General features: G+C 45.8%; 1 protein-coding gene across 2 annotated transcripts; it reads left to right on the top strand.

The window, feature by feature from the left end:
• Positions 1 to 8701: 8701 nt before the first annotated feature.
• Positions 8702 to 57604, top strand: LOC124017464 (copine-4-like). Of its 2 annotated transcripts, XM_046332667.1 has the most exons (14): positions 8702 to 8881; positions 10333 to 10404; positions 14584 to 14658; positions 22268 to 22351; positions 22436 to 22525; positions 30556 to 30654; positions 35700 to 35786; positions 38442 to 38501; positions 43335 to 43468; positions 43788 to 43842; positions 44470 to 44521; positions 55215 to 55348; positions 55558 to 55794; positions 56829 to 57604. In XM_046332667.1, exons 1-14 carry the CDS (start codon positions 8861 to 8863, stop codon positions 56958 to 56960), a joined length of 1332 nt encoding a protein of 443 aa, XP_046188623.1. In that variant the 5' UTR covers positions 8702 to 8860; the 3' UTR covers positions 56961 to 57604. The 2 variants fall into 2 exon arrangements, with proteins under 2 accessions (XP_046188623.1, XP_046188622.1); XM_046332666.1 differs by lacking the exon at positions 35700 to 35786 and having other exon boundaries at positions 8710 to 8881.
• Positions 57605 to 72089: the final 14485 nt, after the last annotated feature.

Below are 72089 nucleotides of genomic sequence, written 5' to 3' on the forward strand. Positions count from 1 at the left end.
CCCGTAGCACTCACTACGTCATCATGAAGTGCTTTGAGAGACTAGTCAAGGACCATATCACCTCCACCCTACCTGATGTAACAGATGTGAAATGGCTAGCTAGTTAGTGGTGGTGCGCGCTAAATAGCATTTCAATCGGTGACAACACTTGCTCTGAGACCTTGAAGTAGTGGTTCCCCTTGCTCTGCAAGGGCCGTGGCTTTTGTGGAGCGATGGGTGCCGATGCTTTGTGGGTGACTGTTGTTGATGTGTGCAGAGGGTCCCTGGTTCGCGCCCGGGTATGGGCGAGGGGACGGTCTAAAGTTATACTGTTACACTGACACCCTAAACCCACTCCAATTTGCTTACTGCCCAAATAGGTCCACAGACGATGCAATCTCAACCACACTGCACACTGCCCTAACCCATCTAGACAAGAGGAATACCTTTGTGAGAATGCTGTTCATCGACTACAGCTCTGCATTTAACACCATAGTACCCTCCAAACTCGTCATCAAGCTCGAGACCCTGGGTCTCGACCCCGCCCTGTGCAACTGGGTACCGGACTTCCTGACGGGCCGCCCCCAGGTGGTGAGTGTAGGTAACAACATCTCCACCCCGCTGATCCTCAACACTGGGGCCCCACAAGGGTACGTTCTGAGCCCTCTCCTGTACTCCCTGTTCGGCCACGACTGCGTGGCCATGCACGCATCCAACTCAATCATCAAGTTTGCGGACGACACTACAGTGGTAGGCTTGATTACCAACCATGACGAGACAGCCTACAGGGAGGAGGTGAGGGCCCTCGGATTGTGGTGTCAGGAAAATAACCTCACACTCAACGTCAACAAAACAAAGAAGATGATTGTGACTTTCAGGAAACAGCAGAGGGAGCACCCCCCTATCCATATCGATGGGACAGTAGTGGAGAGGGTAGTACATTTTATGTTCCTCGGCGTACACATCACAGACAAACTGAATTGGTCCACCCACACAGACAGCATCGTGAAGAAGGCGCAGCATCGCCTCTTCAACCTCAGGAGGCTGAAGAAATTTGGCTTGTCACCAAAAGCTCTCACAAACTTCGATGAAGAAGGCTGCACAGTACTGTCTTTTATCGATGGCGGTTATGATATCGTTTAGTAACTTGAGCGTAGCTGAGGTGCACCCATGACCAGCTCGGAAACCAGATTGAATAGTGGAGAAGGTACGGTGGGATTCGAAATGGGCGGTGATCTGTTTATTAACTTGACTTTCGAAGATTTTTAGAAAGGCAGGGCAGGATATACAGTGGGGAGAACAAGTATTTGATTCACTGCCGATTTTGCAGGTTTTCCTACTTACAAAGCATGTACAGTGCCTTGCGAAAGTATTCGGCCCCCTTGAACTTTGCGACGTTTTGCCACATTTCAGGCTTCAAACATAAAGATATAAAACTGTGTTTTTTTTGTGATTAATCGACAACAAGTGGGACACAAACATGAAGTGGAACTACATTTATTGGATATTTCAAACTTTTTTAACAAACCAAAAACTGAAAAATTGGGCGTGCAAAATGATTCAGCCCGATTACAGCTGTAAGTCGCTTGGTGTATGTCTCTATCAGTTTTGCACATCGAGAGACTGAAATTTTTTCCCATTCCTCTTTGCAAAACAGCTCGAGCTCAGTGAGGTTGGATGGAGGGCATTTGTGAACAGCAGTTTTCAGTTCTTTCCACAGATTCTCGATTGGATTCAGGTCTGGACTTTGACTTGGCCATTCTAACACCTGGATATGTTTATTTTTGAACCATTCATTGTCTTGTTGGAAGACAAATCTCCGTCCCAGTCTCAGGTCTTTTGCAGACTCCATCAGGTTTTCTTCCAGAATGGTCCTGTATTTGGCTCCATCCATCTTCCCATCAATTTTAACCATCTTCCCTGTCCCTGCTGAAGAAAAGCAGGCCCAAACCATGATGCTGACAGTGGGGATGGTGTGTTCAGGGTGATGAGCTGTGTTGCTTTTACGCCAAACATAACGTTTTGCATTGTTGCCAAAAAGTTCAATTTTGGTTTCATCTGACCAGAGCACCTTCTTCCACATGTTTGGTGTGTCTCCCAGGTGGCTTGTGGCAAACTTTAAACAACACTTTTTATGGATATCTTTAAGAAATGGCTTTCTTCTTGTCACTCTTCCATAAAGGTCAGATTTGTGAAATATATGACTGATTGTTGTCCTATGGACAGAGTGTCCCACCTCAGCTGTAGATCTCTGCAGTTCATCCAGAGTGATCATGGGCCTCTTGGCTGCATCTCTGATCAGTCTTCTCCTTGTATGAGCTGAAAGTTTAGAGGGACGACCAGGTCTTGGTAGATTTGCAGTGGTCTGATACTCCTTCCATTTCAATATTATCGCTTGCATCTTTTTGTATCCAAATCCGGTGTCATGCAGGTGAAAGAGGACCCAAACGCGACTTAACAGAAACAGAGTTTATTAATGTTCAAAACGGAATAACTGAAATCCTCTAGATTTGTAGAGGGGAAAACAACTGGAGAAGCGGCCACAGACTGCAGGTCGCTTCGGGTAGGCGCAGGCCGTAGTCGACTGAGACACCTGCTCACACGCAGCGTCTGATGAAGGCACAAAACACGACAGGACAGGGTGATACACAATCACGGCAAAAAACACGACAGGACAGGGCGAAACGCAATCACAGCATGGTGAATACAAAACAAGGAACCGACGGAACAGGAACGGATTACAAAGGAATAAATAGGGAATCTAATCAGGGGAAAGGATCGGGAACAGGTGTGGGAAGACTAAATGATGATTAGGGGAATAGGAACAGCTGGGAGCAGGAACGGAACGACAGAGAGAAGAGAGAGCGAGAGAGTGAGAGAGGGAGGGGGAGAGAGAGGGATAGAACCAAACAAGACCAGCAGAGGGAAACGAATAGCATGGGGAGCACAGGGACAAGACATGATAATAAATGACAAACATGACAGTACCCCCCCACTCACCGAGCGCCTCCTGGCGCTCTCGAGGAGGAACACTGGCAGCAACGGAGGAAATCATAGATCAAACGGTCCAGCACGTCCCGAGAAAGAACCCAACTCCTCTCCTCAGGACCGTAACGAAAACGATAAAAAGGGAAACTAGGGTACTACTCTAAAAAAAAAATGAGAACTAGGGACAGACTGAGACACAGCAAGGGCAGGGACAAGAACAGGAGAGATGCGATGGCAGGGAACAGACTGAGACCCAGCAAGACCAGGAGCAGAAGCAGAAAAAAAATTACCAGACTTCTTCTGCGCGCAGTCTGAACACGCAGCCACGAAACGACGCGTGTCACGCTCCTGAGTCGGCCACCAAAAGCGCTGGCGAATAGACGCAAGAGTGCCTCGAACACCGGGATGACCAGCTAACTTGGCAGAGTGAGCCCACTGAAGAACAGCCAGACGAGTGGAAACAGGAACGAAAAGGAGGTTACTAGGACAAGCGCGCGGCGACGCAGTGTGCGTGAGTGCTTGCTTAACCTGTCTTTCAATTCCCCAGACTGTCAACCCGACAACACGCCCATAAGGAAGAATCCCCTCGGGATCAGTAGAAGCCACAGAAGAACTAAACAGACGGGATAAGGCATCAGGCTTGGTGTTCTTGCTACCCGGACGGTAAGAAATCACAAACTCGAAACGAGCGAAAAACAACGCCCAACGAGCTTGACGGGCATTAAGTCGTTTGGCAGAACGGATGTACTCAAGGTTCTTATGGTCTGTCCAAACGACAAAAGGAACGGTCGCCCCCTCCAACCACTGTCGCCATTCGCCTAGGGCTAAGCGGATGGCGAGCAGTTCACGGTTACCCACATCATAGTTGCGCTCAGATGGCGACAGGCGATGAGAAAAATAAGCGCACGGATGAACCTTATCGTCAGACTGGAAGCGCTGGGATAGAATGGCTCCCACGCCTACCTCTGAAGCGTCAACCTCGACAATGAATTGTCTAGTGACGTCAGGAGTAACGAGGATAGGAGCGGACGTAAAACGTTCTTTTAGAAGATCAAAAGCTCCCTGGGCGGAACCGGACCACTTAAAACACGTCTTGACAGAAGTAAGAGCTGTGAGAGGGGCAGCAACTTGACCGAAATTACGAATGAAACGCCGATAGAAATTAGCGAAACCTAAAAAGCGCTGCAACTCGACACGTGACCTTGGAACGGGCCAATCACTGACAGCTTGGACCTTAGCGGAATCCATCTGAATGCCTTCAGCGGAAATAACGGAACCGAGAAAAGTAACGGAGGAGAAATGAAAAGAGCACTTCTCAGCCTTTACGTAGAGACAATTCTCTAAAAGGCGCTGTAGAACACGTCGAACGTGCTGAACATGAATCTCGAGTGACGGAGAAAAAATCAGGATATCGTCAAGATAGACAAAAACAAAAATGTTCAGCATGTCTCTCAGAACATCATTAACTAATGCCTGAAAAACAGCTGGCGCATTGGCGAGACCGAACGGCAGAACCCGGTACTCAAAATGCCCTAACGGAGTGTTAAACGCCGTTTTCCACTCGTCCCCCTCTCTGATGCGCACGAGATGGTAAGCGTTACGAAGGTCCAACTTAGTAAAGCACCTGGCTCCCTGCAGAATCTCGAAGGCTGATGACATAAGGGGAAGCGGATAACGATTCTTAACCGTTATGTCATTCAGCCCTCGATAATCCACGCAGGGGCGCAGAGTACCGTCCTTCTTCTTAACAAAAAGAACCCCGCCCCGGCCGGAGAAGAAGAAGGCACTATGGTACCGGCGTCAAGAGACACAGACAAATAATCCTCGAGAGCCTTACGTTCGGGAGCCGACAGAGAGTATAGTCTACCTCGAGGAGGCGTGGTCCCTGGAAGGAGATCAATACTACAATCATACGACCGGTGAGGAGGAAGGGAGTTGGCTCGGGACCGACTGAAGACCGTGCGCAGATCATGATATTCCTCCGGCACTCCTGTCAAATCGCCAGGTTCCTCCTGAGAAGTAGGGAGAGAAGAAACGGGAGGGATGGCAGACATTAAACACTTCACATGACAAGAAACGTTCCAGGATAGGATAGAATTACTAGACCAATTAATAGAAGGATTATGACATACTAGCCAGGGATGACCCAAAACAACAGGTGTAAACGGTGAACGGAAAATCAAAAAAGAAATAGTCTCACTGTGGTTACCAGATACTGTGAGAGTTAAAGGTAGTGTCTCAAATTTGATACTGGGAAGATGACTACCATCTAAGGCAAACATGGGCGTAGGCTTGTCTAACGGTCTGAAAGGAATGTTATGTTTCCGAACCCATGCTTCGTCCATGAAACAACCCTCAGCCCCAGAGTCAATCAAGGCACTGCATGTAGCACCCGAACCGGTCCAGCGTAGATGGACCGACATAGTAGTACAAGATCTAGATGAAGGGACCTGAGTAGTAGCGCTCACCAGTAGCCCTCCGCTTACTGATGGGCTCTGGCCTCTTACTGGACATGAATTAACAAAATGTCCAGCAACTCCGCAATAGAGGCACAGGCGGTTGGTGATCCTCCGTTCCCTCTCCTTAGTCGAGATGCGAATCCCTCCCAGCTGCATGGGCTCAGTCTCAAAGCCAGCGGAGGGAGATGGTTGCGATGCGGAGCAGGGAAACACCGTTGATGCGAGCTCTCTTCCACGAGCCCGGTGACGAAGATCTACCCGTCGTTCTATGCGGATGGCGAGAGCAATCAAAGAGTCCACATCTGAAGGAACCTCCCGGGAGAGAATCTCATCCTTAACCACTGCGTGGAGTCCCTCCAGAAAACGAGCGAGCAGCGCCGGCTCGTTCCACTCACTAGAGGCAGCAAGAGTGCGAAACTCAATGGAATAATCCGTTATGGACCGTTCACCTTGGCATAAGGAAGCCAGGGCCCTAGAAGCCTCCTCACCAAAAACTGAACGGTCAAAAACCCGAATCATCTCCTCTTTAAAGTTCTGGAATCTGTTAGAGCAATCAGCCCTTGCCTCCCAGATAGCTGTGCCCCATTCTCGAGCCCGGCCAGTAAGGAGTGAAATGACGTAAGCAACCCGAGCTCTCTCTCTAGAGTATGTGTGGGGTTGGAGAGAGAACACAATCTCACACTGCGTGAGAAAGGAGCGGCACTCAGTGGGCTGCCCGGAGTAGCAAGGTGGGTTATTAACCCTGGGTTCTGGAGGCTCGGCAGGCCAGGGAGTAACAGGTGGCACGAGACGTAGACTCTGGAACTGTCCAGAGAGGTCGGAAACCTGAGCGGCCAGGTTCTCCACGGCATGGCGAGCAGCAGACAATTCCTGCTCGTGTCTGCCGAGCATGGCTCCTTGGAACTCGACGGCAGTGTAACGAGCGTCTGAAGTCGCTGGGTCCATTCCTTGGTCGGTTCCTTCTGTCATGCAGGTGAAAGAGGACCCAAACGCGACTTAACAGAAACAGAGTTTATTAATGTTCAAAACGGAATAACTGAAATCCTCTAGATTTGTAGAGGGGAAAACAACTGGAGAAGCGGCCACAGACTGCAGGTCGCCGGGTAGGCGCAGGCCGTAGTCGACTGAGACACCTGCTCACACGCAGCGTCTGATGAAGGCACAAAACACGACAGGACAGGGTGATACACAATCACGGCAAAAAACACGACAGGACAGGGCGAAACGCAATCACAGCATGGTGAATACAAAACAAGGAACCGACGGAACAGGAACGGATTACAAAGGAATAAATAGGGAATCTAATCAGGGGAAAGGATCGGGAACAGGTGTGGGAAGACTAAATGATGATTAGGGGAATAGGAACAGCTGGGAGCAGGAACGGAACGACAGAGAGAAGAGAGAGCGAGAGAGTGAGAGAGGGAGGGGGAGAGAGAGGGATAGAACCAAACAAGACCAGCAGAGGGAAACGAATAGCATGGGGAGCACAGGGACAAGACATGATAATAAATGACAAACATGACATCCGGCTTTAAACTTCTTCAAAACAGTATCTCGGACCTGCCTGGTGTGTTCCTTGTTCTTCATGATGCTCTCTGCGCTTTTAACGGACCTCTGAGACTATCACAGTGCAGGTGCATTTATACGGAGACTTGATTACACACAGGTGGATTGTATTTATCATCATTAGTCATTTAGGTCAACATTGGATCATTCAGAGATCCTCACTGAACTTCTGGAGAGAGTTTGCTGCACGGAAAGTAAAGGGGCTGAATAATTTTGCACGCCCAATTTTTCATTTTTTGATTTGTTAAAAAAGTTTGAAATATCCAATAAATGTCGTTCCACTTCATGATTGTGTCCCACTTGTTGTTGATTCTTCACAAAGAAATACAGTTTTATATCTTTATGTTTGAAGCCTGAAATGTGGCAAAAGGTCACAAAGTTCAAGGGGGCCGAATAGTTTCACAAGGCACTGTAGATGTCTGTAATTTTTTATCATAGGTACACTTCAACTGTGAGACACGGAATCTAAAACAAAATTCAGAAAATCACATTGTATGCTTTTTAAGTAATTCATTTGCATTTTATTGCATGACATAAGTATTTGATCACCTACCAACCAGTAAGAATTCCGGGTCCGTAGGTTTTGTTTTGGAGTAAATGTATACAGAGGAGGGAAGCAAGCTGTCCTCCGTCTACACCATGGTGCTACCCTACAGAGTGCTGTTGAGGCTACTGTAGACCTTCATTGCAAACAGTGTATTTTAATTAATTATTTGGTATTTTAATTAAATATTTAGTTTAGTTTTATCTTAAAGTGATAACTTTTTAGATGTTTCACTATTTTATTTATTTCTGAAATTCAATGAGGATGATGGTCCTCCAATGGAATAAACTCACTGGGCTCTCCCTCCCTCCCTCCCTCCCTCCCTCCCTCCCTCCCTCCCTCCCTCCCTCCCTCCCTCCCTCCCTCCCTCCCTCCCTCCCTCCCCCTCCCTCCCTCCCTCCCTCCCTCCCTCCCTCCCTCCCCCCTCCCTCCCTCCCTCCCTCCCTCCCTCCCTCCCTCCCTCCCTCTCTCTCTCTCTCTCTCTCTCTCTCTCTCCTCTCTCTCTCTCTCTTTCTTTCTCTCCCTCCCTCCCTCCCCCTCCCTCTCTCTCTCTCTCTCTCTCTCTCTCTCTCTCTCTCTTTCTCTCTCTCCCTCCCTCCCTCCCTCCCTCCCTCCCTCCCTCCCTCCCTCCCTCCCTCCCTCCCTCCCTCCCTCCCTCCCTCCCTCCCTCCCTCCCTCCCCCTCCCTCCCTCCCTCCCTCCCTCCCTCCACCTCTCTCTCCCTCCCTCCCTCTCTCTCTCTCTCTCTCTCTCTCTCTCTCTCCCTCCCCCTCTCTCTCTCTCCCTCCCTCCCCCTCTCTCTCCCTCCCTCCCCCCCTCCCTCCCTCCCTCCCTCCCTCTCTCTCTCTCTCTCTCTCTCTCTCTCTCTCTCTCTCTCTCTCTCTCTCTCTCTCTCTCTCTCTCCCTCCCTCCCTCCCTCCCTCCCCCTCTCTCTCTCTCTCTCTCTCTCTCCCTCCCTCCCTCTCTCTCTCTCTCTCTCTCTCTCTCTCTCTCTCTCTCTCTCTCTCTCTCCCTCCCTCCCTCCCTCCCTCCCTCTCTCTCTCTCTCTCTCTCTCTCTCTCTCTCTCTCTCTCTCCCTCTCCCTCCCTCCCTCCCTCCCTCCCTCCCTCCCTCCCTCCCTCCCTCTCCCTCCCTCCCTCCCTCTCTCTCTCTCTCTCTCTCTGCAGGTTGACAGGACAGAGGTGATCCGTAGCTCTATAAGCCCCACCTTTTCTAAAGTCTTCACCGTGGACTTCTACTTTGAGGAAGTACAGCGGCTACGTTACGAGCTCTATGACATCAGCAGCAATCACAACGGCATCAAGGAGGCTGACTTTCTGGGGGCCATGGAGTGCACACTGGGACAGGTGGGTTCTCACGGCAACGCCACACTAACTCCGACACGCTATCTCTGACACAAAGCTAAGTGCTAATGCTGGACCGAGCTGAACTTAGAGACCATTAAAAGCAGTTAGCAGAGGCTTTTTAGTAGACCCAGTGAGACTGTTTACTCAAGAAAGACAACACCTACCTCTCACCCTCCCTCTCTGCATGGGTCATTTCCTGTAACGTAAAAAAACAAGCAAGTTAAGTGGTTTAGTGGCAGTTGGTCGGGCAGTGTAGCGTGTTTTTATATCAACCGTTTTCACCGGCAAAAGGGAGCTCTCTCTCTCTGTAATGTTTGCATACAGTCAGTCTCCAGTAAAATGACATGCCACGTGCAAATAGCGATAAGGCACGTGCAAATAGCGATAAGGCACATAATGAAATAATCCCCCAGACCTTCATTAAGAGTGTTTTGCGACATGCAGCTGTCGGCTGAAACAGTTGGCGTCCTGTACGTCAGCGGGCCTGGAATGTATGAGCCTTCTGAGCCTCTCTCTGGTATTATTGTGTGTCTATGCCAACAGTAAATGATTCTTCCCCACCACTGCTGACACATGGTTCATAGGCCCTGCTATCTTCATCTAGATGTACTGAGGAATTCTCCAGAAACTCATTTCATGTGTTATGAACTCCAGTATTTATTTTGAGTTTGATCCAAGTTTCAAAGTACCACTCTCTGCCTCCCTCTCTCCCCCTTCTCTCTCTCTCTCTCTCTCTCTCTCTCTCTCTCTCTCTCTCTCTCTCTCTCTCTCTCTCTCTCTCTCTCTCTCTCTCTCTCTCCCTTCTCTCTCTCTCTCTCTCTCTCTCTCTCTCTCTCTCTCTCTCTCTCTCTCTCTCTGTCTTTTCCCTCTAACTCCTGGGAGATGTTCACATGGATGAGCTGTTCATTTTGTTCCACTCTGTTGTGTCTACAAGGAGACGGTGGGACTGTGGGTACATCTCAATGCAAATGAGAGGCATCATTTAGAAACATCTTATATTATGAATAGGATTCGCCAAGGGGTTTTACTGTATTTCTACAGTTTTACTTCATATTTTATTCTCAAAATCATCCAATAGACCTACTGTACCATGCAACAATTCCAGCATTGAGAATTTACTGAGAGGGCTTTGAACCTTTACAAAGACTCTCACATTGCATCTTAATTGCATAATGTGGAAAGCCTCACAGCATCCAATTATTTTATGGCATCTTTCCAGCATGTGTTTACGGCAAAACTTCTCGTCAGAACTCCCCAACCTCACCCTATACAACCACACTCTCTTTTCCTTCAGACATTTGTGCAAAACTCTTCATTTTTTTCTTTCTTTCTTTTTGACTGCCGGCGATTCCCTCGTCCCAGTTTCCCCCCTCTGGTTCCCCTGAGTTGCTGTGTTGTTGATGTGAGGCACCGAGTCAGGGGAGTCTCACCTCTTATCTCTCTCCAAACAGATTGTGTCCCAAAGGAAGCTCACCAAACCACTGCTCAAACAGGGCAGCACAGTGAGCAAGTCCTTCATCATGGTAAGGCCCCTGTCTGTCACCTAGCTCCCACTCTGTCTGTCTGTCTGTCTGTCTGTCTGTCTGTCTGTCTGTCTGTCTGTCTGTCTGTCTGTCTGTCTGTCTGTCTGTCTGTCTGTCTGTCTGTCTGTCTGTCTGTCTGTCTGTCTGTCTGTCTGTCTGTCTGTCTGTCTGTCTGTCTGTCTGTCTGTCTGTCTGTCTGTCTGTCTGTCTGTCTGTCTGTCTGTCTGTCTGTCTGTCTGTCTGTCTGTCTGTCTGTCTGTCTGTCTGTCTGTGTCTAAAGCACAGCAAAGGTAACTAAACTTAATGACTATCACCCCATAGCACTCAACTCTGTCATCACGAATTGCTTTGAGAGACTAGTCAAGGATAATTTCACCTCTACCTTACCTTCCACCCTTGAGCCACTTCAATTTGCTTACTGCCCCAATAGATCCACAGACGATGCAATCGCCATCACTCTGCACACTACCCTATCCAATCTGGACAAGAGGAATACCTGTGTAAGAATGCTGTTTATTGACTACAGCTCAGCATTCAACATCATAGTACCCTCCAAGCTTCAGTTGGTAGAGCATGGCGCTTGTAACGCCAGGGTAGTGGGTTCGATTCCCGGGACCACCCATACGTAGAATGTATGCACACATGACTGTAAGTCGCTTTGGATAAAAGCGTCTGCTAAATGGCATATATTATTATTATATTAAGCTTGAGGACCTGGTCTGAAACCCGTCCTGTGCAACTGGGTCCTGAAATTCCTGACGGGCCGCCCCCAGGTGGTGAGGGTAGGAAACATCACCTCCACTCTGCTGATCCTCAACAAGGGTGGACTGCGTGCTCAGCCCCCTCCTGTACTCCCTGTTCACCCATGACTGCATGGCCAAGCACGCATCCAACTCAATCATCAAGTTTGTAGACAACACAACACTAGTAGGCTTAATTACCAACGATGATGAGACAGTCTACAGGGAGGAGGTGTGGACTATGGGAGTGTGGTGCCTGGAAAACAACCTCTCACTCAACATCAACAAAACAAAGGAGATGATCATGGACTTCAGGAAACAGCAGAGGGTGCACCCCCCTATCTACATCGACGGGACAGCAGTGGAGAATGTGGAAAGCTTCAAGTTCCTTGGCGTACACATCACTGACAAACTGAAATGGACCACCCACACAGACAGCATCGTAAAGAAGGCGCAGCAGCGCCTCTTCAACCTCAGGAGGCTAAAGAAATGTGTCTTGTCACCTAAAACCCTCACAAACTTTTACAGATGCACAATTGAAAGCATCCAGTCGGGCTGTATCAACGCTTGGTATGGCAACTGCACCGCCCGCAACCGCAAGGCTCTCCAGAGGGTGGTGCGGTCTGCCCAACGCATCACTGGGGGCAAACTACCCTCCCTCCAGGACACCTACGGCACCCGATGTCACAGGAAGGCCAAAAAGATCATCAAGGACATCAACCACCCGAGCCACTGCCTGTTCACCCCGTTATCATCCAGAAGGCAAGGTCAGTACAGGTGCATCAAAGCGGAGACCGAGAGACTGAAAAACAGCTTCTATCTCAAGGCCATCAGACTGTTAAACAGCCATCACTAGCACATTAGAGGCTGCTGCCTATAGTTATAGACTAGAAATCACTGGCCACTTTAAGGAATGGAACACGAATAATGTTTACATATCTGGCATTACTCATCTCATTTGTAGATACTGTATTCTATACTATTCTACGGTGTCTCATTCACTTAATAATGGTTACATTTTAACTTGCATTATTCATCTCATATGTATATACTGTTTTCTATACTATTCTACTGGATCTTAGTCCGTTCCTCTCTGACATTGCTCGTCTGTATGTATATAGTCTTAATTCTTTCCATGTGTGTGTATGGGGTGTATGTTGTGTAATTTGTTATATATTACTTGTTAGATATTACTGCACTATCGGAGCTAGAAGCACAAGCATTTCGCTACACCCTCAATAACATTGGTGTAGAGTAGCATCTGAACTTAACAAATAGATATGCATTCATGTGTCTGTTTGAGATGAACATACATATTGTTTTGTTGCTGAAGCACATTGCCTGTTTGCTTATGCATGGAAAATAACCTATTTTAACAAAGGCATCAAGGCATTCTCAATAGTGTAAATCATATTTTATTGGGCCACATACATGCACACACACACGCACACACGCACGCACGCACACACACACACACACACGCACGCACGCACGCACGCACGCACGCACGCACGCACACACACACACACACACACACACACACACACACACACACACACACACACACACACACACACACACACACACACACACACACACACACACACACACGCACACACACACACAATAGTACTATATAAAGAGAGAACTAAATAGAGCGGTATCTCAAGGTCATTATGAAAAACGAGCTCCCAGCAGAAAGAAAGTGTCAATAGGACTTATATTAGACCAGATGAGGAGGGGTTCCACAGTATTTCATATCTAAACAGTTGACAAATAAATATGAATCTGGAGGCAGATACAGAACAAAGTATGAAAGACAATATGCCTATCATGCGTTTTACTACAATTGATTACAAGTTCACTATTTCATTCATAAACATAACTTTTTTTCTGGTCTCTGATTATAACCAGGTGTGTGAATATTAGAACCAGGTGTGTGAATATTAGATCCAGTTGTGTGTGAATATTAGTACCAGGTGTTTGTGAATATTAGAACCAGATGTTTGTGAATATTAGATCTAGGTGTGTGTGAATATTAGATCCAGGTGTGTGTGAATATTAGTACCAGGTGTTTGTGAATATTCGAACCAGGTGTGTGAATATTAGAACCAGGTGTGTGTGAATATTAGTACCAGGTGTGTGTCAATATTAGATCCAGGTGTTTGTGAATATTAGTACCAGGTGTTTGTGAATATTAGTACCAGGTGTTTGTGAATATTACTACCAGGTGTTTGTGAATATTAGATCCAGGTGTGTGTGAATATTAGGACCAGGTGTGTGTGAATATTAGTACCAGGTGTGTGTGAATATTAGAACCATGTGTGTGTGAATATTAGTACCAGGTGTGTGTGTGAATAATAGAATCAGGTGTGTGTGAATATTAGAACCAGGTGTTTGTGAATATTAGATCCAGGTGTGTGTGAATATTAGTACCAGGTGTTTGTGAATATTAGAACCAGGTGTGTGTGAATATTAGAACCAGGTGTATGAATATTAGAACCAGGTGTGTGTCAATATTAGATCCAGGTGTTTGTGAATATTAGTACCAGGTGTTTGTGAATATTAGTACCAGGTGTTTGTGAATATTACTACCAGGTGTTTGTGAATATTAGATCCAGGTGTGTGTGAATATTAGGACCAGGTGTGTGTGAATATTAGTACCAGGTGTGTGTGAATATTAGAACCATGTGTGTGTGAATATTAGTACCAGGTGTGTGTGTGAATAATAGAATCAGGTGTGTGTGAATATTAGAACCAGGTGTTTGTGAATATTAGATCCAGGTGTGTGTGAATATTAGTACCAGGTGTTTGTGAATATTAGATCCAGGTGTGTGTCAATATTAGTACCAGGTGTTTGTGAATATTAGTACCAGGTGTTTGTGAATATTAGATCCAGGTGTGTGTGAATATTAGAACCAGGTGTTTGTGAATATTAGAACCAGGTGTTTGTGAATATTAGTACCAGGTGTTTGTGAATATTAGATCCAGGTGTGTGTGTGAATAATAGAATCAGGTGTGTGTGAATATTAGAACCAGGTGTTTGTGAATATTAGATCCAGGTGTGTGTGAATATTAGAACCAGTTGTGTGTGAATATTAGAACCAGGTGTGTGAATATTAGATCCAGGTGTGTGTGAATATTAGAACCAGGTGTGTGAATATTAGAACCAGGTGTGTGAATATTAGATCCAGTTGTGTGTGAATATTAGATCCAGGTGTGTGTGAATATTAGAACCAGGTGTGTGTGAATATTAGAACCAGGTGTGTGAATATTAGAACCAGGTGTGTGAATATTAGATCCAGTTGTGTGTGAATATTAGATCCAGGTGTGTGTGAATTTTAGTACCAGGTGTTTGTGAATATTAGAACCAGGTGTGTGTGAATATTAGAACCAGGTGTGTGAATATTAGAACCAGGTGTGTGTTATGTACCTGCAGGTCACCGCCGAGGAGCTGACAGGGAATGATGATTATGTGGAACTTTCTTTCAGTGCCAGGAAACTTGACGACAAGGTAAGGTTGCAACGCTACAGAACATGTTTAATTTGTGCTTGTTAATTGATTATGAATGCATTACATTATTGTATATCCTCTCCATTAACCATGGCATCAACTGGTCTCAGAACAATGATTATACACATAGAGCTATGCTTCAAGGGGAAAATCCCATCAGAGGAATAATTACAACAGAAACACATTAGATACAGAGAACCAATCCCTCCTCAATTAGGATCTATGATCCACCCAACTCCCCATTTCAGTCTCTCCTGCTGTGTTTGTGGTTCTGGCTCACACAGATGGGGAGATAAGAAAGGAGAGAGAGCAGAGGTGTGTGTGGTGTGTTTGTGGTTAAGTCCAAGAGATGTTTTTACGTCTCCTGGTGTCTTTCTCAGCCCCAGTGTATCTCTAATCACAGTCTAATTTAAATTAGTTAATCTCCACTAAATGGAAGATGCTGTGTGTGTGTGTGTGTGTGTGTGTGTGTGTGTGTGTGTGTGTGTGTGTGTGTGTGTGTGTGTGTGTGTGTGTGTGTGTGTGTGTGTGTGTGTGTGTGTGTGTGTGTGTGTGTGTGTGTGTGTGTGTGTGTGTGTGTGTGTGTGTGTGTGTCCGCCTTCAACTGAAATAAGTTTTCCCTCACCACAGGTGCTAAAGTACATTATTCCAGCACTAAAATGCAAATAAGCATTCCATCTGCAGGGAGAAATGCAGTCAATCAAAGTGATGTGCTCTTAACTTTCCTATCAGTATCCTATCAGTAAGAATCGTGTTTATAAATGATTGATTTCGTATTTTGGAACTGCAGATTTATTCTGAACAGCAGGTGTTTTGAGATAATTTTTCTCCTGGAGCATCCAGTCAAGTTGATTGTAGTACTAGGATCAGACATCAGGTGTGCATAACCAGACCAGGATATATCAGGACCATTGCTGGCCCCAATTCAAATCAAATCAAAGTGTATTTGTCACGTGTGCCGAATACAACAGGTGTAGACCTTACAGTGAAATGCTTACTTCCAAGCACTAACCAACAGTGCCATTTTTAAGTAAAAAATAGGTATTAGGTAAACAATAGATCGGTAAAGAAATTTGAAAACAGTAAAATGACAGTGAAAATAACAGTAGCGAGGCTGTATACAGGGGTACAGAGTCCATGTGTGGGGGCACCGGATAGTCGGGCTAATTAAGGTAATATGGACATGTAGGTATAGTTAAAGTGACTATGCATAGATGATAAACAGAGATTAGCAGCAGCGTAAAAAGAGGGGTTGGGGGAGGGGACACACACAATGCAGATGGTCTGGATAGCCATTTGATTACCGGTTCAGGAGTCTGATGGCTTGGGGGTGAAAGCAGTTTAAAAGCCTCTTGCACCAAGACTTGGCACTCCGGTACCATTTGCCATGTGGTAGAAGAGAGAGCAGTCTATGACTGGGGTGGCTGGGGTGGCTGGGGTCCTTTTACAATTTTTAGGGACTTCTTCTGACACCACCTGGTGTAGAGGTCCTGGATGGCTGGCAGCTTAGCCCCAGTGATGTACTAGGCTGTTCGCACTACCCTCTGTAGTGCCATGCGGTTGGAGGCAGAGCAGTTGCCGTACCAGGCAGTGATGCAACCAGTGCTCTCGATGTTGCAGCTGTAGAACCTTTTGAGGATCTGAGGACCCATACCAATTTTTTTCCGTCTCCTGGGGGGGAAAGGTTTTCACAAGGTTTTCTTGGTATGTTTGGACCATTCAAGTTGGTTGGTGATGTGGACACCAAGGAACTTGAAGCTCTCAACCTGCTCCACTATAGCCCCCTCGATGAGAATGAGGGCATCCTCGGTCCTCCTTTTCCTATAGTCCACAATCATCTCCTTTGTCTTGATTATATTGAGGGATAGGTTGTTATTCTGGTACCACCCGGCCAGGTGTCTCCCCATAGGCTGTCTCGTCGTTGTCGGTGATCAGGCCTAACACTGTTGGTGTTGGAGTCGTGTCTGGCCATGCAGTCGTGGGTGAACAGGGAGTACAGGAGGGGACTGAGCACACACCCCTGAGATGCTCCAGTATTGAGGATCAGTGTGGCAGATGTGTTTCTAACTACCCTTACCACCTCTGGGCGGCCCGTCAGGAAGTACAGGATCCAGTTGCAGAGGGAGGTGTTTAGTCCCAGGATCCTTAGCTTAGTGATGAGCTTTGAGGGCACTATGGTGTTGAACGCTGAGCTGTAGTCAATGAATAGTATTCTCACATAGCTGTTCCTTTTGTCCAGGTGGGAAAGGGCAGTGTGGAGTGCAATAGAGATTGCATCATCTGTGGATCTGTTTGAGCGGTATGCAAATTGGAGTGGGTCTAGGTCTTATCTGTCGGAAAGATATCAGTTTGTCTCTGTGAATGGTTTGTCCTCTGACAAATCAACTGTACATTTCGGTGTTCCTCAAGGTTCTGTTTTAGGACCACTATTGTTTTCACTATATATTTTACCTCTTGGGGATGTTATTCGAAAACATAATGTAAACTTTCACTGCTATGCGGATGACACACAGCTGTACATTTCAATGAAACATGGTGAAGCACCAAAATTGCCCTCGCTAGAAGCATGTGTTTCAGACATAAGGAAGTGGATGGCTGCAAACTTTCTACTATTAAACTCGGACAAAACAGAGATGCTTGTTCTAGGTCCCAAGAAACAAAGAGATCTTCTGTTGAATCTGACAATTAATCTTAATGGTTGTACAGTCGTCTCAAATAAAACTGTGAAGGACCTCGGCGTTACTCTGGACCCTGATCTCTCTTTTGAAGAACATATCAAGACCATTTCGAGGACAGCTTTTTTCCATCTACGTAACATTGCAAAAATCAGAAACTTTCTGTCCAAAAATGATGCAGAAAAATTAATCCATGCTTTTGTCACTTCTAGGTTAGACTACTGCAATGCTCTATTTTCCGGCTACCCGGATAAAGCACTAAATAAACTTCAGTTAGTGCTAAATACGGCTGCTAGAATCCTGACTAGAACCAAAAAATTTGATCATATTACTCCAGTGCTAGCCTCTCTACACTGGCTTCCTGTCAAAGCAAGGGCTGATTTCAAGGTTTTACTGCTAACCTACAAAGCATTACATGGGCTTGCTCCTACCTACCTCTCTGATTTGGTCCTGCCGTACATACCTATACGTACGCTACGGTCACAAGACGCAGGCCTCCTAATTGTCCCTAGAATTTCTAAGCAAACAGCTGGAGGCAGGGCTTTCTCCTATAGAGCTCCATTTTTATGGAACGGTCTGCCTACCCATGTCAGAGACGCAAACTCGGTCTCAACCTTTAAGTCTTTACTGAAGACTCATCTCTTCAGTGGGTCATATGATTGAGTGTAGTCTGGCCCAGGAGTGGGAAGGTGAACGGAAAGGCTCTGGAGCAACGAACCGCCCTTGCTGTCTCTGCCTGGCCGGTTCCCCGTTTTCCACTGGGATTCTCTGCCTCTAACCCTGTTACGGGGCTGAGTCACTGGCTTGCTGGGGCTCTCTCGTGCCGTCCCTGGGGGATGCGTCACCTGGGTGGGTTGATTCACTGTTGTGGTCGGCCTGTCTGGGTTCCCCCCACCCCTTGGGTTGTACCGTGTCGGAGATCTTTGTGGGCTATACTCGGCCTTGTCTCAGGATGGTAAGTTGGTGGTTGAAGATTTCCCTCTAGTGGTGTGGGGGCTGTGCTTTGGCAAAGTGGGTGGGGTTATATCCTTCCTGTTTGGCCCTGTCCGGGGTGTCCTCGGATGGGGCCACAGTGTCTCCTGACCCCTCCTGTCTCAGCCTCCAGTATTTATGCTGCAGTAGTTTATGTGTCGGGGGCTAGGGTCAGTTTGTTTATCTGGAGTACTTCTCCTGTCCTATTCGGTGTCCTGTGTAAATCTAAGTGTGCGTTCTCTAATTCTCTCCTTCTCTCTTTCTTTCTCTCTCTCGGAGGACCTGAGCCCTAGAACCATGCCCCAGGACTACCTGACATGATGACTCCTTGCTGTCCCCAGTCCACCTGGCCATGCTGCTGCTCCAGTTTCAACTGGCCTGGGCCCTAGGACCATGTCCCAGGACTACCTGACATGAGGACTCCTTGCTGTCCCCAGTCCACCTGGCCATGCTCCTGCTCCAGTTTCAACTGTTCTGCCTTACTATTATTCAACCATGCTGGTCATTTATGAACATTTGAACATCTTGGCCACGTTCTGTTATAATCTCCACCTGGCACAGCCAGAAGAGGACTGGCCACCCCACATATGCTCTCTCTAATTCTCTCTTTCTTTCTCTCTCTCGGAGGACCTGAGCCCTAGGACCGTGCCCCAGGACTACCTGACATGATGGCTCCTTGCTGTCCCCAGTCCATCTGACTGTGCTGCTGCTCCAGTTTCAACTGTTCTGCCTTATTATTATTTGACCATGCTGGTCATTTATGAACATTTGAACATCTTGGTCATGTTCTGTTATAATCTCTACCCGGCACAGCCAGAAGAGGACTGGCCACCCCACATAGCCCGGTTCCTCTCTAGGTTTCTTCCTAGGTTTTGGCCTTTCTAGGGAGTTTTTCCTAGCCACCGTGCTTTTACACCTGCATTGTTTGCTGTTTGGGGTTTTAGGCTGGGTTTCTGTACAGCACTTTGAGATATCAGCTGATGTACGAAGGGCTATATAAATAAATTTGATTTGATTTGATTTGATTTGGTCTAGGGTTTCTGGGATAATGGTGTTGATGTGAGCAATTACCAGCCTAGCACTCACGGCTACGGACTTGAGTGCTACGGGTGTGTAGTCAATTAGGCAGGTTGCCTTCATGTTCTTGGGCATAGAGACTATGGTGGTCTGCTTGAAACATGTTGGTATTACAGACTCAATCAGGGACATGAAAATGAAAATGTCAGTGAAGACACCTGCCAGTTGGTCAGCACATGCCTTGCCAGCGGCCTTACTCACAACGGCTACTTCAGTGTTGCCTCAATGTTGCTTGCCTCGAAGCGAGCATAGAAGTGATTTAGCTCGTCTGGTAGGCTTGTGTCACTGGACAGCTCGCGGCTGTGCTTCCATTTGTAGTCTGTAATAGTTTGCAGGCCCTGCCACACCCGACGAGAATCGGAGCCGGTGTATTACGATTCAATTTTAGTCCTTTATTGGCGCTTTGCCTGTCTGATGGTTCGCTGCAGGGCATAGCAGGATTTCTTATAAGCTTCCAGGTTAGAGTTCCGCACCTACCCTTTAGCTCAGTGGGAATGTTGTCTGTAATCCATGGCTTCTGGTTGGGCTATGTATGTACTTTCACTGTGGGGACGACTTCCTCGATGCACTTATTGATAAAGCCAGTGACTGATGTGGTGTACTCCTCAATGCCATTGGAAGAATCCCAGAACATGTTCCAGTCTGTGATAGCAAAACTGTAGTTTAGCAGCCGCTTCATCTGACTGCTTTTTAATAGACCGAGTCACTGGTGCTTCCTGCTTTAGTTTTTGCTTGTCGGCAGGAATCAGAAGGATAGAATTACGGTCAGATTTGCCAAAGGAGGGCGAGGGAAAGGTTTGTACGCGTCTCTGTGTGTGCCGTAAAGGTGATCTAGAATCCCCCCCCTCTGGTTGACATATAACATGCTGATAGAAATGAGGTAAAATGGATTAATGTTTGCCTGCATTAAAGTCCCGGCCACAAGAAGCGCCGCTTCTGGGTGAGCAGTTTCCTGTTAGCTTATTACCTTATACAGCTGACTGAGTGAGGTCTTAGTGCCAGCATCCATCTGTGGTGGTGAATAAACAGCCACTAAAAATATAGATGAACACTATCATGAGATACTCCACTTCAGGCGAGCAAAATCTAGAGACTTCTTTAGATTTCGTGCACCAGCTGTTGTTTACTAATATACACAGACCACCCTCGTCTTCGGAGTGTGCTGTTCTATCTAGCCGGTGCAGCGTATATCCCACCAGTGTCACGACTCCTGAAGGTGGCTCCCCTTCCTGTTCGGGTGGCGCTCGGCGGTCGTCGTCACCGGCTACTAGCTGCCACTGATCCCTTTTCCCCCTTTCTGTTTATTGGTTGCACCTGTGTTTAGTTTAGGTTAATTGGTTGGGCTTTATTTACCAGCCGGCCCGCCTGCTGGTTGTGTAGGATTATTTTCAGTGTACATGTGTACACGGCTGTATGTCACGGTTGTCCATGTGTTTGTATTTTGCTGGACTGTTTAAGTCCCCTGTGTTTGGGGCATTTGTTTGGGTTGGCGTCTGTTCACCGTTGTGGTGCATTAAAAGTAGTGCTACTCTGAACTCTCTGCTTCCTGCGCCTGACTTCTTTCCCAATACACCCTGAACCCTCTGCTTCCTGCGCCTGACTTCTTCCCCACTACACCCTGAACCCTCTGCTTCCTGCGCCTGACTTCTTTCCCACTACACCCTGAACCCTCTGCTTCCTGCGCCTGACTTCTTCCCCACTACACCCTGAACTCTCTGCTTCCTGCGCCTGACTTCTTTCCCAATACACCCTGAACCGTCTGCTTCCTGCGCCTGACTTCTTCCCCACTACACCCTGAACCCTCTGCTTCCTGCGCCTGACTTCTTCCCCACTACACCCTGAACTCTCTGCTTCCTGCGCCTGACTTATTTCCCAATACACCCTGAACCGTCTGCTTCCTGCGCCTGACTTCTTCCCCACTACACCCTGAACCCTCTGCTTCCTGTGCCTGACTTCTTTCCCAATACACCCTGAACCCTCTGCTTCCTGCGCCTGACTTCTTCCCCGCTACACCCCGGGTGTTACAACCAGCTGAATGTTATCCATGTCGTCATTCAGCCACGATTTGGTGAAACATAAGATATTACAGTTAATACTGATGGTAAGGGCAGATTTCCCACTCGCCGTTGACGGATCCTCACAAGGCACCCCGCCCTGTATGCTCTATACCTGCGTCTCTTTCCAATGACGGGGATTTTGGCCTTGTCGGGTGTCGGAAGTACATCCTGTGCGTCCTGCTTGTTGAAGAAATGCAATCTGCAATTTGACATTTCTACTTGTTGTTCAAAAGTGTTGAGAACAATCTGTGATTTTCTACTTCCCAGTGCTGCTCTTATTAGATAAGTCAAAGTACCAAGACAATTTGAAAGGCGTCTTAGCTGTATACTGTAACGAGTTACAACCTCAGGGTCTGGAGTATTGTATGAGGTACAGTATTTCTTCAGCTAATTTAGCTGTTCAGGAGTTTTGTCACCCGTCTAGGGAGTTACCAGAGATAACCCTCCTACAGATTGCATCACAGCTCAGCTCTATGAATCAATGAACAGGAAGGAGAAAGACCAGCCTCACAGGAAGAGATATAGTGGCAGAGAGTTAGTTAGATGTCAGTACAGTATATTCTATGTGTAATATATATTCCATGTAGATTTCCTATACACATACAGGAGCGTTTGTAGAGGACCTCAGTGTGTTGTTGACTTTGATAAATGCATGAATTTGGACAACATGGCAACCATCTTCCTCACAACAACGTTAGGTATTTTATTGACCACTTTCACAGTTTTAGGGCCAAAGCGGTTGGGAGGGAAATATTGCAATCCCTCAGCATGGCATTAAGATGGTCGTTAATGTATTTCTGAAAGCCCACTGTGTATCTCTCTGTGCAGGACTTTTTTAGCAAATCAGACCCTTTCCTGGAGATCTTCAGGATGAACGATGACGACACGCTACAGCTTGTGCACAGAACAGAGGTAAAACCAGCAGTCGTTTTGTTCAAACGGATCCATCCAATTACTTTAGCTTATTTACTTTTCTCTTTCCTGTTTCACTCACAGACTGTTATGAACAACCTTAACCCGGTGTGGAAAACCTTCAAGACTTCCCTGAATTCCCTCTGCAGTGGAGACCATGACCGGCCTCTAAAGGTATAGACGTGTGCGTCTGATTGTATGTATGTATGTGCTTGGCTCTATGTCTTCTTGCCAGCCCAGGGGACCTGATTGAGCACTTTTGCCACAGTAGTGGACTGACTGGCAGGTGAGCAATACTGATTTCAGCACCATGGTCTCAATCCTATAAGGGGTTTGTCTACTAGAGTCAGGAGGGAGGGCTAGACTAGGGAGGAAGGGGATTCTCTATAGCAGGGGTATTCAACTCTTACCCCTGGTCTTCTGTTCTACTTGATAATTAATACCACCCACCTGGTGTCCCAGGTCTAAATCAGTCCCTGATTGGTCTCTCTCTCCTTCCCTCTATTCTTCATTTCCTCCTCTCCAGTCAATCAGTCCCTGATTAGAGGGGAACCATGTAAAAATGAACTGGCATCGAGGTCCAGAGTTGAGTTTGAGGGCTCTCTAGACGAGTCATTTGTGGCTTGGCCTGATCATACAGGACCAAGACGGGGGACATCTATTAGACCAGGGGAGTGGAAAGAGAGAGACTCTCAAACGCCCCGCCCCCACCACCTCTTTCCTCCCTCTCGTGTTCTCTTTCAGCCCCCACCACCTCTTTCCTCCCTCTCGTGTTCTCTTTCAGCCCCCACCACCTCTTTCCTCCCTCTCGTGTTCTCTTTCAGCCCCCACCACCTCTTTCCTCCCTCTCGTGTTCTCTTTCAGCCCCCACCACCTCTTTCCTCCCTCTCGTGTTCTCTTTCAGCCCCCACCACCTCTTTCCTCCCTCTCGTGTTCTCTTTCAGCCCCCACCACCTCTTTCCTCCCTCTCGTGTTCTCTTTCAGCCCCCCTCCCTCTGTCTCACATGGTCGGCATCTTTCCCCTTTTCTTTTATTGCCTCGTGTGTGTGTGTGTGTGTGTGTGTGTGTGTGTGTGTGTGTGTGTGTGTGTGTGTGTGTGTGTGTGTGTGTGTGTGTGTGTGTGTGTGTGTGTGTGTGTGTGTGTGTGTGTGTGTGTGTGTGTGTGTGTGCTTGTTTGTGTGTGCTTGTTTGTGTGTGTGTGTAATATTGCCTTTTACCCCCTTTCTAACTCCCTGGCATTACTAAATCCTTAAACTACAGTTAGTCTAATGAGAGCCTGAAAGGCCTGCTCCAAACAAATAAGACTTTCTCATTAAACATTTAGGCACCAACAATGAGCTGCAGCAGTGTCTCATTGTGTTTAGGGGCACTGGGTCTCTCTCTCTCTCTTTCTCTCTCTCCTTCCCTCTATTCTTCATTCTCTCCTCTCCAGTCAAGGAGATAGAGAGGGTGGTGCTGAGGTGGGAGGAGGTGAAGCTCTCAATGCCTCCACCCCCAGCTCCCTCCCACCTACTTCTTGTCCCAATGCCTCCATGTTAACAATCACACCTCTCCTCTCCATCCCAAGATTTCAATCAGCCCCAGTTGCCACGGTGGTGCTCTTTAGGGGTATGAGTGATGAGGTCACTGTAGGGTTGGATGTGTGTTGGTGGGGCCAACAGCAATTAACCCCAGGGCAGGAAATGACATGCAGCTAAAGAGATCATTCACATTTAAACGTTGAAGGCTAAGAAACTGACTGACCATATTGCTACCAATATTAACTCCACCAACAGTATCAGCAAACCCTTTTGAAATAAATATTCAAATTATACAGAGCCACTGCTTAACAACCAGTGGTTTCAGGGAAAGAGCTTCCTGTTTGTCTGTTGGGATTGGTCATCCAGTGGGGCATGGTGAGTCCTATGCTGTCTTGCCAACTAGCACCATAATAGTAGCACATAATAGTAGCCTCATAATAGTAACATCATAATAGTAGCATCATAATAGTAACATCATAATAGTAACATCATAATAGTAGCCTCATAATAGTAACATCATAATAGTAACATCATAATAGTAGCATCATAATAGTAGCATCATAATAGTAACATCATAATAGTAACATCATAATAGTAGCATCATAATAGTAGCATCATAATAGTAACATCATAATAGTAGCATCATAATAGAAACATCATAATAGTAGCATCATAATAGAAACATCATAATAGTAGCATCATAATAGAAACATCATAATAGTAGCATCATAATAGAAACATCATAATAGTAACATCATAATAGTAACATCATAATAGTAGCATCATAATAGTAGCATCATAATAGTAACATCATAATAGTAGCATCATAACAGTAGCCTCATAATAGTAACATCATAATAGTAACATCATAATAGTAGACCATAATAGTAGCATCATAATAGTAACATCATAATAGTAGCATCATAACAGTAGCCTCATAATAGTAACATCATAATAGAAACATCATAATAGTAGCATCATAATAGAAACATCATAATAGTAACATCATAATAGTAGCATCATAATAGTAGCATCATAATAGTAACATCATAATAGTAGCATCATAATAGTAGCATCATAATAGTAACATCATAATAGTTGCTTCATAATAGTAACATCATAATAGTAACATCATAATAGTAGCACCATAATGGTAGCATCATAATAGTAGACCATAATGGTAGCATCATAATAGTAGATCATAATGGTAGCATCATAATGGTAGACCATAATGGTAGCATCATAATAGTAGACCATAATGGTAGCATCATAATAGTAGACCATAATGGTAGCATCATAATAGTAGACCATAATGGTAGCATCATAATAGTAGACCATAATGTAGCATCATAATAGTAGACCATAATGTAGCATCATAATAGTAGACCATAATGTAGCATCATAATAGTAGACCATAATAGTAGACCATAATGTAGCATCATAATAGTAGACCATAATGTAGCATCATAATAGTAGACCATAATGTAGCATCATAATAGTAGACCATAATGGTAGCATCATAATGGTAGACCATAATGTGTTAGGGGTGTGGATGGATGGATGTGTGTTAGGGGTGTGGATGGATGTGTGTTAGGGGTGTGGATGGATATGTGTTAGGGGTGTGGATGGGTGGATGTGTGTTAGGGGTGTGGATGGATATGTGTTAGGGGTGTGGATGGATATGTATTAGGGGTGTGGATGGATATGTGTTAGGGGTGTGGATGGATATGTATTAGGGGTGTGGGTGGGTGGATGTGTGTTAGGGGTGTGGATGGATATGTGTTAGGGGTGTGGATGGATATGTGTTAGGGGTGTGGGTGGGTGGATGTGTGTTAAGGGTGTGGGTCGGTGGATGTGTGTTAGGGTTGTGGGTGGGTGGATGTGTGTTAGGGGTGTGGATGGATATGTATTAGGGGTGTGGATGGATATGTGTTAGGGGTGTGGATGGATATGTGTTAGGGGTGTGGATGGATATGTATTAGGGGTGTGGATGGATATGTGTTAGGGGTGTGGGTGGGTGGATGTGTGTTAGAGGTGTGGATGGATATGTGTTAGGGGTGTGGGTGGGTGGATGTGTGTTAGGGGTGTGGATGGATATGTATTAGGGGTGTGGGTGGGTGGATGTGTGTTAGGGGTGTGGATGGATATGTGTTAGGGGTGTGGGTGGGTGGATGTGTGTTAGGGGTGTGGGTGTGTGGATGTGTGTTAGTGGTGTGGATGGATATGTTATTAGGGGTGTGGGTGGATGGATATGTGTTAGGGGTGTGGGTGGGTGGATGTGTGTTAGGGGTGTGAATGGATATGTATTAGGGGTGTGGATGGGTGGATGTGTGTTAGTGGTGTGGGTGGATGTGTGTTAGGGGTGTGGGTGAATGTGGGTGAATGTGTGGGTGGATGTGTTAGGGGTGTGGATGGGTGGATGTGTGTTAGGGGTGTGGGTGGATATGTGTTAGGGGTGTGGGTGGGTGGATGTGTGTTAGGGGTGTGGATGAATGTGTGTGTTAGGGGTGTGGGTGGGTGGATATGTGTTAGGGGTGTGGGTGGGTTGATATGTGTTAGGGGTGTGGGTGGGTGGATATGTGTTAGGGGTGTTGATGGATATGTGTTAGGGGTGTGGGTGGGTGGATGTGTGTTAGGGGTGTGGGTGGATGTGTGTTAGGGGTGTGGGTGGATGTGGGTGAATGTGTGGGTGGATGTGTGGGTGGATGTGTTAGGGGTGTGGATGGGTGGATGTGTGTTAGGGGTGTGGGTGGATATGTGTTAGGGGTGTGGGTGGGTGGATGTGTGTTAGGGGTGTGGATGAATGTGTGTGTTAGGGGTGTGGGTGGGTGGATATGTGTTAGTGGTGTTGATGGATATGTGTTAGGGGTGTGGGTGGGTGGATGTGTGTTAGGGGTGTGGGTGGATGTGTGTTAGGGGTGTGGGTGGATGTGTGTTAGGGGTGTGGATGGATATGTGTTAGGGGTGTGGATGGATATGTGTTAGGGTTGTGGGTGGGTGGATGTGTATTAGGGGTGTGGATGGATATGTGTTAGGGGTGTGGGTGGGTGGATATGTGTTAGGGGTGTGGATGGATATGTTATTAGGGGTGTGGGTGGATGGATATGTGTTAGGGGTGTGGATGGATATGTGTTAGGGGTGTGGATGGATATGTGTTAGGGGTGTGGGTGGGTGGATGTGTGTTAGGGGTGTGGATGGATATGTGTTAGGGGTGTGGGTGGGTGGATGTGTGTTAGGGGTGTGGATGGATATGTGTTAGGGGTGTGGATGGATATGTGTTAGGGGTGTGGGTGGATGTGTGTTAGGGGTGTGGGTGGGTGGATGTGTATTAGGGGTGTGGATGGATATGTGTTAGGGGTGTGGGTGGGTGGATGTGTGTTAGTGGTGTGGATGGATATGTTATTAGGGGTGTGGGTGGATGGATATGTGTTAGGGGTATGGGTGGGTGGATATGTGTTAGGGGTGTGGATGGATATGTGTTAGGGGTGTGGGTGGGTGGATGTGTGTTAGGGGTGTGGATGGATATGTGTTAGGGGTGTGGATGGATATGTGTTAGGGGTGTGGATGGATATGTGTTAGGGGTGTGTGTGGGTGGATGTGTGTTAGAGGTGTGGGTGGATATGTGTTAGGGGTGTGGATGGATATGTGTTAGGGGTGTGGGTGGGTGGATGTGTGTAATGGGTGTTGATGGATATGTGTTAGGGGTGTGTGTGGGTGGATGTGTGTTAGGGGTGTGGGTGGATGTGTGTTAGGAGTGTGGGTGGATGTGGGTGAATGTGTGGGTGGATGTGTTAGGGGTGTGGGTGGATGTGTGTTAGGGGAGTGGGTGGATGTGTGGGTGGATGTGTGTTAGGGGTGTGGATGGATATGTGTTAGGGGTGTGGGTGGATGTGGGTGGATGTGTGGGTGGGTGTGTGTTAGGGGTGTGGGGGGATGTGTGTTAGGGGTTTGGGTGGACGTGGGTGGATGTGTGGATGTATATGTGTTAGGGGTGTGGGTGGATGTGGGTGGATGTGTGGGTGGGTGTGTGTTAGGGGTGTTGGTGGATGTGTGTTGTGGATGTGGGTGTATGTGTGTTAGAGGTGTGGGTGGATGTGGGTGGATGTGTGTGTGGGTTTCAGAAGCAGTGATAGTGAATGATTCCAATATGCCTCTAGTTTTAATGGATAGTAAAATATCTTCCCCTCCAATGGGACTTTTCACAAGATGCTGTTAATGTTCGCTCAGGTTAACCTCCTTATCACAAACTGTATAATACAAGACCATTAATTGAACACACATTCATTAAACAGACATTACAAGGCCACGGTTCTGACACTTGACACAACCATGGATGTAGGAGGCTGTCCTGGAATGGCCACTGTAGTGCATGTGTATCATAGATGAATGTTCAGCATAGCTAATGGCCAAATGAGGGTCAGAGGTCAGTTTATTTATCCATGATCCACGTGAAACCTAGACACACACACACACACACACACACACACACACACACACACACACACACACACACACACACACACACACACACACACACACACACACACACACACACACACACACACACACACACACACACACACACACACACACACACACACACACACACACACACGAACAGTGGCGTCATGCAGCCATTATTTTAGAGGTACGTGAGGATGAAGGCTGTGTGTGTGTGTGTGGGACTGGCCAGCCCCCCCTCTGGAATTCTGAGGATTTAGTATTTTTCGAACAACAATAATCATTATGTCTAATTATATGTACAAAAAAAAGAAGTGAAAAAAGAAGGCTATCTAAGCTTACCTCTTCACCTGTTCAAATGTCATTTTAATGAATGATCCACATTGATTCTATGACAAATGTTATGCCGTAGGAGTTTGGACAACTGCCACACTGTTACTGTATATACAGTGCATTCGGAAAGTATTCAGACCCCATTCCTTTTTCCACATTTTGTTACTTTACAGCCTTATTTTTAAAATATTTAAATAAATACAAATACTCATCAACCTACACACAATACCCCATATTGACAAAGCGAAAACAGTTTTTTAGAAATGTTGCAAGTTTATTAAAAGTAAAAAACAGAAATACCTTAGTTACATAAGTATTAGGACCCTTTGCTATGAGACTCGAAATTGAGCTCAGGTGCATCCTGTTTCCATTAATCATCCTTGAGATGTTTCTACAACTTCATTGGAGTCCATCTGTGGTAAATTAAATTGATTTGGAAAGGCACACACTTGTGTCCCACAGTTGACAGTGTATGTCAGAGCATAAAACAAGCCATGAGGTCAAAGGAATTGTCCATAGAGCTCCGAGACAGGATTGTGTCGAGGCACAGATCTGGGGAAGTTTACCAAAAAAATTCTGCAGCATTGAAGGTCCCCAAGAACACAGTGTCCTCCATCATTCTTAACCATCAAGACTCTTCCTAGAGCTGGACGCCCGGCCAAACTGAGCAATCGGGGGAGAAAGGCCTTGTTCAGGGAGGTAACCAAGAACCCGATGGTGACTCTGACAGAGCTCCAGAGTTCCTCTGTAGAGATGGGAGAACCTTCCAGAAGGACAACCATCTCTGCAGCACTCCACCAATCAGGCCTTTATGGTAGAGTGGCCAGACGGAAGCCACTCCTCAGTAAAAGGCATATAAAAGCCCGCTTGGAGTTTGCTAAAAGGCAGCTAAAGACTTTCAGACCATGAGAAACAAGATTCTCTGAGAAACAAGATTATCTGGTCTGATGAAACCAAGATTGAACTCTTTAGCCTGAATGCCAAGTGTCTCTCAGGACCTCAGACTGGGGTGAAGGTTCACCTTCCAACGGGACAACGACCCGGACAACGATTTGCAAACATACCTCCTGCGAGTTCTGCCCATCACTGGCAGCTAAAATCAAATCAAACGCTGTGCTTGTAACTCAACACTCTCTCTCCTCCTCTACTGACGATACTGTCTGCATGCACAAGAGTATCTAGCGACCTGCCTAGCATATCTTTGCTCAGTGGCGCACCTTGGAAGAAACCACTTACTAAGGAGAAAAGGGAGGGGGTTGAGGGGTACTTTTGCCTGGTCCAGTTAGTGTTCCCCCTCTGCAAAATACCACTGACTGATCTTTTTATAAGAAATTATGATGAAACGTGTGCTTAGAAATTAAGTGTAATAATGAATTTAAAAATGTATAATGTTAAACAAAATAAACATATACACACAAATTCAATGTTCTCTCTCTCTGTCTTATGTCAAAAGCCTTTCACATCCTCAATTCTATATTTCATGAGACCATTAAAACTCCAGCAATGTCGCCTTACTGATTTATTAATGGAGAAGCATCACAGGGGAGTCTGCTCTAGTTCTGAAACTGGTCCCGGTGAGTTGTAACGAGTGTGAACACCAGGGGAAGAGCTTTCAACCAGAATCTACATGACACCACATAGTTGGTCACATTCAGTCTGGAGATCTTGTTCAACTGCAGCATTCACAGATGGGTTAGGTGATATGTACATATTGACACCGCAGTATTTGATCATTAACTAAAGTCACTTTTCTAACCTACTCTCTCTCTCTCTCTCTCTCTCTCTCTCTCTCTCTCTCTCTCTCTCTCTCTCTCTCTCTCTCTCTCTCTCTCTCTCTCTCTCTCTCTCTCTCTCTCTCTCTCTCTCTCTCTCTCTCTCTCTCTCTATCAGTGCACAGTGTGGGACTGGGACTCCAATGGGAAGCACGACTATATTGGTGAATATCAGGCCACATTCAAAGAGATGAGAGGGGCAATGGATGGGAGACAGGTAGGTTGTACAGGTTTTGTGCGAGTTTATAAGTGGGGTTGGCTGTTTCTTTTAGATGGTGTTGGTTGTTTTTCTTTTAGGTAGCGAAGGCATCAATCAGGTTTGTAAAATGACCATTTCTAGATGCCTGTCACGGATTCCCTCAGTACTGCTGCTCCTTCCTGCACCAGTTCCGGAGTTCTACATCACCGGCCTTCTAGGCTTCACTGAACTGTCTAATTACGCACTCCTCTCATCCCGTGCAGTGTAATTACTGGTCTCATCCTGTGCAGTGTAATTACTGGTCTCATACCATGCAGTGTAATTACTGGTCTCATCCCGTGCAGTGTAATTACTGGTCTCATCCCGTGCAGTGTAATTACTGGTCTCATCCCGTGCAGTGTAATTACTGGTCTCATCCCGTGCAGTGTAATTACTGGTCTCATCCCGTGCAGTGTAATTACTGGTCTCATCCGGTGCAGTGTAATTACTGGTCTCATCCCGTGCAGTGTAATTACTGGTCTCATCCCGTGCAGTGTAATTACTGGTCTCATCCCGTGCAGTGTAATTACTGGTCTCATCCCGTGCAGTGTAATTACTGGTCTCATCCCGTGCAGTGTAATTACTGGTCTCATCCCGTGCAGTTTAATTACTGGTCTCATCCCGTGCAGTGTAATTACTGGTCTCATCCTGTGCAGTGTAATTACTGGTCTCATCCCGTGCAGTGCAATTACTGGTCTCATCCCGTGCATTGTTATTCTGGGTCTCGTCCTTTGTATTTATTAGAGGTTTAACCCCGTCCTGTTGTTTGGGTTACATCCCTGTGTGTTTGTATACGTGTTTGTTTTGGGCTTTGTCCTGCCTTTCATGGCATGTTGTGTAATTTGGGTGGAGTATTAAAACCCCCTATTACGTATTCCTGCGCTTGTCTCCAATCATTTATACAATGTGAAACATGGTCATTATTATATACCTAAGACTTCTCAGACTGTAGGAATCACACTCTGATATGATTCTGTACTCACTGCAATGTATGTCTCTCCAGATGATATGTCAGAGCAGAGAGAAAGTGGGTTAGAGAGGCAGAGCTCATGTGGGTTGCCGACTGGAGATTTGTTTTCATCCAACCAGAGGGTAGTGTCCTCTTTCTGGGGGATGTGACCAGAGGCTAGTGTCCTCTTCCTGGGGGATGTGACCAGAGGGTAGTGTCCTCTCTCTGGGGGATGTGACCAGTGGGTAGCGTCCTCTCTCTGGGGGATGTGACCAGAGGGTAGCTTCCTCTCTCTGGGGGATGTGACCAGAGGGTAGCTTCCTCTCTCTGGAGGATGTGACCAGAGGGTAGCTTCCTCTCTCTGGGGGATGTGACCAGAGGGTAGCTTCCTCTCTCTGGGGGATGTGACCAGAGGGTAGCTTCCTCTCTCTGGGGGATGTGACCAGAGGGTAGCTTCCTCTCTCTGGGGGATGTGACCAGAGGGTAGCTTCCTCTCTCTGGGGGATGTGACCAGAGGGTAGCTTCCTCTCTCTGGGGGAAGTGACCAGTGGGTAGCGTCCTCTCTCTGGGGGATGTGACCAGTGGGTAGCGTCCTCTCTCTGGGGGATGTGACCAGAGGGTAGCTTCCTCTCTCTGGGGGATGTGACCAGAGGGTAGCTTCCTCTCTCTGGGGGAAGTGACCAGTGGGTAGCGTCCTCTCTCTGGGGGATGTGACCAGTGGGTAGCGTCCTCTCTCTGGGGGATGTGACCAGTGGGTAGCGTCCTCTCTCTGGAGGATGTGACCAGTGGGTAGCGTCCTCTCTCTGGGGGATGTGACCAGTGGGTAGCGTCCTCTCTCTGGGGGATGTGACCAGTGGGTAGCGTCCTCTCTCTGGGGCAAGTGACCAGTGGGTAGATTCCTCTCTCTGAGGGACCTGACCAGAGGGTAGCTTCCTCTCTCTGGGGGATGTGACCAGTGGGTAGCGTCCTCTCTCTGGGGGATGTGACCAGTGGGTAGCGTCCTCTCTCTGGGGGATGTGACCAGTGGGTAGCGTCCTCTCTCTGGGGGATGTGACCAGTGGGTAGCGTCCCTCTCTGGGGGATGTGACCAGTGGGTAGCGTCCTCTCTCTGGGGGATGTGACCAGTGGGTAGCGTCCTCTCTCTGGGGGATGTGACCAGTGGGTAGCGTCCTCTCTCTGGGGGATGTGACCAGTGGGTAGCGTCCTCTCTCTGGGGGATGTGACCAGTGGGTAGCGTCCTCTCTCTGGGGGAAGTGACCAGTGGGTAGCGTCCTTTCTCTGAGGGACCTGACCAGAGGGTAGCTTCCTCTCTCTGGGGGATGTGACCAGTGGGTAGCGTCCTCTCTCTGGGGGATGTGACCAGTGGGTAGCGTCCTCTCTCTGGGGGATGTGACCAGTGGGTAGCGTCCTCTCTCTGGGGGAAGTGACCAGAGGGTAGCTTCCTCTCTCTGGGGGATGTGACCAGAGGGTAGCGTCCTCTCTCTGGGGGATGTGACCAGTGGGTAGCGTCCTCTCTCTGGGGGATGTGACCAGTGGGTAGCGTCCTCTCTCTGGGGGATGTGACCAGAGGGTAGCTTCCTCTCTCTGGGGGATGTGACCAGAGGGTAGCGTCCTCTCTCTGGGGGACATGACCAAATGCAGTGGCATGGGGCCATTTGGGGCTCAGGACATTTTTCTCCCCCGGAGGAGATACTTACTTCTCTCATTGAGTGCTGAGGATATTTCAGCGCTCCACAGGGAAGAGTAGGACAGAAGCCTTCAGGAAAAACCAAACAAATGACAATGGATCTCTCTCAGCCTCCCCATCATCCGGTAGCCACCTTCTCCTCTGTCTCTCTCTCTGTACCAGTGTAATTCAGAAATCAGCACTCTCCTTCACTGTATGCTAAATGACTTAAATGTAATGTAATGTAAATGTATGGAGGACAAGGGTGTGAGAGAGTGAAAGTTCTGTCCTGCCTGGTGTGTTTGGGAAAGAATCCTTGCCGTTTCCTTCCAGCTCAGAATGCTTGGTAATGGATCCATTGAGCCATGGTTAGTGCTATTCGGCATCCTTGTGACATCCCTACCCTAACCTTAACCCCTACCCTCACCCTAACCTTAACCATAACCCTTACCTTACTTCTTATGGCTGCAGGGTCAGTATTGAGTAGCTTGGATGAAAGTTGCCCAGAGGTGCCCAGAGTAAATGGCCTGCTCCTCAGTCCCAGTTGCTAATATATGCATATTATTATTAATATTGGATAGAAAACACTCTGAAGTTTCTAAAACTGTTTGAATGATGTCCGTGAGTATAACAGAACTCATATGGCAGGCAAAACCTGAGATGAAATCCAAACTCTACACACAAAGGAATTCTCCAGTTGGAGAACTCTCCACAACACCCTAAAGATTGATTCTATACTTAGTTTGACAAGTTTCTTCGACCTGTACTATAACTTTTAGAAGTTTTTGTCCGACATTCGGATGGACCTGCACGAGCGTTTTGTATACCTAAGCCCTAACAAAAGTAGCTACTTGGACATAAATAATGGACATTATCGAACAAATCAAGCATTTATTGTGGAACTAGGATTCCTGGGAGTGCATTCTGATGAAGATCATCAAAGGTAAGGGAATATTTATAATGTGATTTCTGGTTTCTGTTGACTCCAACCTGGCGGATAATTTTATTTATTTTCTGGGTGCCATCTCAGATTATTGCATGGTTTGCTTTTTCCGTAAAGTTTTTTTGAAATCTGACACAGCGGTTGCATTAAGGAAAGGTATATCTATAATTCCATGTGTATAACTTGTATTTTCATCTACATTTATGATGAGTATGTCTGTAAAATGATAACGGAACTGCAGCCCTGAAAGGTCAAAGGGTACTTAACCTTGATTTCAATTGAAGGCACTTTTACTCTTTTAATAGAGATCAGCCTTCATCACCACTTAAAGAGAGAGTTTGAGGAGACTGTTTTAAGACATTTTAAGTTTTTACCTAATGTCCAGAGTTTTGCAAACCGAACAGCTTCCCTTGGAACAAGAACAAGAAAGAATGCATTTAATTAGTCGACGTTCATGGTGAGGATGACAGGTGACAACCCGTACTGCCGTACAACGCTGGACGCCTCTCCTTCATCACGCCGTCTGGTCCAGGCAGACAGCTGTGTCTTCATTAGCACACAAAAGGAGCTCCAGGCTGAGGCTTCTAGGCTAATTATATTACAATGTGGCTCACTTCGTAGTTTAAATAAACCCTACGGTGCTCGGGCCTCAAACGCAGCAAGCTTTTAAAGGCCGGTCACACCACTAATTGGCTCCTTCATGGAATTTAAGAAGACTGCTGGCATTAAACCTGTTACAGTACGGCCCATTTCATTAGACTCCAATGCCACATATGCTGTAGGATACACAGGGGCTTTTGACTCCTACTGAAATTGGTGATTTGGCTGATGGAGATATCTAGTTTTTTTTACCCATTATCTGCTAATCATTCATGGAGCTACAACTAGTTAGGTATCCACTTTTATGATAATGGTTATATAATCGGTTTTGTGAGCTGAAGAGAACGACAGAGAACAGCACGGACAGCCAGTTCCTGAGACGATTAGGTGACTGATGTTTCGTTTTTTCTCTCCCATGACCCTTAGAGGAAAAGTGTTGGATTTCAACACAGGAGTTGTTTTCTGTTTTTGAGCAGCAGATTGAAACGACTGAGCTAATCTGTACAGGCATGAATGGATAACGCTCCCCTCATTAGTGATGAACAAATGATCCTGAAACCAAACCTCGTCAGGCTGTTGTTGCTTGGATTTGCTAATTATTCTCCCTAACACGCTCCACAGTTCCATTTCCTTGCATCTTCTCATTGCTGTGGATCATATTGCTTTCTTTCACTCCATTGTCTGGCCTCCACTACCATCGCTCCATGTTATCCCATGGGATGATATAGTCTATCAATCCTGTCATTTTTTTAATGATTCTTTTCATCTCTGTTTAGCACAGTCAGTCTCCCGCCACCAAGTCACATACTGTAGGGATGATACTGTACCTATTGTGATAGTGTGTTTTTATATTTGATCAACGCCAGGTCCAATGGGAGTGTATAAACCCCAAGTATCAGATGAAGAAGAAGAATTACAAGAACTCTGGTATCGTCATTCTCAATCAGTGCAAGGTGATTCACGACTCTCTCTCATTCACACACTCATTCCATCCTTCCTCCGCCCACCACTTTCTCTAACCTGATGTCTAAGTCTCATTGGCAGACGGTTCCAGAACATTTATCATCCTGTTGCTGTTATGGATGTGAAAGACGGTTGTGATCAGATGGAATCTGACTAATATGATATTTCTTCCATCTGCTGAACCCACGGATGACCTTAAAATTTGTGTCATTTTGGGGACAACTATGTCTGCATGGAGACACTGTGGAATAGCTCATGTTGTTTAGCTAATGCAGACATATTCCCATTAAATAAGTGCTGGCCTTTCTCAGTGTCTTTATTGGCAGATTGCTACTTACCAAGACGATCAATTATATTGAGAAGATAGTCGAGTAACCGCTCCAACAAAGGAAATAAACTCAGCAAAAAAATAAATGTCCTTTTTTCAGCACTCTGTCTTTCAAAGGTAATTAGTAAAAATCCAAATAACTTCATAGATCTTCATTGTAAAGGGTTTAAACACGGTTTCCCATGCTTGTTCAATGAATCATAAACAATTAATGAACATGCACCTGTGGAATGGTCATTGAGAAACTAACAGCTTACAGATGGTAGGTAATTAAGGTTACAGTTATGAAAACTTAGGACATTAAAGAGGCCTTTCTACTGACTCTGAAAAACACCAAAAGAAAGATGTCCAGGGTCCTTGCTCATCTGCGTGAACGTGCCTTAGGCATGCTGCAAGGAGGCATGAGGACTGCAGATGTGGCCATGGCAATAAATTGCAATGTCCATACTGTAATATGCCTAAGACAGCATTACAGGGAGACAGGGTGGACAGCTGACCGTCCTCGCAGTGGCAGACCACATGTAATAACATCTGCACAGGATCGGTACATCCGAACATCGCACCTGTCACATGTTGATGCTGGACCAGGTGGGCAAACAAGAATTGACGATCCGGCTGTGGCCCGATGTGGGATGGGCGCCTTCCAAGCCAACCGGGGCAAGGAAACCTCTCGAGTCAGCTAGGGCGTGGAAGCACGACAAGCTGGCTAGGCACCTCCGGTTCCATTGGTGGCGACCCAGAGCCGATGCCACCATACCAACCGGAATGTCAGTAATCCCCGATGCTTCGTATGTTGGCTGCTGCATTCTGTCACATGAGTTGACGCTGGAGAGAGGAAGCAGGTACGGGGAGTAAAACATTTAATAAATAACGGACATGGAACGAGACAGGAACAGCATCAGAAAACAATACAATGCAGCAGGGAACAGAGCTGCGGAACTGACAAATATAGTGGGGGAAATTAACAGGTGATAAGTGAGTCCAGGATGGCAACAACAACTGCCCGAGTTACACCAGGAACGCACAATCCCTCCACCAGTGCTCAGACTGTCCTCAATAGGCTGAGAGAGGCTGGACTGAGGGCTTGTAGACCTGTTGTAAGGCAGGTCCTCACCAGACATCACCGGCAACAACGTCGCCTATGGACACAAACCCACCGTCGCTGGACCAGACAGGGCTGGCAAAAAGTGCTCTTCACTGAGTGTTACACCGAGGCCTGTACTCTGGAGCGGGATCGATTTTGAGGTGGAGGGTCTGTAGTGGTCTTGGGGGATGTGTTGCAGCATCATCAGACTGAGCTTGTTGTCATTGCAGGCAATCTTAACGCTGTGCGTTACATGGAAGACATCCTCCTCCCTCATGTGGTACCCTTCGTGGAGGCTCATTCTGACATGACCCTCCAGCATGACAATGCCACCAGCCATACTGCTTGGATCTCATACAGCCCGGATCTCAATCCAATTGAGCACGTCTGGGACCTGTTGGATCAGAGGGTGAGGGTGAGGGACAATTTACCCAGAAATGTCCAGGATCTTGCAGGTGCCTTGGTGGAAGAGTGTGGTAACATCTCACAGCAAGAACTGGCAAATCTGGTGCAGTCCATGAGGAGGGCACATTATTCAATTTCTGTTAGTCACATGTCTGTGGAACTTGTTTGGTTTATGTTTCAGTTGTTGAATCTTGTTATGTTTAAACAAATATTTGCACGTTAAGTTTGCTGAAAATAAACGCAGTTGACAGTGAGAGGACGTTTCTTTTTTTGCTGAGTTTCCATGTTCTCAAAGATGGGAGGCAGGTGGGAGGAGGCGAGATAAAGTGGAAGGATTCTAGCTAATGAGAGGGCAGATACGTGTGTGAACAACAGGCACAACTAAGTCGTATTTCCTAAAGTTGCCGGAATGCCATGTTCATCCACTTATATAATTTGTAACAGCCTAAACATTATTTAACTTCTGTTAGATTAAATAAGCCTCGTAATTCGACACACTCACATAGACCAAAAAAAGGCTTATCTCACGTAGACAGATTTTGGCCGGAGTAAATCCCCACTTCTTCCTCTCTGATATTTCCCAACACTGGCCAACATGTGACACCAGTTGTAACAGAGACATAATGAACAACACCCACAGCCAGCTGCTTTCTCAAAGCTAATGGCTAACATGCTAAACTAGCTGCTTTGTAATTGGCTGGAATAAGGGATAAGATGTTCCTAAGTGGTCAGTTACTGTGTCTGTCATGTCATCCCCAAGTGATTGGTGCCAATTCTCACTGTGGGTAGCTGAGGTCCCCGCCCTCAACTGCTGTCTCCCATCCACAGATCATCAAGATGCACTCCTTCCTGGATTACATCATGGGAGGCTGTCAGATCCAGTTTACAGTGAGTTCACACTGACACTCACACTAACATGCATGACTCACACATTCACACACAGGATGCCAAAATGTATTCAAATACACAAAATAATGCATATGACTTTTAAAAAATGGCACTGCCCTCATTATTCTCTTTTTAGTTGGGTGACGCATATGTGACAGACTGGGTTTTAACCAGGGTCATGTGTGTGCCACAAGACTGAGTTAGCCTGCCGAGCTTAAGCCTAGGCATTAGCTTAGGGAGCTTACATAAATAATCCTCTTTTGTTCTGATAGTTAGAATGGTTCATTTTCACCACCTGGGAAACAAACCTCTGCCTTTAGCTGCAGCTTTTCAAGAATCTCCCAGCTGTGAACACGTGGGTTCTAGTTATCTGTTGTTTTTCTGTTATAAGGGATGCCCTCTGCCCCCTGCCTGTAAATAGTGTTTGTGTGAAACTACTTCTCAAGGGAGGTCTTACTGAGGTACACTTAATTGACCAGGAAGTGTTTGCTCTTATGACACACTAACTTTTCCTTTTATTCCTACCACCTATAAGGCGACCGTGGTTGATGTTGACATTTAAATGGGTTCCATACTTCCTTCAGATCCCTTTGCGAGAGTGTTAGGCTCTCTCTCTGTGCCAGGCTGAACAACAGATGAGAAACGTTCTGCCTCTAACCATTTCTAACGAGGAACAATGTATCCATAGATCACAGACGTGAGAGAAAGAATAACAGATGACAAAAGAGAGAGGGGGGGAACAAGCCCAACAGAGTAGAAGAGGATAGCAGAGCAGACAGAGTGGGATGGTGTATGTGTCAGAGTGAGAGGTGTAAAGGGAAGGTGGGATGGTGTATGTGTCAGAGTGAGAGGTGTAAAGGGAAGGTGGGATGGTGTATGTGTCAGAGTGAGAGGTGTAAAGGGAAGGTGGGATGGTGTATGTGTCAGAGTGAGAGGTGTAAAGGGAAGGTGGGATGGTGTATGTGTCAGAGTGAGAGGTGTAAAGGGAAGGTGGGATGGTGTATGTGTCAGAGTGAGAGGTGTAAAGGGAAGGTGGGATGGTGTATATGTCAGAGTGAGTGAGAGGTGTAAAGGGAAGGTGGGATGGTGTATATGTCAGAGTGAGTGAGAGGTGTAAAGGGAAGGTGGGATGGTGTATATGTCAGAGTGAGTGAGAGGTGTAAAGGGAAGGTGGGATGGTGTATGTGTCAGAGTGAGGGAGAGGTGTAAAGGGAAGGTGGGATGGTGTGTGTGTCAGAGTGAGAGGTGTAAAGGGAAGGTGGGATGGTGTATGTGTCAGAGTGAGGGAGAGGTGTAAAGGGAAGGTGGGATGGTGTGTGTGTCAGAGTGAGTGAGAGGTGTAAAGGGAAGGTGGGATGGTGTATGTGTCAGAGTGAGGGAGAGGTGTAAAGGGAAGGTGGGATGGTGTATATGTCAGAGTGAGTGAGAGGTGTAAAGGGAAGGTGGGATGGTGTATGTGTCAGAGTGAGGGAGAGGTGTAAAGGGAAGGTGGGATGGTGTGTGTGTCAGAGTGAGAGGTGTAAAGGGAAGGTGGGATGGTGTATGTGTCAGAGTGAGGGAGAGGTGTAAAGGGAAGGTGGGATGGTGTGTGTGTCAGAGTGAGTGAGAGGTGTAAAGGGAAGGTGGGATGGTGTATGTGTCAGAGTGAGGGAGAGGTGTAAAGGGAAGGTGGGATGGTGTGTGTGTCAGAGTGAGGGAGAGGTGTAAAGGGAAGGTGGGATGGTGTATGTGTCAGAGTGAGGGAGAGGTGTAAAGGGAAGGTGGGATGGTGTATGTGTCAGAGTGAGTGAGAGGTGTAAAGGGAAGATGGGATGGTGTATGTGTCAGAGTGAGGGAGAGGTGTAAAGGGAAGGTGGGATGGTGTATGTGTCAGAGTGAGAGGTGTAAAGGGAAGGTGGGATTGTGAATGTGTCAGAGTGAGGGAGAGGTGTAAAGGGAAGGTGGGATGGTGTATGTGTCAGAGTGAGAGGTATAAAGGGAAGGTGGGATGGTGTATGTGTCAGAGTGAGAGGTGTAAAGGGAAGGTGGGATGGTGTATGTGTCAGAGTGAGGGAGAGGTGTAAAGGGAAGGTGGGATGGTGTATGTGTCAGAGTGAGAGGTGTAAAGGGAAGGTGGGATGGTGTATGTGTCAGAGTGAGAGGTGTAAAGGGAAGGTGGGATGGTGTATGTGTCAGAATGAGGGAGAGGTGTAAAGGGAAGGTGGGATGGTGTATGTGTCAGAGTGAAAGGTGTAAAGGGAAGGTGGGATGGTGTATGTGTCAGAGTGAGAGGTGTAAAGGGAAGGTGGGATGGTGTATGTGTCAGAGTGAGAGGTGTAAAGGGAAGGTGGGATGGTGTATGTGTCAGAGTGAGAGGTGTAAAGGGAAGGTGGGATGGTGTATATGTCAGAGTGAGGGAGAGGTGTAAAGGGAAGGTGGGATGGTGTATGTGTCAGAGTGAGGGAGAGGTGTAAAGGGAAGGTGGGATGGTGTGTGTGTCAGAGTGAGAGGTGTAAAGGGAAGGTGGGATGGTGTATGTGTCAGAGTGAGGGAGAGGTGTAAAGGGAAGGTGGGATGGTGTGTGTGTCAGAGTGAGTGAGAGGTGTAAAGGGAAGGTGGGATGGTGTATGTGTCAGAGTGAGGGAGAGGTGTAAAGGGAAGGTGGGATGGTGTGTGTGTCAGAGTGAGGGAGAGGTGTAAAGGGAAGGTGGGATGGTGTATGTGTCAGAGTGAGGGAGAGGTGTAAAGGGAAGGTGGGATGGTGTGTGTGTCAGAGTGAGGGAGAGGTGTAAAGGGAAGGTGGGATGGTGTATATGTCAGAGTGAGGGAGAGGTGTAAAGGGAAGGTGGGATGGTGTATATGTCAGAGTGAGGGAGAGGTGTAAAGGGAAGGTGGGATGGTGTATGTGTCAGAGTGAGGGAGAGGTGTAAAGGGAAGGTGGGATGGTGTATGTGTCAGAGTGAGGGAGAGGTGTAAAGGGAAGGTGGGATGGTGTATGTGTCAGAGTGAGTGAGAGGTGTAAAGGGAAGGTGGGATGGTGTATGTGTCAGAGTGAGTGAGAGGTGTAAAGGGAAGGTGGGATGGTGTATGTGTCAGAGTGAGTGAGAGGTGTAAAGGGAAGGTGGGATGGTGTATGTGTCAGAGTGAGTGAGAGGTGGAAAGGGAAGGTGGGATGGTGTATGTGTCAGAGTGAGTGAGAGGTGTAAAGGGAAGGTGGGATGGTGTATGTGTCAGAGTGAGTGAGAGGTGTAAAGGGAAGGTGGGATGGTGTATGTGTCAGAGTGAGTGAGAGGTGTAAAGGGAAGATGGGATGGTGTATGTGTCAGAGTGAGTGAGAGGTGTAAAGGGAAGGTGGGATGGTGTATCAAATCAAAATCAAATCAAATTTTATTTGTCACATACACATGGTTAGCAGATGTTAATGCGAGTGTAGCGAAATGCTTGTGCTTCTAGTTCCGACAATGCAGTGATAACCAACAAGTAATCTAACTAACAATTCCAAAACTACTGTCTTATACACAGTGTAAGGGGATAAGGAATATGTACATAAGGATATATGAATGAGTGATGGTACAGAGCAGCATACAGTAGATGGTATCGAGTACAGTATATACATATGAGATGAGTGTGTAGACAAAGTAAACAAAGTGGCATAGTTAAAGTGGCTAGTGATACATGTGTTACATAAGGATGCAGTCGATGTTGTAGAGTACAGTATATACATATGCATATGAGATGAATAATGTAGGGTAAGTAACATTATATAAGGTAGCATTGTTTAAAGTGGCTAGTGATATATTTACATCATTTCCATCAATTCCCATTATTAAAATGGCTGGAGTTGGGTCAGTGTCAGTGTGTTGGCTGCAGCCACTCAATGTTAGTGGTGGCTATTTAACAGTCTGATGGCCTTGAGATAGAAGCTGTTTTTCAGTCTCTCGGTCCCAGCTTTGATGCACCTGTACTGACCTCGCCTTCTGGATGATAGCGGGGTGAACAGGCAGTGGTTCGGGTGGTTGATGTCCTTGATGATCTTTATGGCCTTCCTGTAACAACGGGTGGTGTAGGTGTCCTGGAGGGCAGGTAGTTTGCCCCCGGTGATGCGTTGTGCAGTCCTCACTACCCTCTGGAGAGCCTTACGGTTGAGGGCGGAGCAGTTGCCGTACCAGGCGGTGATACAGCCCGCCAGGATGCTCTCGATTGTGCATCTGTAGAAGTTTGTGAGTGCTTTTGGTGACAAGCCAAATTTTTTCAGCCTCCTGAGGTTGAATAGGCGCTGCTGCGCCTTCTTCACGACGCTGTCAGTGTGAGTGGACCAATTCAGTTTGTCTGTGATGTGTATGCAGAGGAACTTAAAACTAGCTACCCTCTCCACTACTGTTCCATCGATGTGGATAGGGGGGTGTTCCCTATCCACATCGTCAGAGTGAGAGGTGTAAAGGGAAGGTGGGATGGTGTATGTGTCAGAGTGAGAGCTGTAAAGGGAAGGTGGGATTGTGTATGTGTCAGAGTGAGAGCTGTAAAGGGAAGGTGGGATGGTGTATGTGTCAGAGTGAGTGAGAGGTGTAAAGGGAAGGTGGGATGGTGTATGTGTCAGAGTGAGAGGTGTAAAGGGAAGGTGGGATGGTGTATGTGTCAGAGTGAGAGCTGTAAAGGGAAGGTGGGATGGTGTACATGTCAGAGTGAGTGAGAGGTGTAAAGGGAAGGTGGGATGGTGTATGTGTCAGAGTGAGAGGTGTAAAGGGAAGGTGGGATGGTGTATGTGTCAGAGTGATGGAGAGGTGTAAAGGGAAGGTGCATACATTTGATGTAATTGGAGTCAAACTCCCCTTTGATTGCCACTTGTCTTCCCAGGTAGCTATTGATTTCACCGCCTCGAACGGGGATCCTCACAACAGCTGCTCCCTACACTACATCCACCCATACCAGCCTAACGAGTACCTCAAAGCTCTGGTCGCTGTAGGGGAGATCTGCCAGGATTACGACAGGTGAGGCCAATCGTTAACAGCTATTATATCAAATGTTGTGCAATGACTGTTGCTCGTGACTTCAATGTTGATTCCTCCTCTCCTGAAAAAATAACTTTTCAAAGTTTGTGTGTGAAAGTTTCCTCTCGTTGTCCAGTGACTCAGAGGTTATGTAAATGAGAAGTCATTCAGAGCCCATGGTAGTCCAGGGTCACCAGCAGAATGGACTTGTTTATGGGCATGTGTTTCAGATAACAATCCCTGGCTCAGAATCCAGTGTGCCATCGCTCAAATTCTAATCACTCTTTTGTTTTCTATCCCTGCATGCATTTCAATCCAGTGACAAAATGTTCCCAGCGTTTGGCTTCGGCGCTCAGATTCCGCCCGACTTCAAGGTAATTTCCAACCATATTTTTCATAGAGTTGGGCTATGGCTCAGCCTCAGCAGGGTGTTATAATCACTCCTGTGACAAGATGAGATGAGTTGAGACTCTGGCTCTGCTCTCCTGCTTCTGTAGTGATTACGACACCCTGCTGGCCCCCGCTGGCCCCGCTGGCCCCTGCTGGCCTCTGCTCTGCCCTGTTCTGTCACACAGAATGGGCCGGTCCAACCCAGGGTTCTCTACTGCTGGATTGACTCTCTGAGTCACTGAACTGCCCAGCAGGAAATACTGGCCATTCTGCCTGGGTAACTGGTGCTACCCCTGGCTGACACATGATGCTGCCTCTGGTCCAGAGGAGGGGGGGGGGGGTACCATGGCACGCAATTATGCTCATTATCCAACCCACATAAATGCATCAGTCGACTTTTACATTTGATTGTATGATTGATTGCTTCTGGCCAACTCTGTGTTAGTGTGCGTGCGTGCGTGCGTGTGTGCGTGTGTGCGTGTGTGCGTGTGTGCGCGTGTGTGTGTGTGTGTGTGTGCGTGTGTGTGTGTGTGTGTGTGCGTGTGTGTGTGTGTTCCTTTGCCTCACTGTTCCGTGATGATCAATCGTCCATATTTTTCATCTTCCTCCAGGTTTCTCATGATTTTGCAGTGAATTTTAATGAGGAAAACCCAGAATGTGCAGGTAGGTGCTTCGCCTCAAACAGATTAGAGGTTCATCCTGGCTTTGAAATCAGACTGTCAAAATGCTTTATTTCAAATGCTCATCACCAGCTCTGGGGTGGGTTGTTACCTTAAATTGGCAAAATTGGGGTCAATTTCCCCTTGCACTGAATAACTATTAAATATTAAAAGCATAAATTTATCTTTAATAACACATTAACCAGATAATAAAACCACATATCTTTAATAACACATAACCAGATAATAAAACCACATATCTTTAATAACACATTAACCAGATAATAAAACCACATATCTTTAATAACACATTAACCAGATAATAAAACCACATATCTTTAATAACACATTAACCAGATAATAAAACCACATTAATCATATTCTCTCTTCATGCCGGCCCAAACACTTTGTAGGGATGCATCAATAAAACGTTTTAACAGTGAGTCTACAGTTTGTTCAGAATCGAAACGGTTTCAGGAAAATGTTGAACAGCCAAAGGTGACCTGCATAAAGTCCCACAGACAGGCCTGGATGAAGCCGCTGTCATCGCACACCACAGGGGATCAACGTACATCAATCAACCTGGTGGCAGCCAGCCTTCCTTTCTTCACATTAAAGTGGACTGTTGATGCTAAATACCCTGACTGCCCCACAGGGACATCATGTCTGGAGGAGAGAGGCCAGGTCTGTGCTGTAGTCAGATAATGAGCCCCGAGGGTTAGAACCACCGCACAGACACCGGGGTGGGTAACGGTTAGAGAGGTGAGCCAGCAACCGCAGCGTTTACTGTGAGGCTGTACCAGCTTTATTTGACCGTTTTACTGTGAACAGTGAGGCTGTACCAGCTTTATTTGAGTGTTTTACTGTGAACAGTGAGGCTGTACCAGCTTTATTTGACCGTTTTACTGTGAACAGTGAGGCTGTACCAGCTTTATTTGACTGTTTTACTGTGAACAGTGAGGCTGTACCAGCTTTATCTGACTGTTTTACTGTGAACACTGAGGCTGTACCAGCTTTATTTGACTGTTTTTTACAGTGCTGAACTTTATCTGACTGTTTTACTGTGTGTACCAGCTTTATTTGACTGTTTTACTGTGAACAGTGAGGCTGTACCAGCTTTATCTGACTGGTTTACTGTGAACAGTGAGGCTGTACCAGCTTTATTTGACTGGTTTACTGTGAACAGTGAGGCTGAACCAGCTTTATTTGACTGTTTTACTGTGAACCCTGAGGCTGTACCAGCTTTATCTGACTGTTTTACTGTGAACAGTGAGGCTGTACCAGCTTTATCTGACTGGTTTACTGTGAACAGTGAGGCTGTACCAGCTTTATTTGACTGTTTTACTGTGAACAGTGAGGCTGTACCAGCTTTATCTGACTGTTTTACTGTGAACAGTGAGGCTGTACCAGCTTTATTTGACAGTTTTACTGTGAACAGTGAGGCTGTACCAGCTTTATTTGACCGTTTTACTGTGAACAGTGAGGCTGTACCAGCTTTATCTGACTGTTTTACTGTGAACAGTGAGGCTGTACCAGTTGACTGTTTTACTGTGAACAGTGAGGCTGTACCAGCTTTATCTGACTGTTTTACTGTGAACAGTGAGGCTGTACCAGCTTTATCTGACTGTTTTACTGTGAACAGTGAGGCTGTACCAGCTTTATCTGACTGTTTTACTGTGAACAGTGAGGCTCTACCAGCTTTATCTGACTGGTTTACTGTGAACAGTGAGGCTGTACCAGCTTTATTTGACTGTTTTACTGTGAACAGTGAGGCTGTACCAGCTTTATCTGACTGTTTTACTGTGAACAGTGAGGCTGTACCAGCTTTATCTGACTGGTTTACTGTGAACAGTGATCTGTACCAGCTTTATCTGACTGTTTTACTGTGAACAGTGAGGCTGTACCAGCTTTATTTGACTGTTTTACTGTGAACAGTGAGGCTGTACCAGCTTTATCTGACTGTTTTACTGTGAACAGTCTTACCAGCTTCATCTGACTGTTTTACTGTGAACAGTGAGGCTGTACCAGCTTTATTTGACTGTTTTACTGTGATCAGTGAGGCTGTACCAGCTTTATTTGACTGTTTTACTTGAACAGTGAGGCTGTACCAGCTTTATTTGCTTTATGTTTGAACAGTGAGGCTGTACCAGCTTTATTTGAAACTGTGAACAGTGAGGCTGTACCAGCTTTATTTGACTGTTTTACTGTGAACAGTGAGGCTGTACCAGCTTTATCTGACTGCTTTAACAATGGCCAAGTAGTAGGCTACTGTGGCTATTTGATTGTAATGTACACTATATATTCAATAGTATGTGGACATCCTTTCAAATGAGTGGATTCGGCTATTTCCGCCACACCCGTTGTTGACAGGTGTAAAAAAATCTAGCACACAGCCATGCAATCTCCATAGACAAACATTGACAGTAGAATGGCCTTACTGAAAACTAGGTGACTTTCAACATGGCACCGTGATAGGATTCCACCTTTCCAACAAGTCAGTTCTTCAAATTTCTGCCCTGCTACAGCAAGAGGGATGTTATTCTGAAGAAACATCTTCCCAAATCTCAGCCTCGAAGTGGTAGGCTACACAATTTACAGAACAGACCACTTATGCTGAAGCGCTTAGCACGTAAAAATGATCTGTCTCGGTTGCAACACTACTACTGAGTTCCAAACTGCCTCTGAAGCAACATCAGTACAAGAACTCTTCGTCCATGGCTGAGCAGCCGCACACAAGCCTAATATCACTATGCACAATTGTTGCAGGAATTAAATTGCTCTATGTTTTAACACCCAATTAAAATTAAACACTCTGTCAATTCATAAGGATTTGTAAGACCCTTATTCTATAGTAATGGACAGAGCCCAGTCTTAAAGTCAATCAGCAGAGTTTATTCACAAGAGTACTGAACATATACAGTTTACTACAGGTTATAAACTGAAAAATGACGTCATTAGTTCCAGTACATCTCTTCTACCCAGTAACATATCTAGCTTTATCGTCTCCCTACCAATTTAATATAATTTATGACGAGCCAAGGTCATAATAGATATTCTAGCCAGTCTGAAGATATAGTTCATTCATTTCTACCAGTAACATAATCAGTTCTAATTATTGATTTATTTACATTATATTAGTACTAGGATTAATTCATACATATACAGTCCTTCTGTAGCTCAGTTGGTAGCATGGCGCTTGTAACGCCATAATAGTATTCTGATCCCCGGGACCAGTAACATATGTAGAATGTATACATACATAACTGTAATAGTATTCTGGATTAGTACATCTGCTAAGTAACATAATATTATTATATTATACATATACAGTAACATAATAGTATTCTGATTAGTACATATACAGTAACATAATAGTATTCTGATTAGTACATATACAGTAACATAATAGTATTCTGATTAGTACATATACAGTAACATAATAGTATTCTGATTAGTACATATACAGTAACATAATAGTATTCTGATTAGTCAGTCCTGATTGAAATGTATACATAATTAGTCATTATTGATAAAAATTCCCTTAACAGCAATGCCAAGTGTCAGCTGAGTTGTGTAAAGCTCGTTGCCATTGGACTTGATGAATCTTCACCATCTGGCAGTCCGAATGAATAATGGTCTGGGTTAGGGCTGTGGCAGTCACAACATTTAGTCAGCCGGTAATTGTCAAGCATTGTTCCAATTGACCGTTAATTAACATAAACACATTTAACCTCTTGGCTTCCACACAGCCTACAAGCTACTGATGCAGACCTTTGGAACATCTACATTTTAAAAAGTCTAATGAATCCATTATGTATTTTAGACAGGTCTAAAGAAACATGATATGAAGAAAATGTAGTTTATTTCAGAACAACAGAGTAGCATACTCTGAGTTGTCCTTATGTTAGGTCCTGATCTGGCTAGGCCATATGGCTGTGGGATAAACTAGTTAATTTAGCAGACAAGATCTGGTTAGAATTCCATGGCATTATTGTATAGTATGAGAAATACAATTGAACAAATATGAATAAAATAGAAAGGATATTTCCTCCCATTGATTTGAGGAAGTGCGCACATGTGGCTATTCTGTATTGAGTGGTTAACATAGAAATAGGTACTCCTATATGCTTCATATAGAGTTATTAATGTAACTTTAGTTGTTCTACAATCGTTGGGCTATATGTTTTGATTTTTAGTACATTGTAAGGCTGCATGATGAGACTCTAATGATGATTTCAAAAAGTTGCTTGAAAGGCATGAGCTCTGCTTTGTTTTGTTTTGCAGGCTGTTCAAATCAAATCACATTTATTTATATAGCCCTTCGTACATCAGCTGATATCTCAAAGTGCTGTACAGAAACCCAGCCTAAAACCCCAAACAGCAAGCAATGCAGGTGTTGAAGCAAGTTGGCTAGGAAAACTCCTAGAAAGGCCAAAATCCAGGAAGAAACCTAGAGAGGAACCAGTCTAGTCCTCTTCTGGCTGTGCCGGGTGGAGACTATAACACAACATGACCAAGATGTTCAAATGTTCATAAATGACCAGTATGGTCAAATAATAGGTCTGGGACAGGTAGCACGTCCGGTGAACAGGTCAGGATTCCATAGCCGCAGGCAGAACAGTTGAAACTGGAGCAGCAGAAAGAAAGAGAGGAAGAGAGAATTAGAGAGAGCATACTTAAATTCACACAGGACACCGGATAGGACAGGAGAAGTACTCCAGATATAACAAACTGACCCTAGCCCGCCGACACATAAACTACTGCAGCATAAATACTGGACGCTGAGACAGGAGGCGTCACGAGACACTGTGGCCTCATCTGATGATACCCCGGACAGGGCCAAAAAGGAAGGATATAACCCCACCCACTTTGCCAAAGCACAGCCCCCACACCACTAGAGGATATCTTCAACCACCAACTTACCATCCTGAGACAAGGCCGACTATAGCCCGCAAAGATCTCCACCACGGCACAACCAAAGCGGGGCGCCAACCCAGACAGGAGATCACATCAGTGACCCAACCCACTCAAGTGACGCACCCCTCCTAGGGACGGCATGAAAGAGCATCAGTAAGCCAGTGACTCAGCCCCTGTAATAGGGTTAGAGGCAGAGAATCCCAGTGGAAAGAGGGGAACCGGCCAGGCAGAGACAGCAAGGGCGGTTCGTTGCTCCAGAGCCTTTCCGTTCACCTTCCCACTCCTGGGCCAGACGACACTCAATCATATGACCCACTGAAGAGATGAGTCTTTAATAAAGACTTAAAGGTTGAGACCGAGTCTGCATCTCTCACATGGGTAGGCAGACCATTCCATAAAAATGGAGCTCTATAGGAGAAAGCCCTGCCTCCAGCTGTTTGCTTAGAAATTCTAGGGACAATTAGGAGGCCTGCTTCTTTTGACCGTGGTGTACGTGTAGGTATGTACGGCAGGACCAAATCAGAGAGATAGGTAGGTAAGCCCATGTAATGCATTGTAGGTTAGTAGTAAAACCTTGAAATCAGCCCTTGCCTTGATAGGAAGCCAGTGTAGGGAGGCTAGCACTGGAGTAATATGATATTTTTTTTGGTTCTACATACTTCATCAGTCTCTCATTCAGAATTTGACAAGCACTTGATAATGCCTCAACTTCCCGGCGGCATCCCCTTTGTGTGGCCCTAATGCACCCTAAAGAAACTCCATTCCTTTTGCGGCCAGTGGCTGTTGTTCCCTACTCCTGAGTGCTGCTGCTCCAAAGCACCTCTCACTCACATGGCTCTCGTGATCGGGTCTTTCTCACAGGCTACAAGTGAAGACAGACACTTTGGGGACACAACTGCGCGCGTCCTTATCCAATTCCAAGGTGCATATTGAAGATATTAGAAGAACTGTCAACATTTACTTTTCAGCTTACAAGATGAATAGGCCTAACCAACAGCAAAATAACTAACCTATGTCAATCTACTATCCCCCATAGTACAAAAGTTGACCTATTCTGTGCGAGAAATAAATATTCCAAACATAGTCTGGAACAGTTGTGGGATGTGATAGACCCCAAATTTAATACAACCACTAGCTTCCCCCCCTCATTTACGCAATGAGGCTGACGCAACAGATTAGAACGTTTAACTTTTAAAATGTGATACACTATTATGCTATTCCTTCACATTATAAGCGCAGCAATGCGCACACATAGGCTATATGCACGAATGTTCCTTTAGTGGGAAAACACCATAATCAAAAGTGGCCACAAATGTGATTTGGCTTGTAATGCTTTTATTATAAACGTGCATTTCTTTTGTGAAAATGATCTTCCCCAAACGTGAAACTAACACACTGCATGTGTATGCCAGTCAGACTCTACACCTCTTGTAAAGAGGATTAATTTTAGGAAGTTATTTGGCCACTTTATTTTTCTATAGGATTGAGATCAGGGCTTTGTGATGGCCCCTCCAATACCTTGACTTTGTTGTACTTGAGCCATTTTGCCACAACTTTGGAAGTATGCTTGGGGTCATTGTCCATTTGGACGACCCATTTGCGACCAAGCTTTAACTTCCTGACTGATATCTTGAGATGTTGCTTCAATATATCCACATCATTTTCCTTCCTCATGATGCCATCTATTTTGTGAAGTGCACCAGTCCCTCCTGCAGCAAAGCACCCCCACAACATGATGCTGCCCTCCCGGCTTTACGGTCTGGATGATGTTCTTCGGCTTACAAGCCTTCCCCTTTTTTCCTCCAAACATACAGTAACAATGGTCATTATTGCCAAACAGTTCTATTTTTGTTTCATCAGACCAGAGGACATTTCTCCAAAAAGTATGATCTTTGTCCCCATGTGCAGTTGCAAATCGTAATCTGGCTTTTTTATGGCGGTTTTGGAGCAGTGGCTTCTTCCTTGCTGAGCGGCCTTTCAGGTTACGTCAATACAAGGACTCATTTTACTGTGGATTTATGTACTTTTGTACCTGTTTCCTCCAGCATCTTCACAGGGTCCTTTGCTGTTGTTCTGGGATTGATTTGCACTTTTCACACAAAAGTATGTTCATCTCTAGGAGACAGAACGTATCTCCTTCCTGAGCGGTATGACGGCTGCGTGGTCCATTGTTGTTTATACTTGCGTACTATACATCCACAGGTACACCTCCAATTGACTCAAATGATGTCAATTAGCCTATCAGAAGCTTCTAAAGCCATGACATCAATTTAGGGAATTTTCAAAGCTGTCTCATGACATAGTCAATTTAGTGAATGTAAACTTCTGACCCACTGGAATTGTGATACGGTTAATTATAAGTGAAATAATCTGTCTGTAAACAATTGTTGGAAAAATGACTTGTGTCTTACACAAAGTAGATGTCCTAACCGACTTACCAAAACTATAGTTATTTAATTAACAAGAAATTTGTGGAGTGGTTAAAGAACGAGTTTTAATGACTCCAACCTAAGTGTATGTCAACTTCTGACTTCAAGTGCATCATTATCAAGTGAATATGATTCTCCTTGAAAAGTGAGGCTACATTCTCATAGAAACAGTTAAATATGTTACAAAGTTGCCAAGTTTAATTCAATTGATCTCATATGATCTAACCAGCTTACCTGCACACAGCCCTAACACTTTTTCAGCTTTTCAGCTCATCCTCCACTTTCTACCTTGTATTCGTGCCACTCTATCATCTTGCTTGTTTTGATTGGCAGCTGCCCTGGATGGATGGAGAGGAGCCAGACAGGTTCTGATCCAGTCCAGAGATTCTTGCCAGGAATAGATCAGTCTCAGTACTCCTCTGTCAGGCAAGCTTCCAGCCCACCTCCCAAGGCAGAGGGCATAGCTTGCAGTTTTTCATGCAAGAAAACTGACTGTCGTACAGATGCTGTTAGATGTGGACACACACCAATGCACACACACACACGCTCATTCAAAAACTGTCTTTCTTTGTGCCTGTACAAATGATTGATATTGATATCTGTTTGAAGGTGAATGTTTGCATTACTGTGGGTAAGGAGTGGCAAGCTGAGACTGCCTGTGTGTGTACGTACCGGTGTTTGTGCTTGTGTAAGATACACTATATAAACAAAAGTATGTGGACACCCCTTCAAATTAGTGGATTCGGCTATTTCAGCCACACCTGTTGCTGACAGGTGTATAAAATCAAGCACAAAGTCATACAAAAACATTGGCAGTTTCCTGTTTGACGAGTAGGTGTCCACATCCACATTGCAGTATAGTGGTCAGTGATCAGACCTCCAGATGTCTGCAGTATAGTGGTCAGTGATCAGACCTCCAGATGTCTGCAGTATAGTGGTCAGTGATCAGACCTCCAGATGTCTGCAGTATAGTGGTCAGTGATCAGACCTCCAGATGTCTGCAGTATAGTGGTCAGTGATCAGACCTCCAGATGTCTGCAGTATAGTGGTCAGTGATCAGACCTCCAGATGTCTGCAGTATAGTGGTCAGTGATCAGATCTCCAGATGTCTGCAGTATAGTGGTCAGTATCAGACCTCCAGATGTCTCAGTATAGTGGTCAGTAATCAGACCTCCAGATGTCTGCAGTATAGTGGTCAGTGATCAAATCTCCAGATGTCTGCAGATCAGATCAGACCTCCAGATGTCTGCAGTATAGTGGTCAGTGATCAGATCTCCAGATGTCTGCAGTATAGTGGTCAGTCAGACACTGAGTGGTCAGTGATCAGACCTCCAGATGTCTGCAGTATAGTGGTCAGTAATCAGACCTCCAGATGTCTGCAGTATAGTGGTCAGTGATCAGACCTCCAGATGTCTGCAGTATAGTGGTCAGTGATCAGATCTCCAGATGTCTGCAGTATAGTGGTCAGTAATGAGACCTCCAGATGTCTTAATGCTGCTGCTCTAGTGGTCACCTCTCCTCACACTCTCATATTATTATATTATATTATCATTACTCATCCCCTCAGGAGAGCCTCTCACTGATGAAATGAATCTCTCTCTCTCTCTGTGTGTGGACCCACTCCAATTCACATACCCACTCCAATTAAATTTGCATACCACCCCAACAGATCCACAGATGACGTAACCTCTATTGCATTCCACACTGCCCTCTCCCATGTGAGAACACAGTTCATTGACTACAGCTCAGCGTTCAACACCATAGTGCCCACAAATCTCATCACTAAGCTCAGGACCCTTTGACTGAACACTATTGTCTGAAACTGAATCCTGGACTTCCTGACAGGCCGCCCCAGGTGGTGAGGGTAGGCAATAACACAACGCCACTCCTAACCCTCAACAAGGGCTCACTTAGGAGTGTGTGCTTAGTCTCCTCCTGTACTCCCTGTTCAACCACGACTGCCTGGCCGCTCACGACTCCATCATTTTGTTTGCTGATGACACGACCCGATGAGACACCCTATAGGGAGGAGGTCAGTGACCTGGCAGTGTGGTGTTCAGGACAACAACCTCTCCCTCAATGTCAGCAAGACAAAGGAGCCAATTGTGGACGACAGGAAACAGAAGGCAGAGCACATCCCCATCCACATCGATAGGGCTGTAGTGGAGCGGGTCAAGAGCTTTAAGCTCCTCGGTGTCCACATCACTAAGGAATTAGCATAGCCCACACACACCAACAAAGTCATGAAGAAGGCACAACTCTTCCCCTTCTACAGCCGCACCAATGAGAGCGACTTTACTGGCTGCATCACCACTTGGTATCCGACCTCAAGGCGCTTCATAGGATAGTGTGTACGGCCCAGTACATCACTGGTGCTGAGCTCCCTGCTATCCAGGACCTCTATACCAGGTGGTGTCAGAGGAAGACTCCAGCCACCAAAGTCATATACTGTTCTCCCTGCTTCTGCACAGAAAGCTGTACTGAAGTCTGGAACTAACAGGACCCGGCACACAGCTTTTACCCCCACTATCTGCACTAACTCTTTTGACTCATTACAGACACTGCTGCTACTGTTTATTATCTACCCTGTTGCCTAGTCACTTTACTCCTACCTATATCTACATGTGGAACTCCATTACCTCGTACCCTGGACATGGATTCAGTACTGCTACCCCGTGTATATCGCCAAGTTATCCTTACTCATTGTGGATTTATTCCACTTGTTATAATTTGTTAAAATGTTTCTCTCTACATTTTTGGAAAGCATTTCACTGGTAGTCTACACTAGCTGTGTGTGTGTGTGTGTGTGTGTGTGTGTGTGTGTGTGTGTGTGTGTGTGTGTGTGTGTGTGTGTGTGTGTGTGTGTGTGTGTGTGTGTGTGTGTGTGCGTGCGTGCGTGCGTGCGTGCGTGCGTGCGTGCGTGCGTGCGTGCGTGCGTGCGACCAGTGAGGTTGTGATGGAGGGGTTGTTAATTATAAGTGAAGTTCTCCACAGATGTTTGTGTGTGACCTCAAATGCCCACTCAATCAGTAAATAGCATTACTTCTGCTGCTCAGCCGAATGGGAGGCCACTCATGTGGTGATCCATGTGGTGGTGAGAAGAGATAAATACAAGTCAATGCAGCTGTGAAGGTAACTAACTATTCACAGAGTGACTGCTTCCCTCAAAGTGAAAAATATCCTGGAATATCATGGGTCTCAATTACTCCACAATGATACCTTCACACCTGTGTGCATTGCTGTTGGTCGTGTGTCCCCAAATACCCAGAGTTCTCCAGAATGACATGACTGTGAGTGTTACTGTGTGTGTGTTATTCTGTGTTTTTCCAACATATGTCTATGGGTGTGCAGGTATCCAAGGGGTGGTGGAGGCCTATCAGACATGCCTTCCTAAGCTTCAACTCTACGGCCCCACCAACATCGCCCCCATCATCCAGAAAGTAGCCAGCTCCGCTTCACAGGAAATGCACACCAAGGAGGCCATGGTAAGCTAGCTGTCAGTTGTCCTCCTCTCCTTGGAACCAATCGATTGGGAGCATAGCTTGAACCTAAATTGAGCTTAAATCATGTATTGATGTCAATGGGAGACTTCCGCAACGTTTTAGGGTTATGCTCAACATGTATTTCCAACACACCCCACAGACATTACTCTCTCACGTTTCTCCCCAGTCATTGCCTTCCTTTATCTCTGCAGCAGTACTTCATTCTGCTCATCCTAACGGACGGAGTGATCACAGACATGGCAGACACCCGCGAGGCCATCGTCCAAGCCTCCCACTTGCCCATGTCCATCATTATTGTAGGTGTGGGAAGTGCTGACTTTAGTGACATGCAGATGCTGGATGGAGATGACGGAATCCTTCGCTCGCCCAAGGGGGAGCCCTGCCTACGAGACATCGTCCAGTTCGTCCCCTTCCGCAACTTCAAACATGTGAGTCTTTACTGGAACTAGGAGGGTTAACTGAGGAACTAGGAGGGTTACCTGAGAAACTAGGAGGGTTCCCTGAGGAACTGGGAGGGTTACCGGAGGAACTGGGAGGGTTACCGGAGGAAATGTGAGGGTTGCCTGAGGAACTAGGAGGGTTACCTAAGGAACTGGGAGGGTTACCTGAGGAACTGGGAGGGTTACCTGAGGAACTAGGAGGGTTACCTGAGGAACTAGGAGGTTACCCAAGGAACTAGGAGGTTTACCTGAGGAACTGGGAGGGTTACCTGAGGAACTGGGAGGGTTACCTGAGGAACTAGGAGGGTTACCTGAGGAGCTGGGAGGGTTACCTGAGGAACTGGGAGGGTTACCTGAGGAACTAGGAGGGTTACCTGAGGAGCTGGGAGGTTACCTGAGGAACTAGGAGGGTTACCTGAGGAACTAGGAGGGTTACCTGAGGAGCTGGGAGGGTTACCTGAGGAACTGGGAGGGTTACCTGAGGAACTGGGAGGGTTACCTGAGGAACTGTGAGGGTTACCTGAGGGACTGGGAGGGTTACCTGAGGAACTGGGAGGGTTACCTGAGGAACTGGGAGGGTTACCTGAGGAACTGGGAGGGTTACCTGAGGAACTAGGAGGGTTACCTGAGGAGCTGGGAGGGTTACCTGAGGAACTGGGAGGGTTACCTGAGGAACTAGGAGGGTTACCTGAGGAGCTGGGAGGTTACCTGAGGAACTAGGAGGGTTACCTGAGGAACTGGGAGGGTTACCTGAGGGACTAGGAGGGTTACCTGAGGAACTAGGAGGTTACCTGAGGAACTAGGAGGTTACCCAAGGAACTAGGAGGGTTACCTGAGGAGTTGGGAGGTTACCTGAGGAACTAGGGAGGGTTACCTGAGGAACTAGGAGGGTTACCTGAGGAACTAGGAGGTTACCTGAGGAACTGTGAGGGTTACCTGAGGAACTGGGAGGGTTACCTGGGGAACTGGGAGGTAACCTGAGTGTTACAGGAAGTGACAGGTTTCTCTCTGTCCTTCTCCAGGGCTCACCTGCAGAGCTGGCGAAGACTGTCTTAGCAGAAGTGCCCAACCAGGTGGTTGACTACTACAACAACAAGGGCATCAAGCCCAAAGTGCCGAGTGAGTTTGAGTCTTCCAGGACATTCGCCCCCTGAGAGGAGGGGCCCAACGCACTCGATACAACAGAAAGCACCTTACGCTGACTAACTGAAAAGTTTACTGTTTTGCTCTTTGTTTGTTTGTTCTTTTCATTGTGCATGCGTGGCCTTCGAGGCTTGCATCTGTAAAGCAACTGTATCATTCAAAGCATTGGTATGGTGGGGACACACAAACGAACAACCAAACTGTCATCCCTACAGATGAACAACTATCGATGAAGGAATGTATAGAACATCCCTGTTCCTTTTTTATAAGAGTTTGTTGAGATTTTGCTAACTTTCTTGATATTCATACGTTGTAAAACATTTTGGACCACAGTGAATGAACGAGCTACCTGCGTTTAGAAACGTCTGCGTCCTCAGTAGTCCATATTGCAGATAAGGCAGATGCATGAACTGTTGTTTTGCATGCTGGTAATAAAGCAGACACTGTTTTCTCACAGTTCATGTTGTTTTCTTAGTGAACAATAGAGTTGACAGTATTGTAGGGATAAAGGACATTCTACTATGAAGCATGTTAACAGCACAAATGTAGTATTCTGGAAGTTCACTGGAGAATATTATGGGCACATATTTTGCCGTTGTCATGTTGCAATGCAGTATTCTGTGAAATTCTGAATGACTTATAATAATAAAAGCTTTATCAATATGCTTGTGACTTGTACTATGTTAAAAACTATTGGGTTTCAAGTCAAAATCATAATTGGAATTGTGGTCATATCAATTTGAATTCATTCTATGAAAAATCCGTAGAAAATGCGGAGAATTGGCAGAATTTCAATATTTTGGTGTGCATGTCAAACTAGTCAAAGGAATTGGGAATTGGGGTAACTTTCTTAGCATTTCCGATGTATTCTATTGATTTAAAACCTCCATAAAAATGATGGGAATGTTCTGATTGAAGTTGAACAGAACAAGTCTGTCCATGTGCAGCCATGTGAGCATGGTGACAATTCCTCCTAGGATTGGAGTAAGTCACAACTCTCCCTTTGAGATGTCTGGGGAGGAGGGAGAGAGATGGGGAGGAGGGAGGTGGGGAGAAGAGATGGGGGGTGGAGAGAGGGCGATGGGGAGGGGAGAGGGAGATGGGGAGGAGAGAGGGAGGGAGATGGGGAGGACTGTGGGAGGGAGATGGGGAGAAGAGAGTGAGGGAGATGAGGGAGATGAGGAGAGGGTGGGAGGGAAATGGAGAGAGAGGGGGAGGGAGATGGGGAGAAGGGAGAGAAGGAGATGGGGAGAAGGGAGGGAGGGAGATGGGGAGAAGGGAGAGAAGGAGATGGGGAGAAGGGGGAGGGAGGGAGATGGGGAGAAGGGAGAGAAGGAGATGGGGAGAAGGGAGAGAGGGAGATGGGGAGAAGGGAGAGAGGGAGATGGGGGAAATGGAGGGAGGGAGATGGGAAGAGCGGGAGGGAGATGGAAAGAAGTGCAGGAAGGAGATTGTGGAGGAGAGAGGGAGGGAGATGGGAAGGACTGAGGGAGGGAGATGGGGAGAAGAGAGGGAGGGAGATGGGGAGAGAAAGGGAGGGAGATGAGGAGAGATAGGGAGAGAGATGGGGGAGAGAGAGGGAGGGAGATGGGGAGGGAGATGGGGAGAGAGATGGGGAGAGAGTGGGAGGGAGATGGGGAGAAGGGAGGGAGGGAGATGAGGAGAGAGTGGGAGGGAGATGGGGAGAGAGATGGGGAGAGAGTGGGAGGGAGATGGGGAGAGAGAGGGAGGGAGATGAGGAGAGAGTGGGAGGGAGATGGGGAGAGAGTGGGAGGGAGATGGGGAGAAGGGAGGGAGGGAGGGAGGGGGGGAGAAGGGAGCGAGATGGGGAGAGAGAGGGAGGGAGATGAGGAGAGAGTGGGAGGGAGATGGGGAAAGAAAGGGAGAGAGATGGGGAGAAGGGAGGGAGGGAGGAGATGGGGAGAGAGATGGGGAGAGAGTGGGAGGGAGATGGGGAGAGAGAGTGGGAGGGAGATGGGAGAGAGAGGAGTGGGAGGGAGATGGGGAGAGAGAGGGAGGGAGATGGGGGAGAGTGGGAGGGAGATGCGGAAAGAAAGGGAGAGAGATGGGGAGAGAGGGAGGGAGATGAGGAGAGAGTGGGAGGGAGATGGGGAGGAGAGATGGGGAGAGAGTGGGAGGGAGATGGGGAGAAGGGAGCGAGATGGGGAGAGAGAGGGAGGGAGATGAGGAGAGAGTGGGAGGGAGATGGGGAAAGAAAGGGAGAGAGATAGGGAGAAGGGAGGGAGGGAGGGAGATGGGGAGGGAGATTGTGGAGGAGAGAGTGAGGGAGATGGGGAGGACTGGGGAGGAAGAGGGAGGGAGATGGGGAGAAGAGAGGGAGAGAGATGGGGAGAAGAGAGGGAGAGAGATGAGGAGGAGAGAGGGAGGGAGGGAGATGGGGAGGAGAGAGGGAGATGGGGAGAAGAGAGGGAGGGAGGGATTTATAGCAATGAGAAGGACAGAGATTTCTGAGATGCGTGATGAATACTATAGAAAGGGCAGGCAAGGGCCGTTTCATATCCAGAGCAGCTGGCAGTCAATTAATTCTGTCCTGGTTCAACATGAACTATCTGACGAGTTGGACAGGCAGCACCATGGAGACAGCCAGAAGGATCAGCCTCCAAAAACAACCAAACCATGTGGCTAATAAAACACATTGCATTCAGTTGTAAGTGCCTTCACTCTCAATAGTGACAGTAACATACAGTTGAAGTTGGAAGTTTACATACACTTAGATTGGAGTTATTAAAACTCGTTTTCAACCACTCCACAAATGTCTTGTAAACAAACTATAGTTTTGGCAAGTAGGTTAGGACATCTACTGTGTGAATGATACAAGTAATTTTGACAACAATTGTTTACATACAGATGATTTAACTTACAATTCACTGTATTACAATTCCAGTGGGTCAGAAGTTTATATACATTCATTTGACTGTGCCTTTGAACACCTTCGAAAATTCCATAAAATGATGTCATGGCTTTAGAAGCTTCTGATTGGCTAATTAACATCATTTGAGTCATTTGGAGGTGTACCTGTGGATGTATTTCAAGGCCTACCTTCAAACTCAGTGCCTCTTTGCTTGACTTCATGGAAAATCAAAAGAAATCAGCCAAGACCTCAGATAAAAAATTGTAGACCTCCACAAGTCTGGTTCATCCTTGGTAACAATTTCCAAATGCCTGAATGTACCACGTTCATCTGTACAAACAATAGTATGCAGGTATAAACACCACGGGACCACGCAGCCGTCATACCACTCAGGAAGGAGACAAGTTCTGTATCCTAGAGATGAATGTACCTTGGTGCGAAAAGTGCAAATCAATCCCAGAACAACAGCAAAGTACCTTGTGAAGATGCTGGTGGAAACAGGTATAAAAGTATCTATACCCACAGTAAAACGAGTCCTATATCTACATAACCTGAAAGGCCGCTCAGCAAGGAAAAAGCCACTGCTCCAAAACCGCTATAAAAAAGCCAGACTACGGTTTGCAACTGCACATGGGGACAAATATCGTACTTTTTGGAGAAATGTCCTGAAACAAAAATAGAACTGTTTGGCAATAATGACCATCGTTATGTTTGGAGGATAAATGGGAGGCTTGCAAGCCGAAGAACACCATCCCAACCGTGAAGCACGGGGGTGGCAGCATCATTTTGTGGGGGTGCTTTGCTGCAGGAGGGACTGGTGCACTTCACAAAATAGATGGCATGATGAGGAAGGAAAATTACGTAGATATATTGAAGCAACATCTCAAGACATCAGTCGGGAAGTTAAAGATTGGTCACAAATGGGTCTTCCAAATGGACAATGACCCCAAGCATACTTCCAAAGTTGTGGCAAGATGGCTTAAGGACAACAAAGTCAAGGTATTGGAGTGGTCATCACAAAGCCCTGACCTCAATCCTAAAGAAAATTGTGGGTAGAACTGAAAAAGTGCGTGCGAGCAAGGAGGCCTACAAACCTGACTCAGTTACAGCTGCTCTGTCAGGAGGAACGGTCCAAAATTCACCCAACTTATTGTGGGAAGCTTGTGGAAGGCTACCCAAAATATTTGACCCAAGTTAAACAATTTAAAGGCAATGCTACCAAATACCAATTGAGTGTATGTGAACTTCTGACCCACTGGGAATGTGATGTATGAAATAAAAGCTGAAATAAATCATTCTCTCTATTATTATTCTGACATTTCACATTCTTAAAATAGAGTGGTGATCCTAACTGACCGAAGAAAGGGAATTTTTACTAGGATTAAATGTCAGGAATTGTGAGTAACTGAGTTTAAATGTATTTGGTTAAGGTGTATGTAAACTTCCGACTTCAACTGTACATGTCATGTCCCCTGAGAATGATGTCTTGCTTCAGGACAGGCTAAACACATTCTATGCACGCTTTGAGGATAACACAGTGCCACCGACGCGGCCTGCTACCAAGGACTGTGGGCTCACCTTCTACGTGGCCGAGGCGAGTAAAACATGTAAACGTGTTAACCCTCACAAGGCTGCTAGTCCAGACGGCATCCCTAGCTGCATCCTCAGAGCATGCGCAGACCAGCTGGCTGGTGTGTTTATGGGAATATTCAATCTCTTCAATCTCTGCTGTCCCCACATGATTCAATGGCCACCATTGTTCCCATACCCAAGAACGCAAAGGTAACTGAACTTAATGGCCATCGCCCCATAGCACTCACCTCTGTTATCATGAAGTGATTTGAGAGACTCGTCAAGGATCATATCACCTCTACCTTACCTGACACCCTAGACCCACTTCAATTTACGAACCGCCCCAATAGATCCACAGACGATGCAATCGCCATTACTCTGCACACTGCCTATGTAAGAATGGTGTTTATTGACTAAACAACTCAGCATTCAACACCATAGTACCCTCCAAGCTCATTATTAAGCTTGAGGCCCTGGTCTGAACCCCGTCCTGTGCAACTGGGTCCTGAACTTCCTGACGGGCCACCCCCAGGTGGTAAGGGTAGGAAACATCACCTCCACTCCGCTGATCCTCAACACCTGGGCCCCACAAGGGTGCGTGCTCAGCCCCATCCTGTACTCCCTGTTCACCCATTACTGCGTGGCCAAGCACGCCTCCAACTCAATTATCAAGTTTGCAAACTAGTAGGCCTGATTATCAACAATGACGAGACAGCCTACAGCGAGGAGGTGAGGGCTCTGGGAGTGTGGTGCCTGGAAAACAACCTCTCACTCAACATCAACAAAACAAAGGAGATGATCATGGACCTCAGGAAACAACAGAGGGTACGCCACCCTATCTACATCAACAGGACCGCAGAGGAGGAGGTGGAAAGCTTCAAGTTCCTTGGTGTACACATCACTGACAAACTGAAATGGACCACCCTCACAGACAGCATGCTGAAGAAGGCGCAACAAAGCCTTTGGCTTTTCACCTAAAACCCTCACAAATCTTTACAGATGCACAATTGAAAGCATCCGGTTGTGCTGTATCACAGCCTGGTACGGTAACTTCACCACCCGCAACCACAAGGCTCTCCAGAGGGTGGTGCGGTCTTCTTCCCAACATTATTAAAGTGAGTAGTGGGCAAACTACCTGCCCTCCAGGACACCTACAGCACCCGATGTCACAGGAAGGCCAAAAACGTCTGACTGTTCACCCCACTATCATCTAGAAGGTGAGGTCAGTACAGGTGCATCCACGCAGGGACCGTGAGACTGAAAACAGCTTCTATCTCAAGGCCATCAGACTGTTAAACAGCCATCACTAGCACATTAGAGGCTGCTGCCTGTAGGCATAGACTAGGAATCACGGGCACCTTTAAGGAATGGAACACTACTCACTTTAATAATGTTTACATATGTATCTGGCATTACTCATCTCATATGTAGATACTGTATTCTAAACTGTTCTACGGTATCTCATTCACTCAATAATGCTTACATATCGTGTATTACTCACCTCATATGTATATACTGTATTTCTAAACTGTTCTACGGTATCTCATTCACTCAATAATGCTTACATATCGTGTATTACTCACCTCATATGTATATACTGTATTCTAAACTGTTCTACGGTATCTCATTCACTCAATAATGCTTACATATCGTGTATTACTCACCTCATATGTATATACTGTATTCTAAACTTAATAATGTTCTATCGGTATCTCATTCACTGTATTCTAAACTGTTCTACGGTATCTCAATAATGCTTACATATCGTGTATTACTCACTCATATGTATATACTGTATTCTAAATTCTACGGTATCTCATTCACTAATAATGTTACATACGTGTATTACTCATTCATATGTATATACTGTATTCTAAACTGTTCTACGGTATCTCATTCACTTAATAATGCTTACATATCGTGTATTACTCACCTCATATGTATATACAGTTTTTTCTATACTATTCTACTGTATCTTAGTCCGTTCCACTCTGACATTGCTCTTCCATATGTATATATTCTTAATAGATTCCTACTTAGATTTGTGTGTATGGGGTGTATGTTGTTTAATTAGTTATGTATTACTTGTTAGATATTACTGCACTGTCAGAGCTAGAAGCACAAGCCTTTTGCTACACCTGGAATAACATCTGCTAATCACGTGTTTGTGACCAATACAATTCGATTTGATTTGATTTGATACTGGAGTGATGACACCTCGAGGTGTGTGTCCTGTGTTTGTGCCGTGAGCGTTTTGTTTGAACCAGCCTTCCCTGCTGTGTTCTGTGAAAGTCGACATCTGTTGATGGGTACATACTGTAGGGGGTCTGGTGTTACATCAGTAAGAGTCCTATGATGGGGAAGAGTTGCAGTGAATCATCTGTTATGGAGGACTACATGACAGCACCAAACGGTATGTCTGACAAGCAAGAAATGGGCTCGTCAACACAACTCCCCGTTAGGACTGGTGCTGAGGACATATGGAACAATGCAGAGACACACACACACACACACACACACACACACACACACACACACACACACACACACACACACACACACACACACACACACACACACACACACACACACACACACACACACACACACACACACACACACACACACACACACACACACACACTAGCAGACACACTCTACACACACGTACACTCTGGTATAGTTGTATGTTGGTATTGTACATTTGGTGTTGTAGATTTGTAGTGGTGTCATAATGTTTTTGATGTAACTGTTGTTTTATGTATTTCTTATGTGCCTAATGTGTTTGGAACCCAGGAAGAGTAACTGCAGCCTTGGCAACTGTTAATGGGTCCCTAATCAAATATTACTGAATACTCAACGCATAAACAATAAATCATAATTACATTACATCAGATTAGACAACGATGGGTCGTTTGATTTCAATCACTGCTTATAGTTCATCACATACTGTATGAGTCACATATGAGTCACGTAATGTAAATGTCACACCAATTTAGAATGGGCTTTGTCCTTGTCCCGGCTGTTCTTGGAAAGTATTTCACTCTCTAATTGCTTAACTGCTAACATCTGACTATACTATTTTAAGCAAATGTATCTAAAGGCTATAGGTTAAGGATTCTGACATTTTGGGTTGTATTGTATATCTTTGGGAAGTAAGGGAAGGACATTCAAATAGGTAACTCAAAATTCAAGGGATATTTTCCATTTTCTGCATGGCTGTATGCAATCTCTTAACCAACGTCTGAAATGAAAATGACTTGAGGTTTATACCGTGCGTGTGTGTGTGTGTGTGTGAGTGTGAGTGTGAGTGTGCGTGTGCGTGCGCGTGTGCGTGCGCGTGTGCGTGTGCGCGTGTGCGTGCGTGCGTGTGTGTGTGTGTGTATGTATGTGCGTGCGCCACACATTTCAGATAGAGTTATAAATGGTTGAGGGTGCAATGTGTCGTCAAGGGAAATGAAAGTTCTCTTTCCTCCTGGATATACATTATATCCCATCTAGATTCTAGAGAATCATAAGACGTTTTCTGTCCTGAGAATAAATCATCTTTCCCACGTTTTCCACTCACACCGGAGAGGATATTTAAAACATTTACATTTCCTCTATATATATTGTGTATCCAAAACCCCCAGCGCCAACCAGCTCCTTGGTTGGTTGTGTCGCGAGTCACTGCCATGGTAATTTACCAATGAAAAACTCCATAGAGAACGCTCACTGGCCAAGGGTTCATAATTAGACCCATCATTGATCTGCCAGTGCCAGGAGACAGGAGAGCTTCAATCTGTAACACTTAAATGACACAGTATTATTTCATATGGTAATTATTGTATCTAGTATTTACTAAGAAATGATGTGGAAACAAAAGGTATTGATACTTCAATTCAACACAATTAGTAACTAGCTACCTACCAAATGGTACCTTCCTATTTAAATGTCAGGTAAAGAGCAGAATAAACCATAAACCTTCAATCATTAGCCTGGTTCCCCTGCCAGGGCTTGGATTGGCAGAATGAGGACTGTTGTTGCCATATAGTTATTGTGTTATTTAAGCCATAAGGCCAGAGGGGGTGTGGTATATGGCCAATATACCTTGGCTAAGGGCTGTTGTTGTGCACGACCCAACGCGGACTGCCTGTATACAGCCCTTAACCATGGTATATTGGCCATATACCACAAACCCCCGAGATGCCTTATTGCTATTATAAACAGGTTTCAATCGTAGTTAGAAGAGTACAAATGCATGTTTTGTCATACCCATGGTATAAGGTCTGATATACCATGGCTTTCAGCCAATCAGCGTTCAGGGCTCGAACTACCCAGTTAATAATGTACATTGGCTAAAACTGCATCCCAGCCGTGTGTATATGAGACTATATACCATGGGCATGAGGCAAAAATACTTGTTTACTGTTCTATTTGAAGTATCACTACACACACCATGGCAAATGACAAGTGAAAAGCAAAGCAATAAGGCTTATTTTTAACACATTACATCCCCATCTTTTAACCAACAATTGGGATTTGTATAAACCTGCTGTCTGTGTTATTGTTCAGAGTGACTCATCTTCAGCTGACCAAGCAGTGGACCATGTTCATGTCAAGTGGGTGCAATTATGGTGGTAATAGTGGGAGGAAACATTTTAATGGGAACAAATGTGTCTCCCAGATAACCCACAGCCTTCATTACCATCTCCGTTCTCCACTAGTTTGCCGCTAGACTAGCTGAATATATATTTTATAGCTGGGAGCAATTTTGGCAATTTTCACTCTAAATTGCCAATGTTCTAGATGTCTATCTGATGAAAATAATTGAGAAAGTATATTGTTTGTTTGCCTCATATTATACCAGTTGATAGTGTAACTACATACAGTTAGAGTAGAATAAATATAAATGATTTACTGTTAAACAAACATGCCGTTTGTGTACATTCTATGATTACTGAATATTAAATAAATGTGTTTGAATGCTACTAATGAGTAATTCAGCCAGGATGGCGAGCATGGAATCTCTGTAGAAAAAAAGAAGAAAAAAACAGCTGTGGCTTTATTCTGAAGGTCTTGATTCTGAAGGTCTTGACTCTGAAGGTCTTGATTCTGAAGGTCTTGATTCTGAAGGTCTTGACTCTGAAGGTCTTGACTCTGAAGGTCTTGACTCTGAAGGTCTTGATTCTGAAGGTCTTGATTCTGAAGGTCTTGACTCTGAAGGTCTTGACTCTGAAGGTCTTGATTCTGAAGGTCTTGATTCTGAAGGTCTTGATTCTGAAGGTCTTCTTGACTCTGAAGGTCTTGACTCTGAAGGTCTTGATTCTGAAGGTCTTGATTCTGAAGGTTTTGACTCTGAAGGTCTTGGCTCTGAAGGTCTTGATGCTGAAGGTCTTGACTCTGAAGGTCTTGACTCTGAAGGTGTTGATTCTGAAGGTGTTGATTCTAAAGGTCTTGACTCTGAAGGTCTTGATTCTAAAGGTCTTGATTCTAATGGTCTTGATTCTAAAGGTCTTGATTCTAATGGTCTTGATTCTGAAGGTAAGACTCTTCAGTAAGTCATCTTCTTATGCAGTCTCCAAGTTGTCCTAACAGCTGTGCCAGAACACCCAACATTCCCACAGACACAGGTGGTTATTACCCCAGATAAAAACACCCATTTCCTGCTTTGTTGACTCCTCTATTGTCTAAACCGGTGTCCAGAATGTCCCTCTAGTCTTCGTAGCTGTCTGTTTACTGTCCATATTTAAGATGGACCCTGGGAGCCACACTAGAATCTTGAGGCCTCTACCTGTGTCTAAACCTGCTATTTGGCTCAGGAGGTTAATGCCATGCACATTAACCATTAGAGGGAGGGGAATTGGGCTAATGACGGTCTTGTTCACAGAGGAAGAACAGTGAAAGGGCTTGATTAGCTTCAGAGAGGACATATCGTAATTGAGCTGCTAGCTAGCATAGACTGGGGACCGGGAGGAGCTCGCCTCTGAAGAACGATGACTGTACAGACACAGCACAGTTGACAAACAGACACAGCACTGATGAAAAGTGACTTTACGCCCTCATGTCAAAGTGTTTAGCTAAGGTACCTGTCTGTCAGACATAATAACAGGTTTGGCACGGGCTGCAATTTAGAGTAGCTGTGTGCTCCATGCAGCATGACAGTGTTACATCATTTGATATGTTAACTGTCTAAACATGACTAAACACAGGGATACTCTTATGTTGTGCTTATGACACTCTAACACACAGACGGCTGGTGGTACCTTCATTGGGGAGGACAAGCTCATAGTAATGGCTGCTCATAGTAATGGCTGCTCATAGTAATGGCTGCTCATAGTAATGGCTGCTCATAGTAATGGCTGCTCATAGTAATGGCTGCTCATAGTAATGGCTGCTCATAGTAATGGCTGCTCATAGTAATGGCTGCTCATCGTAATGGCTGCTCATCGTAATGGCTGCTCATAGTAATGGCTGCTCATGTAATGGCTGCTGGCTGCTCATAGTAATGGCTGCTCATCGTAATGGCTGCTCATAGTAATGGCTGCTCATCGTAATGGCTGCTCATAGTAATGGTAATGGCTGCTCACACAAATGCTCATGATTTCCTTTTGTAATGGCTGCTCATAGTAATGGCTGCTCATCGTAATGGCTGCTCATAGTAATGGCTGCTCATCGTAATGGCTGCTCATAGTAATGGCTGTTCAGAGTAATGGCTGGAATGGAATGAATGGAATGGTATCAAACACATCAGACCCATGATTTCCTTTTGTTTGATACTGGGCTGCTTCACGTCCAAAGTCACCCAGCGACAAGAGTCGTCACATTGAGAACCAGCATTTAGAGTGGTTCTGACACCTGGTACAGCTGTCCTTCCCCATACATCTTTCTAGATGTTTACTGTCTCATATTTAAGATGGACAAAGTAGCCAAATTGTTAATGGGAGCCACTTAGAAGTGGCTCACTGAGGCCTAACGCTGACCTCAGCATACCCTGCTCTCCATTTCAGCCGACTGCACCCACCATGACTCAGCAACAAAGATGAAATAGTATTCAAAAGTTGTATTAGTCGTATGTACGGGATATGCATGGTGTACATCGGCCAACATGCGGCCAACCAAATGCATGGTATACATCGTCCAACCAAATGCATGGTATACATCGTCCAACCAAATGCATGGTATACATCGTCCAACCAAATGCAAATGTACATCGGCCAACCAAATGCATGGTATACATCGTCCAACCAAATGCATGGTATACATCGTCAACCAAATGCATGGGTACATATCCAACAAATGCATGGTATACATCGTCCAACCAAATGCATGGTATACATCGTCCAACCAAATGCATGGTATACATCGTCCAACCAAATGCACATCGTCCAACCAAATGCATGGTGTACATCGTCCAACCAAATGCATGGTATACATCGTCCAACCAAATGCATGGTATACATCGTGCCAACCAAATGCATGGTATACATCGTCCAACCAAATGCATGGTATACATCGTCCAACCAAATGCATGGTATACATCGTCCAACCAAATGCATGGTCCAACCAAATACATCGTCCAACCAAATGCATGGTATACATCGTCCAACCAAATGCATGGTGTACATCGTCCAACCAAATGCATGGTATACATCGTCCAACCAAATGCATGGTGTACATCGTCCAACCAAATGCATGGTGTACATCGTCCAACCAAATGCATGGTGTACATCGTCCAACCAAATGCATGGGTGTACATCGTCCAACCAAATGCATGGTGTACATCGTACAAATGCATGGTGTACATCGTCCAACCAAATGCATGGTGTACATCGTCCAACCAAATGCATGGTGTACATCGTCCAACCAAATGCATGGTGTACATCGTCCAACCAAATGCATGGTGTACATCGTCCAACCAAATGCATGGTGTACATCGTCCAACCAAATGCATGGTATACATCGTCCAACCAAATGCATGGTGTACATCGTCCAACCAAATGCATGGTCGTACAAATGCATGGTGTACATCCAACCAAATGCATGGTATACATCGTCCAACCAAATGCATGGTATACATCGTCCAACCAAATGCATGGTACATCGTCCAACAAATGCATGGTATACATCGTCCAACCAAATGCATGGTATACATCGTCCAACCAAATGCATGGTATACATCGTCCAACCAAATGCATGGTATACATCGTCCAACCAAATGCATGGTATACATCGTCCAACCAAATGCAAATGCATGGTATACATCGTCCAACCAAATGCATGGTATACATCGTCCAACCAAATGCATGGTATACATCGTCCAACCAAATGCATGGTATACATCGTCCAACCAAATGCATGGTATACATCCAACCAAATGCGTCCAACCAAATGCATGTATACCATGTACATCGTCCAACCAAATGCATGGTATACATCGTCCAACCAAATGCATGGTATACATCGTCCAACCAAATGCATGGTGTACATCCAACCAAATGCGTACATCGTCCAACCAAATGCATGGTATACATCGTCCAACCAAATGCATGGTATACATCGTCCAACCAAATGCATGGTATACATCGTCCAACCAAATGCATGGTGTACATCGTCCAACCAAATGCATGGTACATCGTCCAACCATCATCGTCCAACCAAATGCATGGTACATCGTCCAACCAAATGCATGGTATACATCGTCCAACCAAATGCATGGTATACATCGTCCAACCAAATGCATGGTATACAACCAAATCGTCCAACCAAATGCATGGTATACATCGTCCAACCCAACCAAATGCATGGTATACATCGTCCAACCAAATGCATGGTATACATCGTCCAACCAAAATGCATGGTGGTACATCGTCCAACCAAATGCATGGTATACATCGTCCAACCAAATGCATGGTATACATCGTCCAACCAAATGCATGGTATACATCGTCCAACCAAATGCATGGTATACATCGTCCAACCAAATGCATGGTGTACATCATGGTATACATCCAACCAAATGCATGGTGTACAAATGCGTCCAACCAAATGCATGGTGTACATCGTCCAACCAAATGCATGGTATACATCGTCCAACCAAATGCATGGTATACATCCAACCAAATGCATGGTATACATCGTCCAACCAAATGCATGGTGTACAAATGCATGGTATACATCGTCCAACCAAATGCATGGTGTACATCGTCCAACCAAATGCATGGTATACATCGTCCAACCAAATGCATGGTATACATCGTCCAACCAAATGCATGGTGTACATCGTCCAACCAAATGCATGGTGTACATCGTCCAACCAAATGCATGGTATACATCGTCCAACCAAATGCATGGTGTGCATGGTATGGTCCACATCGTCCAACCAAATGCATGGTATACATGTCCAACCAAATGCATGGTATACATCGTCCAACCAAATGCATGGTGTACATCGTCCAACCAAATGCATGGTATACATCGTCCAACCAAATGCATGGTGTACATCGTCCAACCAAATGCATGGTATACATGTCCAACCAAATGCATGGTGTACATCGTCCAACCAAATGCATGGTGTACATCGTCCAACCAAATGCATGGTGTACATCGTCCCAACCAAATGCATGGTGTACATCGTCCAACCAAATGCATGGTGTACATATACATCCAACCAAATGCATGGTGTACATCGTCCAACCAAATGCATGGTGTACATCGTCCAACCAAATGCATGGTGTACAAATGCATGGTGTACATCGTCCAACCAAATGCATGGTGTACATCGTCCAACCAAATGCATGGTGTACATCGTCCAACCAAATGCATGGTGTACATCGTCCAACCAAATGCATGGTGTACATCGTCCAACCAAATGCATGGTATACATCGTCCAACCAAATGCATGGTATACATCGTCCAACCAAATGCATGGGTACATACAAATGCATGGTATACATCATCAACCAAATGCATGGTATACATCGTCCAACCAAATGCATGGTATACATCGTCCAACCAAATGCATGGTATACATCGTCCAACCAAATGCATGGTCGTCCAACCAAATGCATGGTATACATCGTCCAACCAAATGCATGGTATACATCGTCCAACCAAATGCATGGTATACATCGTCCAACCAAATGCATGGTATACATCGTCCAACCAAATGCATGGTATACATCGTCAACCAAATGCATGGTATACATCGTCCAACCAAATGCATGGTATACATCGTCCAACCAAATGCAACCAAATGCATGGTATACATCGTCCAACCAAATGCATGGTATACATCGTCCAACCAAATGCATGGTATACATCGTCCAACCAAATGCATGGTATACATCGTCCAACCAAATGCATGGTATACATCGTCCAACCAAATGCATGGTATACATCGTCCAACCAAATGCATGGTATACATCGTCCAACCAAATGCATGGTATACATCGTCCAACCAAATGCATGGTATACATCGTCAACCAAATGCAAATGCAAATGGTATACATCGTCCAACCAAATGCATGGTGTACATCCAACCAAATCATGCAACCACCAAATGCATGGTATACATCCAACCAAATGCATGGGTACATCCAACCAAATGCATGGTATACATCGTCCAACCAAATGCATGGTATACATCGTCCAACCAAATGCATGGTATACATCGTCCAACCAAATGCATGGTATACATCGTCCAACCAAACCAAAT

Source organism: Oncorhynchus gorbuscha, unplaced genomic scaffold (genome assembly GCF_021184085.1).
Source record: "Oncorhynchus gorbuscha isolate QuinsamMale2020 ecotype Even-year unplaced genomic scaffold, OgorEven_v1.0 Un_scaffold_2160, whole genome shotgun sequence".
Lineage (NCBI taxonomy): Eukaryota > Metazoa > Chordata > Actinopteri > Salmoniformes > Salmonidae > Oncorhynchus > Oncorhynchus gorbuscha.

Bases quoted from the DNA above. Each gene is read 5' to 3' on its own strand.
- LOC124017464 (XM_046332667.1), top strand. From the start codon at position 8,861: ATGGAGTGCACACTGGGACAG. The intron at 43,843-44,469 runs GTAATTTCCAAC...ATCTTCCTCCAG, and splicing joins AGATTCCGCCCGACTTCAAG to GTTTCTCATGATTTTGCAGT. The intron at 55,349-55,557 runs GTAAGCTAGCTG...TTATCTCTGCAG, and splicing joins TGCACACCAAGGAGGCCATG to CAGTACTTCATTCTGCTCAT.